This window comes from Typopeltis vanoorti, chromosome 7 (assembly GCF_054136105.1).
Source record: "Typopeltis vanoorti isolate ZY-2024b chromosome 7, IOZ_Tvanoo_1.0, whole genome shotgun sequence".
Classification (NCBI taxonomy): Eukaryota; Metazoa; Arthropoda; class Arachnida; order Uropygi; family Thelyphonidae; genus Typopeltis; species Typopeltis vanoorti.
In genome coordinates this window covers 151,220,067-151,292,155 of record NC_143555.1, presented here as the reverse complement: position 1 = coordinate 151,292,155, position 72,089 = coordinate 151,220,067, and the positions used below count along the sequence as shown (strand labels likewise).

Genomic DNA, 72,089 nt, shown 5'->3' with positions numbered 1-72,089 from the left:
GAATATAATATGCCCGAGCAAATAAGGACAACAAATCAGAGTGGGTTAGTTAATATAAGGCATCAAGGTAGAGTTGGGGCTAATGGGGGTCTTAAATTCATGTACACTAATGCTAGGAGTATTAGGAACAAGAAGGAAGAGTTTTTGGCCATGGTTGGCACTTCCAGACCACAGGTTATTGGTATTAGTGAAACATGGCTGACTGTAGATGATATAACTAGTGGGATTGAATGTGATGGGTATAGTGTGTTCAGGAATGACAGGGAGAATAAAATGGGGGAAGGAGTGTTGTTGATGATAGCTGATGAGCTGTAGCCAAGAAGAATAGAAGTTGAATTGCAGGATAGAGAAAAGAGCACATTTAAGGCCATTTGGTGTGAGATTGTGGCTAGCAGAATAAAATATACAATTGGGTGCTGCTATAGACCAGGTGATGGAAAAGATGGTGGTGACAGTATGCACAAGCAAATAGGAGAAATGAGTGGAAGGAGGGTGATTATTATGGGAGATTTCAACTATGGTCGCATTGATTGGAGTGAGGAGAGAATACACGGGAGGAAGGAATTGGATTTTATGCGGTTATTAAGGGATAGCTATCTGCGACAGCATGTAATGGAAAATACTAGGGGTCAGAGAGTGCTTGACCTAGTAATTACATGAGGATTTGGCTGTAACAAATATGACCACATTGCCACCAATCAGTGAGAGTGATCATAGGGTCTTGACTTGGGAGGTGGCTAAAGGTGTAGAATTTTCAATTAAGACAGGGTACATGTGGAATTATCGGGCTGGAAAGTATGACAAGCTTAAGAGTTTGATTGGTTCAGTGCCATGGCATGTACAACTGCAAAGACTAGAAGTCGATAGTGCATGGGAGGTAGTTAAGAAGTGTTTGCATGAAGCAATGGCTGACTGTATACCTAGAGTCCGAATAATAAATCAACTAGGGGTTAAATGGATGAATAACACCATTAAGCTTGAGCTGCAAAGAAAGAAACAACTATGGAGGGAATTTAAGGAGAAAGATGACCGGCAGGCACATGAACGGTATAAAGCGCAGGCCAGAAGGGTAACGAGTGTCGTAAGAAAAGCAAAAAAGGATTAAAAGAACATTAGCCATGCAGGCTAAAGAGAATCCTAAAAAGTTTTTTAGATATGTAGCAAGTAAAAGGAAAAATGTACATGGAAGAATGATTTTAAAGAATGCCGATGGAAATAAAAATACACATTTTTACTTCCAACCTGGAAGTAAAAATGTGTTGCACTAAACTTTGGTTGCTCTGGAAAAGATCCTTTTACCTCTGCTTCACATAAAGTTGGGATTGATAAAGCAATTTGTCAAGCTTTGTCTAAATAAGGAGAGTGTTTTAAATACATCTGTGCAAAATTTCCGGGATCACCTACAGAAAAATTGAAAGAAGGTATTTTTATTTTCCAGGCATCAGGAAACTTAGGAAGGATAGTTGTAATTTTTTTTTCAATCATTGTGATTGAATTAAAAATGACAACTGTTGAAGAAGAAACGTGGAAAGCTTTGAAAGAGGTGGTGACCAAATTTTTAGGAATTCACAATGACCCTAACTATATAATGATTACGAAAGACATGCTACAGAAATTCAAGAATTTGGGAATCTCCATGAGCTTAAAAGTGCACTTTCTCAACTCTCATTTAGAATACTTTGATGAGAATCTGGGAACTGTCAGCGAAGAGCAAGGAGAGCGATTCCACCAAGACATCAAGAAGATGGAAAGAAGGTATCAGGCAAGTGGAATGTCAACACGATGGCTAGCTATTTCTGGATGTTCTACAGAGACGACCCGGGGAAACAATTTCACAGAAAAAGTTCAAAAGGAGGCTTTGAAGGAAAAAGAAAAAGACACCACAACGAAATAAAAAGTATGTACGTAAATACTAAAGATTAATCTTTAATTACTTTAATTAACATTTTTTTCCAATACTTTCATTCCAAAAATGTTTACGGAAAATTTTAAATACTGTTATTTGACTTAATAGAATGCGCTTTAAAGCTATTTTACTGTAATATTGAGATCCATTTTATGAAAACTGCTTACGTGATAGAAAAAAATGAAAGAGATATCTGAAAGCAGTGGTCAAAAATAAATCAGAAACAGTTAATAGTTTCCAGACACCGTTTCGTGACTCGAATTTTGAAGGCCTGTGTCATTTAAATGTACTGTCACATTTATGTTTACTCGCCCATAGTATGAATTATGGTAATAGGTATGTATATACTTGAAATATCTGAAGAAGACTCACTACTGGAGTCTTTGCTTTCCTTACCAAATTTTGTTTCATTACATCAGCAGTAACTGTCCCAAATTATTTACGTTACATGTCATTTGGATACTGTTCTACTCTTGGCCTTAAGTTTTTGAAAAGACTAAAGGGTTTATTAAATTCAGCTTTACCATAATACGCATTAAATGAAAATTCGGTTTTTCACACATTTCAGCATATATCTTTCTTTGGAAAGCAGTTAAAGTTGTGTGATCTCTTCAGGAGATTCCCTGAAAATATACTCCGGATTTAACTGTCCATCCAAACGGATACTATAATTCGAGACACAAACGTAGCGGTGCTAGTAGCAGGAGACCGGAGTGCTAAGCATACGCCTGGAACAGCAGAACTACAAATCTAAACGCTAGAACCCTCAAAGACATTGCTGCCACCAGATAGACATTGATCATAGAACCTCCATAACCCACACACTACAATTTGGCAGAATTTCCTGATGCCCTTGATACAGCGATACTACAAAATAAGTGCGATGGACGACCTCATCTCTGACCACCACTCAGTTTTATAGGAACTGCACTTACGACATGAAAATATTCCAAATCGGGTCTCAAGTGTTAACTGGACAAAACTAGCGCCCGTTCTGCACGAATCCATTGGCCCGTTCCTGCTATTGACTCAAAGGAAAAAATCGACGACTCACTTTTGAGCTTAGAAAAGCAGACAACAACTGCATTAACATCTGTCACCACGGATGTGCCACGCACAAACTCCGACCGACTCACGCATGAGATTACAAACTCGATCCAAGAAAAGAACAAAGTCAGGCCCCAATATCGCAGAACACCGATAAGCGCTCGGAGTGACGACAAAAAGAAGTCCAATAAGCGCTTAAAAACTATCGCAATCAACAGTCGGCGATAAAATTGCAGTCCTTAAACACTGAGGACCATACGCTTTGAAATATGACCAAAACTGTACGCACAGATGGTAAATCTCACCCACCAATCCACGGTGAATGCAGTCTAGTTTACCGTGACATATAGAAATCTGACGCCTTTGTCGACAGCCTAGAGCGATGCAGTGTAGCCTAAACCACACCCATGAGGATCTAGATTTAATCAGTGAAGTACATACCTGGGTAGACTGTACGTAAAGCACACAGAATACATAAACACCATCCAATTGATATCACCTGATGAGGTACTGGAAATCATGACCAAACTTAACAAAGCAGCAAGCCCATATGGGATTTCTAACACAATCAACAACTTCCTTCCACTTAAAGCAGTAAATCAGGTGTCGGTGTTATTAATGCAATGTTAAAATATTACCACTTTCCTGCAAGATGGAAAGTAACAGATGTAATCTTACCCCCAAAACCGAGAAAAACCTTCCTTAAAACAATCGCCCAGTCAGCCTGCTTTCATGTCTAGGAGGAATGGCTGAGTGGGTAATGCTAATTGGACTGCAGAAAGTCACTAGGAATTAAACCTTATCCAGCATGAGCGATTTGGATTCCGGAGATATTCATGAGTGGGTTTTAAGCTTCATCGCTAAGCTTTGATAGAGAAGTTGATTTCTTTATCTTATATTTCTCAGAAGATACCACAGTAATAATGCGTATGATCAGTATGGAGGACAGTGTTTTTGTTTTTAGATGACCTGTCAATATTTCTTTCCTTCTTGGTATCTCATCTACTGAGGACAGCCTCGTAAAGAAGAGTCGCGTCGAAAACCTCTGATGCCTGAGGATACTTTATTTTCCATAATAATGGAAGTCCCCATTTTAAAAACAAACAACACATATTTTTGAGCATTGATATCAGCACAAAATCTTTCATTATGTTTCCAATAACACTAGCAAGTGCACAATATCTTCACGTTTGGTCAACCATTATCGTTCATATCAATAACAGGTCTGCCTAATCATTTTGAAAAAACATTACCGATTTTTCTCTACCTATGGCGAGAAATCTCTACCTATGGCGAGCAATATTTGATATTAGCGTGTTGATTGTATTATCCAGTCTCTTAGTTTGTCCAGAGAAAGAGAACGAATGTCCCATTTCAGTTGGCGGTTGTATTTAATTAACCAAGAATTCTGCTTTTTAACTTTTCAGGTAATTCATTTCACCTACAAGGTGGTTTTGCCATGGCATATCTGACGATAATTCCATCTGAAATACAAATTTCTTTAGGAAATAAAGTTGAGTTTTCATCACGAAGGAATTATGCATCTATATAATGTTAGTCATTTCTGAAATTTTGAATTTTTTTTTTCCATCTGTATTCGAATGGTTTTCTATATTCTTCATCCTTATTATGTTACGTATTCTCCAACACGAATGAAATATGTCCATATTTGTTGGGTTCAGTGAAAAACTGCACTAATCCGTCAACTCAAAAACTTTTGCTTATGAAAAAGTAACGCGATTTTCAAATCTTGAAAGTACCCCTGTTTGGCTTTAAAAGCAAGAAAATATTTCTTTAATGTTTTGAAGTAAAGCGACCTCCTTTTCTTTTTACTACAGTGTCACATAAATTATCATAAACTTATTCGAAACTATGGACATTTATATTCAGTTACTTAAGCCATTTATATGAGAGGAATAATAGAGAGAGGGTTTATATATCAAGATACTTCTGTTATACCAAAATGTAGTGTAAATTGATTTAATGTATCTCAGTACCGATGCATTAAGAATGGTATATTTTTTCGTGTGAATTCAGTTTGCTTCACAAAAACAAATATTGTTGATTGGTAAAAAAATACCAGAATAATCGGCAATACCAAATGATAACTGAAAACGAGAGCCAAAAGGCTTCACTTCGGCAATGCAAAATTATTCAAATTAAGTGGATATTGAATCCAACATTATAGCCGAATATAGAAAAATATAAAAACTACAAGAGTTTCATGTCGAATATAGAAAAATATAAAAACTACAAGAGTTTCATGCCGAATATAGAAAAATATAGAAACTACAAGAGTTTCATGCCGAATATAGAAAAATATAAAAACTACAAGAGTTTCATGCCGAATATAGAAAAATATAAAAACTACAAGAGTTTCATGTCGAATATAGAAAAATATAAAAACTACAAGAGTTTCATGCCGAATATAGAAAAATATAGAAACTACAAGAGTTTCATGCCGAATATAGAAAAATATAAAAACTACAAGAGTTTCATGCCGAATATAGAAAAATATAAAAACTACAAGAGTTTCATGTCGAATATAGAAAAATATAAAAACTACAAGAGTTTCATGCCGAATATAGAAAAATATAGAAACTACAAGAGTTTCATGCCGAATATAGAAAAATATAGAAACTACAAGAGTTTCATGCCGAATATAGAAAAATATAGAAACTACAAGAGTTTCATGCCGAATATAGAAAAATATAGAAACTACAAGAGTTTCATGCCGAATATAGAAAAATATAGAAACTACAAGAGTTTCATGCCGAATATAGAAAAATATAGAAACTACAAGAGTTTCATGCCGAATATAGAAAAATATAGAAACTACAAGAGTTTCATGCCGAATATAGAAAAATATAGAAACTACAAGAGTTTCATGCCGAATATAGAAAAATATAGAAACTACAAGAGTTTCATGCCGAATATAGAAAAATATAGAAACTACAAGAGTTTCATGCCGAATATAGAAAAATATAGAAACTACAAGAGTTTCATGCCGAATATAGAAAAATATAGAAACTACAAGAGTTTCATGCCGAATATAGAAAAATATAGAAACTACAAGAGTTTCATGCCGAATATAGAAAAATATAGAAACTACAAGAGTTTCATGCCGAATATAGAAAAATATAGAAACTACAAGAGTTTCATGCCGAATATAGAAAAATATAGAAACTACAAGAGTTTCATGCCGAATATAGAAAAATATAGAAACTACAAGAGTTTCATGCCGAATATAGAAAAATATAGAAACTACAAGAGTTTCATGCCGAATATAGAAAAATATAGAAACTACAAGAGTTTCATGCCGAATATAGAAAAATATAGAAACTACAAGAGTTTCATGCCGAATATAGAAAAATATAGAAACTACAAGAGTTTCATGCCGAATATAGAAAAATATAGAAACTACAAGAGTTTCATGCCGAATATAGAAAAATATAGAAACTACAAGAGTTTCATGCCGAATATAGAAAAATATAGAAACTACAAGAGTTTCATGCCGAATATAGAAAAATATAGAAACTACAAGAGTTTCATGCCGAATATAGAAAAATATAGAAACTACAAGAGTTTCATGCCGAATATAGAAAAATATAGAAACTACAAGAGTTTCATGCCGAATATAGAAAAATATAGAAACTACAAGAGTTTCATGCCGAATATAGAAAAATATAGAAACTACAAGAGTTTCATGCCGAATATAGAAAAATATAGAAACTACAAGAGTTTCATGCCGAATATAGAAAAATATAGAAACTACAAGAGTTTCATGCCGAATATAGAAAAATATAGAAACTACAAGAGTTTCATGCCGAATATAGAAAAATATAGAAACTACAAGAGTTTCATGCCGAATATAGAAAAATATAGAAACTACAAGAGTTTCATGCCGAATATAGAAAAATATAAAAACTACAAGAGTTTCATGCCGAATATAGAAAAATATAAAAACTACAAGAGTTTCATGCCGAATATAGAAAAATATAAAAACTACAAGAGTTTCATGCCGAATATAGAAAAATATAGAAACTACAAGAGTTTCATGCCGAATATAGAAAAATATAGAAACTACAAGAGTTTCATGCCGAATATAGAAAAATATAGAAACTACAAGAGTTTCATGCCGAATATAGAAAAATATAGAAACTACAAGAGTTTCATGCCGAATATAGAAAAATATAGAAACTACAAGAGTTTCATGCCGAATATAGAAAAATATAGAAACTACAAGAGTTTCATGCCGAATATAGAAAAATATAGAAACTACAAGAGTTTCATGCCGAATATAGAAAAATATAAAAACTACAAGAGTTTCATGCCGAATATAGAAAAATATAGAAACTACAAGAGTTTCATGCCGAATATAGAAAAATATAGAAACTACAAGAGTTTCATGCCGAATATAGAAAAATATAGAAACTACAAGAGTTTCATGCCGAATATAGAAAAATATAGAAACTACAAGAGTTTCATGCCGAATATAGAAAAATATAGAAACTACAAGAGTTTCATGCCGAATATAGAAAAATATAGAAACTACAAGAGTTTCATGCCGAATATAGAAAAATATAGAAACTACAAGAGTTTCATGCCGAATATAGAAAAATATAGAAACTACAAGAGTTTCATGCCGAATATAGAAAAATATAGAAACTACAAGAGTTTCATGCCGAATATAGAAAAATATAGAAACTACAAGAGTTTCATGCCGAATATAGAAAAATATAAAAACTACAAGAGTTTCATGCCGAATATAGAAAAATATAGAAACTACAAGAGTTTCATGCCGAATATAGAAAAATATAGAAACTACAAGAGTTTCATGCCGAATATAGAAAAATATAGAAACTACAAGAGTTTCATGCCGAATATAGAAAAATATAGAAACTACAAGAGTTTCATGCCGAATATAGAAAAATATAGAAACTACAAGAGTTTCATGCCGAATATAGAAAAATATAGAAACTACAAGAGTTTCATGCCGAATATAGAAAAATATAGAAACTACAAGAGTTTCATGCCGAATATAGAAAAATATAGAAACTACAAGAGTTTCATGCCGAATATAGAAAAATATAGAAACTACAAGAGTTTCATGCCGAATATAGAAAAATATAGAAACTACAAGAGTTTCATGCCGAATATAGAAAAATATAGAAACTACAAGAGTTTCATGCCGAATATAGAAAAATATAGAAACTACAAGAGTTTCATGCCGAATATAGAAAAATATAGAAACTACAAGAGTTTCATGCCGAATATAGAAAAATATAGAAACTACAAGAGTTTCATGCCGAATATAGAAAAATATAGAAACTACAAGAGTTTCATGCCGAATATAGAAAAATATAGAAACTACAAGAGTTTCATGCCGAATATAGAAAAATATAGAAACTACAAGAGTTTCATGCCGAATATAGAAAAATATAGAAACTACAAGAGTTTCATGCCGAATATAGAAAAATATAGAAACTACAAGAGTTTCATGCCGAATATAGAAAAATATAGAAACTACAAGAGTTTCATGCCGAATATAGAAAAATATAGAAACTACAAGAGTTTCATGCCGAATATAGAAAAATATAGAAACTACAAGAGTTTCATGCCGAATATAGAAAAATATAGAAACTACAAGAGTTTCATGCCGAATATAGAAAAATATAGAAACTACAAGAGTTTCATGCCGAATATAGAAAAATATAGAAACTACAAGAGTTTCATGCCGAATATACAAACTATAAACGTTTCGGCAGGTCCAAGCGTAAGCAAACCTTTCATGATAGGAGCAACTCGTAGTAAAGGCGGAGCAATACATATACATCCCTAGGAGACGTGTTTTACATTATGGATAAATACTAAGGACAGTGATCGGGCTTGCTCCACCTTTACTACGAGTTGCCCTATCATGAAAAGCTGCTTACGCTTGGATCTTCCGAAACTTTTATAGTCTCTATATTCGACATGAAACTCTTGTAGTTTCTCTATTCGGCTATGAAATAATGTTGGATTCAATATCCACTTAATTTAAATGAACCAAATGACAGCATTTCACAAACAACAGGTGCAGGATTAAATCTTTATGGGAAATGATATCTACAAAAGTCGTTAGTAGGTACGCCGTTTTCTCATCACCGCGTTTGGTCGCCAACGTCCTTGTTAGAGACGTAAAGTATCCCTGAAAACAAGTATGATCTCTGGATTCTAGACGCTCCGATTATTAAACACTAAGCTACAAAATAATGAACTATGTTTTAACACTTTAGTGACTATGGTTTAAAAAAAATCAAGCATAAGGTAAAGTAAGATAAAAAAATATATTAAGTAATTGATAAGCTCACTTATTGATCAAAGAATGATCCAAGGTTTGAAAGAACAGTTCATAAAATCTGCCCCAAAATGATAGATACAAATATATGTGCAACAATTAAATGAATACTTCCTTAATTTCGTACAATACCGAAAATTATGAAAATTCTGCATTAAATTATCTTCCTTTGTGCAGTCATCAGAGAATGTTATAAAAGCTTACAGGAAACAAGAGGCGATGAGGTTTACCAGTCACTTTGGGACAACAGATCTATGGTTGTACCACATAAGCTTTAAAGACTACTTTTGGGCATTTGTTAAGGAGGGAAAGGTCTTGGATAAAACCTTCAAGAAACTAGATGCATTCACGTAGACAGTAGAATCAAAAGTGCAACAGCTTCTTCCGTGTGGGCTCTGCCCTATTAGGTGATTTAAATAATTAGTTAAGGAGATTAGATCATGGGTAAATCCCTCTGTAAGCTAGAAGCATTCACCCATACAGCACAAGCGAAAGTGAAACAGCTTGTCTCTTTGCGGGCTCTTGCCTATTATGTAACAAAAATAAGAAGTTCAGGAGAGATTGGTCATGGATAAATCCCTCCATCAGCTAGACACATTCACCCATACAGTATAAGTGATAAAAGCAGAACAGTTTGTCTCCGTGCGGGCTCCGGCCTATTAGGTGATATAAATGAGGAGTTAAGGAGAGATTGGTCATGGATAAATCCTTCCACCAGCTACATACATTCATCAATATATTTCAAGTCAAAGTGAATCAGCTTGTTTACTCTCTTACTCTCGCTCTCTCTCATCCATAATATATCGATATTAACACTGAAGTTACATTTCTCGTACATCTCGAATTCATCGAAACAACATGAAATGTAAAATAACATGCGCTATTTGGATCAACAACTTGTACTTATAAAAATGTTACGCAAAGCATTTTGTAGAATTAGGTTTCTTTATCCTCCTTTCTAATGTCTATTATTTTCTTCTTCTTCCCCTTAAAAATAAAACTTAGCAAAGAATAGAGGCAAATATTGAATCCATTAATAATAATGGCTTCAGAAAGCACTTGATAAATATATTCTACATTCTACTGACGTCAAAAAGACAGGAATGGAGCATTGCTAACAGAAGAATTGGAAATCAAAAGCAGATGGACAGAATACCGTTAGGTGGAAAATTTCGTTTTGGAACCTCCTTCACTTAGGCATGAAGTGGAAAGAGCATTTAAGCAGCCTGACATCAAAAAAGCTCCAGATGCAGATGAAATCCCAGCAGAGTTAATTAAGGCCACAGGGGATAAGAGTGTTTCATAGATTATAAGGATGTGGGAGACAGCATCATCGCCTAGAGAGTGGAGGAAGTCAGTTTTCATGCCTACGAAGCGAGATATGAAGGCTTGGAAGAACTATAGAACTATTAGTTTAATATCTCATGCAAGCAAAGTTTTATTGAAGATCATACTAATAGCATTGCGGTCAGAGTTCAGGTAGTGATGCCCGAAGAACAAGCAGGCTTTAGGAAAGGTAAGGACACCAGAAATCAGATTCTTTGCCTTAGACAGATCACAGAAAAATATAAAAAATTCAGACTCCTTTCTTAAGTAGTGGCATGAAAACTGACTTCGTCCACTCTCTAGGCCATCATCCTGTCTCCCGTATCCTTGTAATCAATCTATGAAACACTCTTCTCCCCTCCCCCATCCCCAATGGCCTTAATTAACTCTGCTGGGATTCCATCTGCACCTGGGGCCTTTTTTGCTGTTAGGCTGCTTAACTGCTCTTTCTACTGCATTATCAGATTACCAGAAACACATTACGAACTCCCTCTGATAATGTGTTTCTTAGACTACTCTAAAGCTTTTGACTGCGTTTAGCATGTGAAACTGTTGGGAAGTAATGAAAAGAATGGGTTTTCCTCAACACACTCTCAGGTTGATAGCCAACTTGTACAGGGAGCAAGAAGCCACGGTAAGAACAGGATTGACTGACAGGCTTCGAGTTCGAAAAGGAGTTAGGCAAGGATGTTTATTTTCTCCTCAGTTGTTCAGTGTATATGTAGAGGACATCATGCTTGAAGCATTCGATAAGCTCAAGACAGGAATTAGGATAGGAGGTAGATTGATCACCAGTAATGTGAGGTATGCTGATGATACCATACTCCTCTGTAATAACAGAGAACTTCAACCCAATCCTAGCAAGACAAAGATTATGGTTCTCAAAGGAAATACAAACAGGGAAGCTCTTGAGAAACAAGTGTACCTTAATGGAGAATTGAAGAAGTCAGCAAGTTTGAGTACCTGAGATCTATTATTAATGGGAAGAATTGCTGTTCAGAAGACTTCAGAAGAAGAAGAAGAAGATTAGGAGTGACTAAAATAACAGTCAGAGACTTGTCTAAAATCTTGAAGGATGGATCTATCTCCATGGGAACAAAGTTTAGGATTTGATTTTGAATGCAGTTATTTTTCCAGCAGCGACTTTTGGATGTGAAACTTGGAACCTAAAGAATCAGATAAGAAACGGATATCTGCTTTTGAGATGTGATGTTAGAGAAGGAGAATATCGTATACTGAAAGTCGTACAAATGAATGGGTATTAGAAAAGATCAGTAGAACGTTAAGGCTCCTTAAGGATAGTGACAAAAATTAAAATATTTTGGACACATTGAAAGGATGGAAGGGGGACTTCTCAGAAGAGTGATAGAAGGTAAAGTTCCTGGAAAAACAGAAAGGGGTAGACCGTCAATGAGATGGATGGATGGTGCATGTGAAGTGACTGATCTTTAGAGAGTTGAAGCCTCCGGAAAAGCACACAACAGGACCACATGGCGAGACCTGGCGTGGCACATCACCGAGCATCGGAGTGGCCATACGGCATCTATGGATGTCCAGTGAACATATGATATATGACATTATTTTGGATATTTGATATTCTTATAAGACAGCATTGTAAATGGTATTTTATTTTGATTTTTAAATTAAATTTTGACCGAACGATAAAGTGGAAGAATTTTGTAGTGCTGTGAAGGAGCAGTATGCTTTGACCACAGTATTTCATCAGCAAACTGAACTGCAATTGCGAATATTCTCAACATAGCTAAGGTGGGATCAAATTAGAATTTTTTGCCTGCTTTAGAGATCGAACATGAAACTTTTGCTTCAATAAGTAGGGCTTTTACTTCGATCAACATCCATTGCCGGGAACGGATTCGAACCCGCAGCTATCAAGTGTTTTATTTCTTATCCAACTGTCAGAGTCATAAGATTTTAAACCACACATAAGAGTTCTGTAAACATGCAATATTCTCAACATAGCTAAGGTGGGATCACATTAGAATTTTTTGCCTGCTTTAGAGATCGAACATGAAACTTTTGCTTCAATAAGTAGGGCTTTTACTTCGATCAACATCCATTGCCGGGAACGGATTCGAACCCGCAGCTATCAAGTGTTTTATTTCTTATCCAACTGTCAGAGTCATAAGATTTTAAACCACACATAAGAGTTCTGTAAACATGCAATCAATGGCACAGTCAATTAAAAATATTAGAAAGGAAGTTAATTATTTTAGCATTCGAAAATGTGAGAGGAGGGCCAATCTTAGGTTGTCTGGTCACTTGAACAGGAAATGTTAGCAAAACGTGTGTTTGATGCCAACATGGTAGGAAATGCAAAATCTCTATTGGTTCATGCTGTTAGAAATGCTTCAGAATAGAGAAATACAAGAAATGAGAATACTGGAGTGACGTGTAGTACAATAATTGGGTGGAAAGTAGTTGAGAGATATCAGAAAGTTGAGTGATGTGAATTCATGCAGGGTGCAATATTTTTAACAATTTTCCCTTTGGAATCCGAGCGAAAGTTAAATCGCTCTTATCATAACCATTACATAAATTACGTTTTTTTTAGTGATATTTATAGGAATTTTATTTGCATAAAATCAGTTTGTTCCTCTTAAAATATAATTTTTTTTGTTATATCAGCTCCTTAGGCGAGAGATCCGAAGAAATGACACACTACTCGAGTGTATTAGGGAGAAGGTTAGACAAAAGAAAACATTCAGTGGTAGACACAGTAAGTGAATAGATGTTCCCATGTGGTTAATTCACTAGAGCAGCTTCCATGGAAATCGTAATGGAAAAGATATTGATCAGCAACAAACAATCTGAGGGATCCCTGAGCACCAGGATGAAGACACTGAAGGTTCTTAGTGAAAATTCATCTCTTAAGGAATTGCTCTTCCGATACAATCAAGTATCTGTAATAAGAAACCCACCAACAGTAGAACAGCATTCTACGATCAGATGGATTTGAGGCTAAAACCTTTGATTGCTCTTTGATAATTATCGGGAGTTCGGCGCATAACACGTTAGAGTTGGGACGTGTCCGCACGGGTGAAATCGCCGGAGAGAACTAGTTTTGGCCTGGGCATTACGGTTCTTCGCTGAAATCACTTGTATGAACATGCGACTGCCAGCACGGAACCTCTTCAATTATCTGCGCAAAGCTGGACGAGATACGGGTCTGAATAGCCTTCATCAAATTAATGAAGACTGTACAGACGTAGCGATTTCCACGTCTGAATCGAAAGCCTTCTCAGACGTGGTGATCTCGTTCCTGACAGACTCTCCTAGTAGTGCACCCCTGTCCAAAAAGAAACCAAACTTTTCGAAAATATAAGAAACCAGTGGCGCCACCTGTCGTATCTTTTTGTTGTCGAAAGCGGCAACTTTCATTAGTGTTGTGTCGACTGTTTATGACATTTGTTTCATTAGAAGCCGAGTTATATTTAAAAGAAAATTGGCCGATTGGCGGAAAAGGGGTGATATGATTGAGACATTCAAATTACTGAAGGGTTTCTATAAGATTAATCCAGAAGATATTTTTGAGAATAGTACTGGTGGTGGGAGGACTACGGGCAATACATGGAAGCTGGGAAAGAATGTGGTTAGCAGGGGGTGTTAGAGCTAGGTTTTTTACTTGGAGAGTGGTGAATGAGTGGAATAAGCTGCCAGAGTCTGTTGGGGGTGCTACGACCGTGAATGAATTCAAGGCGAGGTATGATAGATACTGTTTGAATGTCGAATAGTTGTTCTTGACATGATGTTAGGGCCTCCCTCGATGAGTCTGTCGACTCCTTGGAGTTGCACGGAATAATAATAATAATAATAATAATAATAATAATAATAATAATAATAATAATAATAGTGCCAAGAGTGACACTGTGCTTTGACGAACGGTCAAAACACACTGTCGTCGCGTCGTCGCGATATTCATGCCGTACGCGACGAATTCTCACTATCAAACGCTTCAAAACTTCGAGATAACACTCGCCATTGATTCCTTGGAATCGTAAAAACAAATCAGCATTGTCTTTACTTTTGACTTCTCCAAGTGACTTATTTCGGATGCCCCTCTTCTGGTTGTCTCCACTCGGCACCCTGGCGCTTTGTTTCGGGCTCATACTCAAAACACCACGTTTCGTCACCAGTAACGATCGTTTCAGGAAAGTTTGAGTCCGTACGAGCGGTTTTAATGAGATCCTTGCAGTGTTCAGTTCGATACATTTTTTGGTCGTCGGTCAACTTCTGGCACACAAATCACGAATTAAACTTACGAAGGCCGAGACTCTTGGTCAATGTTGTGCACAGTTGATTTTGGAATCTCCAATTCATCTTTAATCAATCTCACCGGCAATGTCGGATTTTCTTTGAAGAAATCACGAACTTTTTGGATGTTTACTTCGCTCAGTCCAGTTTTTGGACGGCCCAGCTTTTCGTTGTCTTCAAGCGTCTCACGACCACTTTGAAATCGCTTAAACCACTCATAAACTTGATTAAGGGATAAACGTTCATCATTGTATGCTTTTTGAAGCAGTTGATGAGCTCAGGGAAAACGTTTACCAAGTTTAACACAAATGTCAATCGCAGCTCTCTGTTTGAAACTCATTTTCCGGCCGTTCGTCAAACCACACTGTCACTCTTGGCACTATAACTCGGCTTCATAATGAAACAAATGTCATAAACAGTTGACACAACACTAATGAAGGTTGCCGCTTTCGACAACAAGAAGATACAACAGGTAGCGCCACTAGTTTCTTCTATTTTCGAAAAGTTCGATTTCTTTTTGGACAGAGGGTGTACTCCCGGTGAAATCTTCTAAGAAGACGAAAATAGGTGTGCGTTCAAATAATAAATAGTTTTTCTATGTTTTCAACCGTGGTTTTTGTCATTAAATTTCTTGAAATTATTCATATAAGCCTAGTACATCCGTCAATCATGGATAAGTAATTATTAAGTTAAATGTATTAAGACACGCTGTATTTTATCTTTATCTGTACTGCAAAGAAAAAACATAAAGTATTAACGACTAATACGTTTTTAATTATGTAGATACGATGAAGATTACTTTGATGATGACTACAGAATTACTGAACCTCCCTAGCTTAGTCGGTATAGACGCAGTCTTGTAGTCGGAAAGGCCCGCGTTCAATTCCCGCTTGATGTGAAGAACCTGTATTTGGTATCTTTCGGCAAAAAATGGGTTAACCGGTCTCATACGGTAGCGGTGGATTTTTTTCTTGATAATACTGGTTTTTTATCCCTCAGAAATAGGAAAACCGGTCTCGTACACACACACACACCGCTGTAGTCATATATACTTCCGGCAAGAAAGGCAACAGGAAACCACCTTGCTTCGTAACTATCTCCCTAGATACTTCGTAACTATCTCCCTAGCTGCAACCATCCCAAGGAGAGGAAGCAACAAGATAAGATTAAATAGAATTACTAGAACCACGGGCGGTGTAAAAGGGCCTCAGATCAAGGGCCTGAGATGTAATAACTATTTTGTTCTTTTTTACAACATTCTTCTGCATGAAAGAAATGTTGAAACCAACAATTAAAGCGATATCCAAATAACGAAGCTTTAAAAATCGAATATAAGATAACAAGGAATCGCCTTAGAACGCAAACAAGAAACGCAAAAAGAAACTACTACAGAGACAAATTAACCTCTGTACAAAACAACATGAAACAACCCTGGCATCTGACGCTAGATTTTGCTCCCGATACCACCTTTGAAACCGTAAAACAGCTTCATGAAAGACGCTAAATCGTTCCACCAACTAGCAAATGACTTTAACCAATACTTTGCGGACTCCATCCAAAAACTGCACAGAAATATTCCTCTAATCACAAAACGCGATCCCCTACTTGGACCACAATCCAAACAGACATTATTTTTCCGAACCATAAGACAAGCAGAACTTCTCTCTGTAATACATCAAATCAAACCAAACAGCGGCCCAGCAATCGACAGCATCAAACCAAAAGATATCCCGGAACACTCAGCTATCCAATGACCGAACTTACTAAAATTAATAAATTAAAACCGGACAAACACCCAGTATGTTAAAGACTGCCCTATTTATATACAAACATGGAAAAAGAAATTGAACTAATGATTACAATCAAATTATGGAGCTCATCGTACTAAGGAAACTCGCAACATAAACAGAAAACTTTCATATTATCCACAAAAACTCATCAAGGTTTTCGGAAGAATAAAGGAAAACTACATCTCTCTCGGAAAATTTTATAGACGTAATTAATACCACCTTAGATAAACACAAAATTGTCATGTATCGACTTAGCTTAAACATTGGACACATCAAACCTTATTAGAAAAGCTAAGACATGTTAGAATAGGCGGGTTTCTGCACACGTTGTTTAGAAACTACCCTCAAAATAGAAAACAAATCGCATGCATCGGGTCAGTCCGTAGTGGAGAGTTACCAGTAACATGTGGACTGCCACAAACAACTACCTCTAAAATGCAAAATCTACCAAAATGCTAACGATACAGCTATAATATCCATCCATAATATTGCAAACATAGCCCAAACAAATATGCAACATGACATACAGTACACTGCTCACTGACTGGCTAACGAAAAACCACTACCGGTTACTGGCAAACTCTACAGGTTAAAAGACATAGTTTCCATACGCCTAAAAACACTAATATACAAAGTACTATGCCAAAATATACTAAGATACGCTATAACAACGTATGCTTTCTGTGCACCCTACAAATTAAATAGATTAATGTCGCTACAATACAAAATAACAAAACTGATCTTTTGGGAACAAAGAGAAAATAATGATCTTATATACACTGCAACGTCAGAACAACAAATACTGACAGTGAAACATTTATGTCACTATGCAGCTTTGCTAAAACATTATTTCGATGCCAACTACAGGACAGTCAGAAATACATACCGTATAACAAGCCCTGACGCAATGACACTTCTGACCAATCAGTAAGTAGCTACTTCTATGTACCATCTAGGTGTTACATGAACTTCGAGAGAATGAGCACATTCAGAATGCGCAAATTATATACACCTGAGATTTTCCGAAAATTTCAGCAAGAGATACGATAAGGAATAATAAATTGTCAGAGAATTACTAAGATATCTTTAAAAAAAAAGAGGAAAAAAAGCATTCACTTAGTTTCGATAATGACAAAATTGGTTATTTTGTCATTATTCTGATGCACGCTACTCCTTGATTCTATGAAGCTGTAAATATAAATATACATTTTTTTTAATATATATTTATCAAAGAAATATACCCCAGCAATTTTACTGATCAGTAAATGTAATAAAAATAATTTAATTTTCAAAGACAGAGCTTTATTTTGGCGATGTAAAATAAATAGAAAAAGAGGACACTAAACATCCAAGCTTTCTGATTATTTTGAAAATTTTAAACATTTTTACATACATTTGTCTTTGAATTAAAGTTGGATCTTTAATACAATATATATATATATATTATATTAATTTATATATGTTGTATTAAATTAAATCATAAGGCTTTTTGCTTGATTACTATTATACACCCAGCGAAATTTCACTTATCAAAAATACAATTATCTTACAATACTTTCTTGATGTTACTTAAAACATCTTGAAAAAGCGAAAATTAGTCCTTTTTAGGACTTCCAGGGTAGCGGATAACAATGCTGTAGCTAATGAAGCTTTAACTGAGGCTCGGCTATTGCCGTTACCCAGCCATGACTAGAGCTTTTAGCTCAGTATCACCCCATCCACACAGATTGTCTTCATTCAGATGACTGGATAAAGGGTCAAGGACTCAGTCCATCGCCCAGTTCTTATTAGAACTTGATGTTGTTATGATTCAATCCAATACCCTTGGAGGGTAATTGATGGCACTGCTGTAGCTAATGAAGTTCTAACTGAGGATCGGCTATTGCTGTTACCCTCCTGCCATGATTAGAGCTTTAATAGCTCAATAACACCTTATCCCTACACTGTCCTCTACAGATAACGGGGAAGATGAAAAGCATTCTTGCTTCGTCCCTTTAAGCCAGTCCTTATAAGGATAAGGACTTGATGTTGTTATTGAATTTCCACCAGGGGATTCTGTCCTAAGCCTGTTCTTTCCACTCCTGTGAAATCTTCCTTGTTCTGAGAAGACTCAAATTATACAACCTGGTTTATAGGAATAGCCAGTTAAGCTGAACACTCTTTTAGCACCAATGATCAGTAAATGTAATAAAAATAATTTAATTTTCAAAGACAGAGCTTCATTTCGGCGATGTAAAATAAATAGAAAAAGAGGACACTAAACATCCAAGCTTTCTGATTATTTTGAAAATTTTAAACATTTTTACATACATTTGTCTTTGAATTAAAGTTGGATCTTAAATACAATATATATATATATATATATATATATATATATATATATATATATATATATATATATATATATATATATATATATATATATTGTATTTAATGCTAATTATGTATAAAGACTGTCTATGATGTTCATAGTCTTTTAACCCTCAATGTTTAGTGTTTTTTCTTTTATAATGTCACCTGAAGAAGGCTGTTACAGGCCGAAACTAGTAGTGTGTTTATATTAAAACCTTTTTAATTAAATCTCGGTTCTAGTCATTCAATTTTTTTTCCATAAAACTATATATATATATATATATATATATATATATATATATAGTTATATATATATATATATATTATGACACTCAAATTAAATCATAAGGTTTTTTGCTTGATTATTCTTATACACCCAGCGAAATTTCACTTATTAAAAATACAATTACCTTACAATACTTGCTTGATGTTGTTATTGAATTTCCACCAGGGGATTCTGTCCTAAATCCTAAATCTTCTTTGTTCTGAGACTCAAATTATACAACCTGGTTATAGGAATAGCCAGGTTGATAGCTTTTAGCAAAATGGCTACTCATTAGTTGAACAATCTCGCTTTGCATCCGTCATTGTCACATCATCTGCATTCAGTAGTTATTTGAAATTCATTCTTTCTTTACTTGCTGCATAACAATAGCATTTCAGGGCAGAGCTGAGTGCTACTGAACGCAACCACAGGTCGCAGATAGTTGGACAGTATTCTGATAAAAAGGCTAGCTGAGAAATAAGCTGGACAACCCGTTGAATAAACAGTCGCAGATCAACAGCAGTATTGCTACCAGGGATGGTGGGATTGGAAAGAAGGAGAATCGACCGTGAGATGCGGTGATTGATTAATACCCTTGGAGGGTAACGGATGGCAATGCTGTACCAATGAAGTTCTAACTGAGGTTCGGCTGTTGCTGTTACCCCCCTTGGGCGAAGAGTTTCGAGAGTTTTTGAGTTCGCTCTCTTGGGGTTTTTGTCTTAAGAGAGCAATTTGAGTCTCCGGGGAAAGTGTTCTCCGGCACGGACCGCTGAGGGGCTTTGTCGGTGAATTATTTTCCTCGGAATTTGAGCGGTTCTGCTCAGTGGTCGGGGAGCCCGTCACTGAGTGGAACCAACGCTGAGATATGGACGGTCTTTCGCCCACTATGGAGTGGCCTAGAGATCGTCCGATTTTTTGAGATGTCACCTTTACTTACATAGTCGGTGACGATTTCTGACCCTGCGGATCGCTCATTATTGGGTGATTTTACGAGTTTTTGGAAGAAATTATGGACTCAACAATGTATTCCGAAGATATTTTAGTATTATTTTTTAGACCTCACCAAAAGACACCCCTCCCTCTACACACACGAAAGAAAATGCAAACTTTGATTAACTTCAGAAAGCAGAAAATGTCTTTCGGGTGTCGACGGTAGGAAGGTTATGTGAGGCTCCAGTGTCTGACTAATCCTCTAGCACGTACTAATAAAGGCATTTTATACGATGCAAATAATGATGATTGAGAGCATGCATCTAAATAAATATAAAAACAAATGTGTAAGAAAAAACTGTAGCAGAAAATTAAAATAACAGTTAAAAAAAATTAAGCTAATAGGATTTTCTCTTAAAAAAAGGATTTTTTTTCTCCCAAAGTATATCATTGGTTCTATTTCTCTAATAATTTTGAAAATAAAAAAGCCAACAGAATATAGATTAGCCTATAGTTTTTAAATCCTCTATTTTTCTTCTATTTTAATAAACAGTATCTCTGTGGCATTCTTTTAATCCGAGAGAAACATGCCAGTAAGCCCCTTAAAATAAAGTTTCCAATAGATACACCTAGCATTCTCTGGAAAATAATAATTATTAATGCCACCATATTCTGAAGTTTTTGTGGATTTTAGGTTGAAGTTTCAGTTGTCGTTTGCACACCAATAACTGATATTATTATTTTCATACATGAATTACTTTTAATATTTTTTTTATTTACAAAAACCTACCATCCCTTTTGTTGGTAGTACCATTTGATGGTACTACATTTCTATATAGTAAACGTCGATGAATAATATATTAGCATTAATACACGACCTATATGAACTGAATATTTACTCTGTAAAATTATTTCTTCTAATTTCTAAGTCAAGAACAATTTTAAAATGAACAAAATTTCAGGAACTTTTTCTTATGGCTCGTCAACGAATTCAACCTAACTACACCCTCATATTCATCATGTGATTGTATTTATCTTATTACAAATATCTTACGATTGTTATGTTATAAGTTATTTTCTCTTATGACTGAAAGCTGTACTGCTTTAACTTTTATCTAGTTTATTGTAATTTAGGAAAGGTGTACTAATATTTTAAAAGATTTTTGCAAATTAATATTTCTTTTTATAATTTTATTATGAAATTTTATTACTTTATTATTAATTTATTTTATTATTTTATTATGAATTATCTAAAATGTAATGTCACACCGGACAGCTTCAAATGAACCATTTCCATGATATCATACAATACTTCCTCGCCTTCTCTTTTTGGTCCAAGTTATCTGTCATTAACAATACCCTTCCTCCTCCCCTTTTTCTTCTATCTTCTCTAAAAATATAATACCAATCACATTTTATTCCTGTGACTACATCATTTTCTGACGAGGTTTTGCTGATGCCAATAATTTTTGACGAAGTTGAGCAGTCCAATGCCAAAAACTCCTCTCCTTTATTTCTGATACTTCTGACACTCTTGTTGATGCATTTCAACATCCCTTTGGGGGCACAGATACCCTTGCATAATTTCATTACCTGCCAATTCGCAGTTCTATATCTGCTTTTAATTCCATCATGGATATTTCTCTCGTAAGCTGAAATCCAACATAGCATTTGGAATAAAGCTTATTTGCGGTGTATAAATTAAGTCAACTTTCAAAAATGAAGAAACTATTAAAAATACTTCAACTGCCACATCAGGTTGACACCAATAATCCGTTTTCCATACCTGAAGAAAGTTATATATCGTGCAGCTGCAAAATCAAGAGCATGCAATCAGAAAGATAACCGACTTTGACTGGGAGAGAGAGAGAGATTATCTTCACAGTCGGTGGGCTTCTGTTGTGTTTATGGGCTTACTTTATCTACGCGGACATTGACGTCCCGTCAACAGACTGCTTTCGGCATCGTTATTGGTAGGTAATTTAACTGCATACTCCTCGAACACATTTCGTACGTTTTGGCTAAAAACTTCATTCCTCCAAAAACTTGATTTATAAGATATTTTTAAAGAAACGAATGCAAAAATAAAAATGGATGAGTTATTGATTAACTTAAACACTGAAAAACATGCGAAATAAAATGTATAAATATATAAATAAAAATATATCTAGTATTACATATAACTTTTGCTTTTTAATTACTTTATTAATTGTTAGTTTCGGGGGAATTGTACATCTTTCTCAGATTTAACATGAAAATGCCACCAGCGAAACTGATGAAAATAGCGAAAGAACATGAAAACTGAAATGCTGGGAAAATATTAGGACAAGTAATTAAATTTAAATTCGTAGGAATAATGTGAGCACGAAAATATAACATAGCAACATGTTAAAATAAAAATAACTGAAGGCTAACAAAATTCAGGAGCTTTGAACTAAATGGAAAAATTAAAATCTAACAAAAGAATCTGTAAGTCGATAGACCGACCAACATTACATTATGCGTGTTAAAATTTATCCAGTCATTTCGATTAGGCCGTAATTTAGTGGCAGAAGAAAATTATATTTCTAGAGTATATAAAAGAAAACAGGTCGACATTTAATAAATCGTGTTCGAGCCTTTAACCCCGATCCAGGTTTTTAAAACAAATATCTCTGATCGACGCCAAACGGCTAACATTAGCTACAGAAGACGTCATAACGTTATTACGAAAATAACAAGAATGTCAACAATTAGGAAATCAACTGTTGACCGATAAAAAATGGTTGCATGAAAATAGTGTAAAATGCTATTCCGAGTAACATTCCGATGGAAGTGAGAAACGACGTTGCCATTCTGGCGTGTAGACTGTAAAAAAAGATCGCCCAAACCGATTAAATGCTGTTTTCAGATATTAAAAACGAGGACATTAATTCTCTATGTGTATTATTCAAGGCTCTATTTACGTAGCACAGACGACGAAGAATGAGCAGCAAAACCGGTATGCTCCTCACGATGTAGCACTTTACTTACTTCGTCGACGATCTAGCGACGTCATCATTCTTGAAATAGGTTAGTGCTCGGATTACCTCTTAAGAAGACTATACAAGGTAAAACACGTGCGATGGTGGTATAGAGGTTAGCATAGCTGCCTTCCAAGCAGTTGACCCGGGTTCGATTCCCGGCCATCGCAAAATAATCTTTTTAATTTTTGAAAAATTAAATTTTTCATTAATTCGCGACTTCAAATACGAGACAGGTCAGTTTTCTTTTATTGGTGTAAGACGTTTGCTTTCTTCGTAAACAAACTTCGTGTTGCAATAACACAAACACTCGTTTCGAATGTGAATGGAAACGTGAGATATTCCTCTTTATTTTGATATTAATTAACTATGGTATTCATTAATGGACGAAATAAAAATCAAGAGAGTGTTCAGAGAAGATTGATGAAGTGTGAAAAGGGACAGCAGAAATGATATTAAGAGAATCAGTTCGTTAGTTGTAACCTGATGGATTTATCAAATCCGAGATGGAAAATTGATTTAATTAAAGTTTAATTAATTTAGAACATACATAACTACAAACAGCGGAGTTGGTTCCATTTATTTGAACCAGAATCTACTAGATTGGGTAATAAAAAAAATAATCCCTTGCAGACATGTCATCTCCCTCAGTTCTTTAATCTTATAATATTTCCTGATTTTTTGCCCCTGAAATACATTTGAAATTATTTACCCCAACGAATATATTTCAATATTTTATTTCTATTAACGCAGACATCTCAGGAAGAATTTCCGTGTGTCGGTTGCGATAGTGCAGAAATTAAAGCTTAAAAAGAATCTCTGTATTTAAAGAAACAGAAACTGAAGAGAACAGGGATTAATGCTAGTTCATGTGGATGGCATGTGATTTTGTTCAATCTCACGAATTGTTTAATCATTTAAATTTAATAAATCTGATAATCGAATTTTCATCGCCCAGGGTGAAGCCTTGTAGATTAACCACAAATTCAGCCTCTATTATCTCGTCATTAGCCTCTACATGCAAGGTCAGACGTGAATACATATTTCATATTTCACGCGCAAAACTTTGTTTTGCTTTCACAGGAAAAGGATTAAAACCAAGTATAAAATTTCTTGGTATCTTTAACTTATATTACACCCAAGGTCATATACATACCGTATATCATTTTGATCAAGTAGTTTTGTGACAATGAAAATCCGTGTAGCACATCAAGATATGGAGGATTTCTAAAGGAATATGTTGTGTGTGTGATTACTTTCTAGATTTTTCTTAACCTAATGCCTCCACGTCTGAATTTGATTGAGCTTCAGAAACACTTAATCTATATTCATAATCTGTAGCTATAATCTGAGAAAGAGAGCGTTTTGAATGAAGTAAATATCATGAAAGTCTAAATGGCAGTTGTCAATCATTTATATTATAAAACAAATTTCTTGCATTAATATGCATTGCAGTTGTTTAAAATGTCTTAATTGATGACAATTGCAAATGCGAAGAACTAAAGTTTTACTCGAATAAAAAGAAAAAGAAAACGAATTGGCAGCTGAATCCACATGTCTACTTTTTATCTCTACAAAGGCGTAAAAAGTCTTCTAGAATATTTCAAATCATATTTTGAAGTTGTAGTTTGTGTGTGTGTGTGTGTGTGTGTGTGTGTGTGTGTGTGTGTGTGTGTGTGTGTGTGTGTGTGTGTGTGTGTGTGTGTGTGTGTGTGTGTGTGTGTGTGTGTGTGTGTGTGTGTGTGTGTGTGTGTGTGTGTGTGTGTGTGTGTGTGTGTGTGTGTGTGTGTGTGTGTGTGTGTGTGTGTGTGTGTAGAAGGTATTTCAGATAACATTTCAGTTACGTATATGAGGACACGGAAGTACTTTGGCTAAGATGAGTAGATATTCAAGCAACGTATTTTCGTTTCTCCACTGCATTAAGATGAAGATGATACCCGCAAACGAGCATCAGTGAAGATATTGAAAATAGAATATTCATCTACTCTATAAGAATACTTCACTTGCTGGATTACATTGAATCATACAACGATGATTATTTGTCTATGCTTTTCACAAAAAAGGTTAAAAGAACCATTAGCAAGGATAACGATTGACTTGCATATTAAGCTTCTGCTATATAAAAGTCCATAATTTCTTATCAGATAAATGAACTTGTATCCATTGCTGATTTCATCATTCCCGTATATTGCATAAATTCATGATTCTTTTTTCTAATTTTCCATAGAAACCGACCTATCAGATTAGAGCACTGAATTTTTCTTAGATTATTTTATTTTTCAACCGCGTTGTTATTAAGGAGACAACGTGACTACTGGAAAATCAACAACTCTGAGTTTTCACGTTGTCTTGAACTGGTTGCTTGTAATTTCCGTTCTCGTTGTCATTTCGGAAATTCACTAACATTTCCCAATTTTACTGCAACTTTGGTTTACGATATAATCAGCGAAATCCTCTCTCCCTATTAAACAAACTTTTCTTTGTCTTTCACTAGTCCGACCTCATTTTCACGAAACCAGTCCTTTCAACAGAAGGAAGAGTATTAATTAAACCCAATCACCAAGGATTTTTCTCTTTAAATGGACTGCGATCTCCTTTAATTACTAACCTTTGTTCTTTCATGTTCAAAACCTAAACGAGCTCATATTCTCACGAGAACATGTTTTGAAGAAGAGGATGATGGAATGCAGAAGTTTCCAAACGCAGGAAGCTTTTGAACGTACACTAAAAGAAGTGAAGGCGCCATTACGAGTAATTAAAATTAATAAATACTTAAATTAATTTCGAATAATATTAAAAGTATAAAAAATATTTAAGTATTAATTTTATTATTAATAATAAAATTAATACTTAAATAATTTCGAATACTTAAATTAATACTGAATAATATGACTGTATATTTCGAAATATACATTCATATTATTCGCAAAACGAAATATAAAGTATATTTCGTTTTGCGAAGTTTCAAGTTTTTTCTTTTTATTTACTTGGCAGCATTTCTTTAACTTATTTCATTTAATAATAATAATAATAATTATTATTATTATTATTAAATTATATAATTATTATAAATTATTATTATCAAATAAATGAACTTGTATCCATTGCTGATTTCATCATTCCCGTATATTATTATTATTATTATTATTATTATTATTATTATTATTATTATTCACATAATTGATACTCAGTGAAAACAAGATACCATACCAATAAAAATTTGACTGGTGATTCAGTATAATTCAGATTCTACCCAAGAATCTAAGAATAGTCCGTTGGTAGCGTCGTAAAATATGGACTGTTCCAAGTAATGCCGTTTTTCATAGATCATATGGGGTCACTTCATTGATTTTTAATTGCTGTAAATAGTTGGATAGCTTCTTTGAAATTGTGCACCGATAACTATTGGGATGACTTTGGTGTGCTTAAGCCACAGTCGGCCAACTTCGATTGCCAGATCTCGATATTTAGTAATTTTTTCCAATTCTTTGTTGTTGATGTTGTTATCACTGGGTACTGCAATATCGATAATCCAAACCTGTCGATGTTCGATAATTGTAATGTCAGGTCTATTGTGTTCCAAATGCCGATCAGGTTGTATTCTAAAGTCCCAGAGAATTTTTGCTGTTTGGCTTTCCAATACAGTCTCAATTTTATGCTGCCACCAGTAATCAGAAGTAGGAAAGCCATATTATTTGCATACATACCAATGAACTATTTTGGCCACTTGATCACGGCGGAATTTATCAGTTTGAGCCCTTCTGCTTCAGGCACTGATTAGATGTTCTACAGTCTCATCTTTCTGATCGCATAATCTGCATTTGCTGTTATTATCGATATTCAAATTTTTGTTTTGGTCGCATTAGTTTGTAATGCATGTTCTTTATTTGCTAGATTATTATTATTATTATTATTATTATTATTATTATTAATTATTATTATTATTATTATTAAAATATATAAAAATATATAATATAAATATAAAAATATAAAAATAAAAATAAAAATATATATAAAAAAAATTATTATTATTATTATTATTATTATTATTATACTTGCAGTGTTATAATGATATTTGCAGTATTAAAATGGAATAGTTCTGTACTGATATTTATAATTTGTGGTCGATGATATTTCAAATGATATTTAAGCCCCTGTATCTTAGATATCATTTCCTCATCATTACGCTCGTGGCGAATAAAACGTTTTTGATATGATTGCATTTACGTTACTTTAAGATGTTTCGAGCTCTGTGTAGTTTTTTTTTTTTTTTTTTGCAATTTATTTTATAATTATGTTACAATAATATGGTTAGTTTACAATTTACTATTTATTTCTGCTGCCATTAATTCACGTTCCTTTACACGTTCCATCTATTACCTATTTATTTTATTTTTATTTAACATTTCCATACCACTTTACGTCTTTAAAAAAATTTGTGTGGCAACAAATCTCTCTCTCTCTCTCTCTGTCTCTCTCTCTCTCTCATTGTAAAACTGTTGGTTCATGATATAATCATCTCGATAATCCAAACGATTAAAGATGTAAGCTGTGTGTATTAGCAGATGACAAGGTTATTGCAATATAAAATACAGTAGTGATATGAAAGAAGTGTGATGCATTTATACTTTGAAGTTCGCCTACCTACATCGCATTATGATAGCTACTGTTCTGTAGTTCTTTATGGTGGAAAATTACTTTGGAAAGTTAATTTATGTTAATTTTATAATTTCGACCAGTTATTTATGTAATGAAAAGAAATATAGTCAACCTCTATATAATAAGAATAATTTTATTGTTGAATCAAATAATTTGAAAACTTGCAACCCATTGTTATAACCGCAAGCAGAGATGTGTTTATTGAAAGTGCATTGTTGGCGTGTTTGTCTCACTATTAGAGAGGATTGTGTTTCGATTCCAAAATACCAAACGTCGATCATACTCGCTGCGTTTCTCGATCATCAAAACATTAATGGGGTGAGTATTTGCTTCTGTTTCTGTTGCTGCTCACAGTGGCGGCCCGTACATAAGCAATGTGACACTGCAACACCCGCAAAGAAAAAAATGAAAAAATTAAATTTTGTCTGTGTTTCTAAATAATAACAATGCTTACAACATTACACAAATGCAATACAACATGTTAAAGGTTACAGCTTATGTTTCGACATTGATTGAATAGTTAATAATTCGAATTGTCCGATTAACGCTTTAGATTACGAAACAAATGCACTGCGATCTAACGCCGATATTCGTTTGCGCTTGTCATTGCACGGTTACGTCATTCCCGCACTGCAGTGTATCTTTAGTATGCTTGCGCGCGTTATTTCTGTGAGTTATGAAACGTTTATTATAGGTGCGTGTGCGTGGTGAACTATTTTTTGTGAATCCTATTTTATTTTGTTAAAATAACATATAATTATTTATTTATTACAAGGCTGAATTATGACGAGTGTTAGAGTTGAAAATATGAAAAGAATTCTCTTTTTTCAATTATCGTTACACGAAACAAATGCACTGCGATTTAACGCCGATAATCGTTTGCGCTTGTCGTTGCTATTGATACGAAACTTTTATTATTGGTGTTTGTTCGTGGTGAGGATGAAATATTTTTAATATGTAAATTTATTTATTAATAAATTCGTTACTGATTAAGGATAAAAAGTTTTTTTTTTTTTTTTTTTTTTTTTTTTTTTTGTATATGGAGCACCCCCCACTTAAAAGTGGGGGGTGCTCCATTAATTGAAATTCTCCATTGATTGAAAATCTAAATAACTATCACTTATTATGATAGTTATTTTAGAGAAAAATACAAAATATAAAGCATAGATGATTATGAATAGATGAAAATTATTCAGAAACAATGGAGTTCAACATCTGACGAATTTCAATTAATAATCAACCTCTGGTACATTCTGAAGTATTTTATTATAATGATTTTTAATTATTCCGAGTATTTCGATAAATAGTTTTGGTATTAAAAGCAGAACTGAAATGATAATTGATCTCGACTTCTCTTAAGGTAACGCATTGCGTTTATCTTTAGATGATTAAGATAAGCGGATTTTTTTCAAAATATTTTAGGAGGAAATTTAATATTCACATACATATTACTATTACTATTATTACTACGTGACACCTCCAGGGAGTCCAAGGACTCATCGCGAGAGGGCACACTACTTCGCTAGATACATCTCATCCTCTCCACTACTACTTAATTCTCCAACTACGACACTACTACCATCAACGCCATCTATCGCCCTTCATCACCACCAACAACATATTTTTTGTCTGTAAATTGCGTGTGTTCTGTCTGTATGAGGGATGAAAAACCCGAGTTTCCGGGAGAAAAAACCCTGCTACCACCGCATGAGATCGGCTAACTCACCTTTAAGTGAAAAAGCCCATATAAGGGCTTACCTCGTCAGGACGAGAATCAAGCCCAGGTCTTTTCCAATCAAAGGGCACAATGTTCCAGTGTTCTTCCAATTGCGCTATTTATTAATTTAAACTAATTAGTAATATATATATATATATATATATATATATATATATATATATATATATATATATGTTATTTTTATATATTATATATAATTTTATATATTATTATGTTATTTTTTCAACAATGCTATATTTTCTTTTAAAGATATTTCATGTACACTTGACTGTAATTTTTCATTGACTGTTTTCCTTTGAAATTGATTTTATTTAAAACAGAATTTGTACAAGCAATATATTATTATTATTATTATTATTATAGATTTACGTTAAATTTTTTATATACACAAGAGTATTAATAATACGTATAATCATTACTAGTTCTGTATATATATTATATATAGGAATATAAAGTTTATACCGCCTTTATCATTATAAATGATGTCTAATTGCGCTGAAGAGCTAATTAACGAAATTAAGAGGAGACAGCAGGAAGTTGACACAAGAGGGAACTCAACTATCCAAATTTTCTGGACGGATCTTTAAGAAGTTCACAAAGTCGAACTTTCTTAATCTTCTTGATTGCTTCATAATCAAGAAGATTAAGAGAACTGAGAGCTTTAAGAACTTCACTACCAAGAATGGTAAGAAAATACAGGACCTAAAGAAATTCTCGGGAATTCAGGTAAGACTTTCTTCAATATGCCATTGGTGAGTGGCATACTCAGTGTTATTTTCAATTTATAATAAATATTAATATTCTAACGATATTAAATATCTGGTATACTGATGCCAATCCGAGTACATTTTTTTTTAAATTTTATAATATTTAAATTATTTTCTAAATTAATTCCTATTCTTTAGAAATAATTTCTAGAGGAATACCTTTCGTAAGAGTCGCATTTTATCACACCGTGAATATTTGTTCGGTTATCAAAGAGGAAAAAATCTATTGGAGACCTCAGATACGAAAAATGAATTTAAAAAAGAGTGAGAAGGTGAGCTTGAAATGAGCAGAGTGAAAGAGCTGAAAATACCAGCGAACAAAGTTTTGGGAATTAAAAATTCCAGCCGAGGAAGCGGTCGGTACAAAGGCGATACCGAATTTCTATTTCCTTAATAAAGAAAGAAATAGATGACTGTGGGAAGAAAGAAACTTTATGGAAGGTTGAGAAATATTGCAATAAATAAACAAACAAGTAAAGAGGAACTGGAAAGAAGAAATACAGGGTGTTCGGGATAAATTTGACAGTTTCGTAAGGAAAAAGAAAATCTTCTTTGTATCTATTAAATTTAATGAATTGACAAAAAAACATTACAGGCAGAGTTAACTACAATACTATCAACAAGATTTACTCAAAATAACCACCATTAGCATCGATCACAGCTTCAATTCTGCTTCGGAACCTCGAACAAGCTGATGCTACAGTCTCCCTGGGAAAGGCCGCAAAAACTGTTTTAATTTTATCCATTAACTGGGCTTTTGTATTACTGGAAGTGCGATTGGTGTCTTTTTCAACTGCGCCCCATACAAAATAATCCATGGGGTTAAGGTCTGGGGAGTTTGGAGGCCAAACATTTGGACTGGTGAAGTCGTAGAAATTTTCAGACAACCATTTTTGACTTTTCCCAGAGGTGTGGCAAGGGGCCGAATCCTGCTGCCATACATACGGCCTACCATTGCCTACCTTTGTTATCCAGGGCTTGACTACAGTTAGCAACTCCACGAACAAAGCCCGAATTCCAATGCCAGGGTTCTTCAACACCTGTTCCTGCAGATTTGCGAGAATTCTGCTGTACGAACGCAATCAGATCGTCTGCTAGGGATCTTTCTTCTTGCTACATCCTCGTAGTCACCATTGCAAGTCTCTAGTTCATGCCTGATTGTTTTTACTGTATTCAGGGAGCATTGGGCAGCAGTCGTAATATCCTTATTTTGATGGCGGGCACGAATCATCATGATACAAGTTATTCTCTTCCATGATTCAGGTGGGTTCCAGCTATCCATCCTTTCTGACATCTTGTATATGAATGAAGAAGGGTCCAAACTTTTAAATGAAGAGAAGTGTGTGTTAATACATGTAACTTACGGAAAAATATAATTAATTATAAATATGTCAAATTTATCCCGAACACCCTGTATATCAGCAAAGTAGAAATACCTCAAATAAGGAGGAGCTGAAATGCTGAGCACACCTGCAATCCCAAAACAAAAATAAAGTAGTATAGACAAAAACATTAATATTTTTTAAATTACTAGCTGATAACAAGGCAATAAGGGAGAGATAGAAGGAATATCTCGAGGATATAATGGAAAAATTATGAATAGTGAAATTATTGAACCATAACATGAAGTCCATGAAATATGTCTTCGGCCAGAAATAGTGGATGAAGAAATTAAAACATCAATTACTGAATTACCCAATTGGGAAACAGTAGGAAAGTTGAAATAAAGTTTAAAAAGCAGACGTTTAGGAGATTTTTTGCTTTTAAAAATTTAAATCAAATTTTCTTGCTGCAAATCTTTTCGTTGTTATCAAGAGAAGCTTAATTTAATACAAATCAGTAAATGAAAGAATAACAACTAAATGTTTTGCAACAAGACAATTTGAAATCACAAGTTGGTGCGGTCTGTTTACCCAGTTCAGAAAGTTCTGAAGAAGAAATCGCGTTATTCCACAGAAATCAAGAAAAAATCTTCAAATCAGTACCAAAGGAAGAAATACTAATCATTGGAGGAGACTAAAGTTCGAAGGTGGAAATGACAAAGAATGATGGGAAAGATTAATTGGAAAATATTTTGGAGAAAACAACGAAAATAAAAGAAAGAATGCTTGAATTTGTCTTAAAGAATGGCTTGATAATTTGCAACAGAAAATTCCTCTAAAAAGCCTCAGGATACTCATAAGCACTGGACACGTCAGTTCAGCGGAAGCGAACATTTCGAGGAGCGGACAGAGAATCGATTGGTGATCGACAGTATCAAGTTGAAAATCAACAAGTGAAGTGAAGGCACAGTTCAAGAGAGCACGGTGAGCTAGGAAATAACAGGAAAATGTGTACGAAAGTATTCGAGGAAGAACCGAAATGGAATTTCTGGAGACAGACAACAGAGTGGTGTCCGCAATCAAGAGAGATTGGAACAAATAGTCCCGGGTACAGAGAAGTCAAAGAAGAGATGAATCTCATAGGAAGTATTAAATGCAATCCAGAAAAAAGAGCACTGAAAATTGGAAGAGATCTTTCTGTTGAAAGTGAGGCACAGAGAGAAATACCACTGAAGCGAAGAAGAGAGTAATCAAAACAGTGCAAGGATATCAGTAAATATGTTGGCGAATACAGAACCAGGGGAAGTATACAAGATGATAAGAAGTATTAAGAAGAAATAGAGACCAAGAAATAGAGAGAGAGAGAGATGAACAAGGCACTATTCAGAGTTATATAAGAAACAAGAAAATGTTGAGATCAGTGGCGGCTCGTGGCTTGAAATCGTGGGGGTGCTGCAACTTTCGAAATATACATTCACACTGTAAGTACAGTGTAATACGTGTTTGGATAAAATATCAAAATGACGGTAAAATAAAAAAAAATTAAACATTAAAAAATATTGTTTATTAGCGATAAAATTATACAGTTTGGTATAATTCAAAATTAAAAAAAAAAAAAATCAGCTAACGCCTTTTTATTCCCGTATACGGGGAGTAGGCCAGGCCATTTAGCCCTATCTAACTTTTGGAGACTGAGTGGGAAGTTCAGTCTCCACTGGTACCAATCAGAGATAGATGGCCCAAGGCTATCATTAATTAAGCGGTACACAGTGAAGAGAGACGGCTCAAATGTGCCGCCATCTCGTGGCCCCTAACCCTAACACAATATATTTAATGCCTGAAATAATGTGGGTTCTACGGTCGATTTTCTTGAGTTTACAGGACGAAAAACCCGCTTGCCCGTGCCAGAGATCGACTAACTCGGGAACCGGTCGAAAAAAGGCTTAGAAAAATTTCCTCTAGTCGCCGACTAGACTTGAAACCAAATCTTCCTTCGTGCAGCCAAGCGCCATGGTATGCAAACGCCACATCCACTGAGCTACACAGGCTAAATTCAAAAGTACTTAAAAATAAAATCCATTCCTTTAATTGTAATTAAAAAATGGATTTACAATTTTTGGACATTACAATTAAATCCTTTAATTGTAATGTCCAAATATTTAAAGAGACGGAGTAAACACGATAAACACAACGAACACTCTACTACTGACGCCAACTACATATAAACAACAATGGAACTGCGCGACGGACAGTACAGCATTACGCTAATAGCTCGCATCTCATTATGACGTGCATATACATGCGCGAGTAACAATATGACTCTGTGGTAATAACAGTGCTGCTAGCGCCCTCCTAAGTGCTACAAGATGGATTTTTATTTTTTATAAAAATACGATAATTGTATAGGATTGTTAATGATCAAATTAAATATTACAAGCAAATATAAATACGTAGGCTGTTCAATAAGTAATAAGACTATATTTATACAGAAAACAGATTACCTTTAATCGTCATCATTTACATGGTCTTTTTCGAAGTAACTACCATGAGACTCGATGCATTTGTCCCAACGTTGCGTCCACTTCTTAAACACATGTGAGAGTCCGTTTTTTGAGAGTTCTTTCAAAACCGCCTCCGCAGCTTTTACACATGCTTTGTTGCTTTCGAAATGGCGGCCTTTTAGTGATTTCTTGAGCTGAGGAAACAGCCAGAAATCGCACGGTGCGAGATCAGGACTGTATGGAGGGTGTGGTAGGATATCTGTGTTGTTCTTCTGCAAAACGTCCACTACACAACCAGCAATATGTGGCCTTGCATTATCGTGGTGCAATAAGAAGCCATTCTTCAGCAATGGACGCTTCCTTTTGACGTGCTTGATGATAATCGCTGCTGTGTTGATCATTGTCTCTGTGATGGACGTTGAAGGTCTTCCCTTACGTTTAAGATCTTCCACATTTTGCCTTCCTTCCTTAAAAGTTTTATGCCAGCGAAAAACACTTGCCCTCGACATTGCTTCATCGTGGAAAGCTTCGCGTATCATGTTAAAAGTGTCCGATGCCGATTTTTGCAAACGCACACAAAATTTAATCGTATAACGCTGTTCCAAGGACGCTTCCATTTCGAAGACTGGTCGCGCCTCGTAGGCGCGCCGATGAGCACTTGCGTTTAGTCACGTGACACTCTGGCACATCAGCCCGTATATGCTATCTATCAACCTCTTTTGTTAATACAGGCAGCAACATTTGTTTATTCCACAGAAATTAAAATTGTGATCAGTGGTTCCACCACAGTAAAATTAGTCTTATTACTTATTGAACAGCCCACGTAAATTAATAAATATATTTATATATCGAAGCAGTTCTTTTCAATGTAACTGGGAGTGAGACAGAGGTGCACGTTATCACCAATGTTAGTTAACTTCTTTCTTGAATAATTTTTAAATGGGGCTCTAGGGAATTTAGCTATTGGAGTGGCCTGTAGGATGAAGAAAAAGTAAAGTCTACTAACGGGACTGATCTCCTAGCAAATTAGACATTCAAAAACTCATTACAAAAAAAGTTCACACTTTCAAATTATGGTTTGACCTATGTACCCAGAAATCATAAACAACGACAAATATCTATTTCTCCGGGACCAGAGTTAGATCAATAGATTTGAACGATGCACTTCGGTTAGACAGACCCAAGTTCGAAGTACGCGAAGAACCTTTTCTCAGGTCGTTTCCACTGAAGAAGACTTAGCCGATCCCATACTGGGAGGATAGGGTATTTTCTCCCTGAAACTCGGGTTTTTCATTCCATCCCACAAAATGGTTTTTCATCCATTCCGGGGATGAACTAACACACACAATTTACAAATATAGTACAATGGACTCAGATCTGCAATCAACTCAGAGCCTGAGCTGCTTCGGCCGTAAATCCAAATAAACCAAAGCAAATCTCTCTTTCTGTGTGCAAAAGAGAGAACTTTAGAAGAAGCTGAAAAATCCTACTCAAGGATACACTTGTAGACGATGAGCACTTTAAATACCCGAGCAATATCTTTAATAAAGAGGAAATATCAAGATAGGATTGTAGAACAAGAATTATAGAACTCCAAATATTAAAGCTGCTATGGATATATTGCAAATTACAATAATATATTGAAATTTACAAGAATAATGCAATAAAAATAAAAAATATATTGTAATTTACAATAAATTGTAAATTACAATTTACAATAAATTGTAAATTACAATTTACAATTGTAAATAGATCACGTGTTATTCATTCACAAATTGATCCTATACCCCTGCATGGAAGTGAGACTGGGACTCTCTCTTAAAAGAAGATGAAAAGAGGTTGCTGTCATTTGATAGAGGTATGATAGACGTCTCCTAATCATACCGTACTAAGATTACATCACAAATGATGAAGCAACACAAAGACTAAGTTCTTTCATCGATCCAAGAGATAATACCATAAGAAAGATTCGAAGCAAACTAAGATTTGGCTCGATCGTATAGCAGATATCATGGATTTCCAATGCAAGTGCTCGAAGGACTTATTAACTCGAAGAACTAACACAGCTTAAAACTAAATATCATTCAATGACTGATTGAATGATTTCCGTGAGGACGTCATGTTAGATTTTGAGATAAACAACAACAAAATTAATGGTATGGTAAATGGAATAATAACCCAAACATTAAGACCAGAAACAGTTACCAAAGGAACAAAAGAGGTTCCGAATCTGTAATATTTTTTCCTAAGCAATATTATTATATGGCGATGAAGCACAGACAATAAGAGAAGGAGATAAAGAAAGAATCATTGCAGCAGAAATTGCATACATGGGAAGAACAGCAAGGTATATAAGACTAGATTAAAAAAAATAATAAATGCATATTGAAATAACTAAAGCAATCACCAATAATGAAACCATAGAAAAGTATAGAACCAAATGGAAAGAGTTCATCATACACAGGGGTGTATGATGAACTACAAACCAACAGGTCAAAGCAACAGATGAAACGATGGTGACATTGAAAGAGGGCACAAGCTGCAGATTCGTGAAAGGAGGAAGAAATAAGAACTCGAAATCCTTTATATGAAATATGCGACTCTTTTGTTATCAACCTTTTAAATCAATGAATTCGTGGAATAGGCCTACTGGGGATACCACGTTAAAAAAAGCGCGCCTAATACTCTACCTCAGAGGTGGTGTGGAAAAGAGTAAAGCTGCCCCTTTCTGTCTATTCTATTTATTCCCATTAGACAAGCAAATGTCAGCATTAAGTACAGACACTTGAAGCATTCTGTTTTCACTATAGTCAGATGCGCAAATGTTGATAAATCTAGTTTTATATCCACCTTCGCTCCAGTACACATCCCATGCCGCCTTTCCCTTTGACTTCGACTTACTTCATATTTCCTGCGATTTATAAATTCTAAAAAAAGATAAGAGTAGCTGGGAAATTTTAAAAGCCTTGTGCATCTTTGTAGCTGATAAATGAATATCCGTATAAAGAACATGTGAATGTTATACATGAACGTACGTGTTGTCACATATTTGGTATTGTTCAATCTTTTAGCTAAAACCAATTTTCAATAATTTTAGCTGAATTAGAAGAAACTGAAGTTTCACCGATGCCGAATCTGATGAACAGTGTCCATTACAATACGTATATTTGTTAATGCACATATAAGACATTCTACCTGTTTGGAACAAATGAGTAGCGTCAAGAGTAGTGAAAAATACCACTTGGTTGCTCAGAATAACTCTTCCAGTGTAGAAGAAAATTAAACCAGCAGAAACTGAAAGTCTGAGTGAATGATCGGAAAAAAAAGGAGAGGGAGACGTCATTGCTGATTGCTATAACTAGTCAAGTATGTTAGGAAGCTCTCAAAGACGCAGTTCCAAAGTGTTAACAAGAGCAAACTTTACAGAATCATACTCGAATAGTTACAAGGCTTTGGGATTTGTGGAGAATTAATAATCCTTCGGAGGAAAAGCAATTGGCTTTAGTGAAAGAGAAACCTCGCTTCTTCGTAGCTACTGAATTAATATTTTCGATATATATTTATTCCACAATTAAGAATTTTCTCACATACAGAAATATCGATGTCGTATTCTCAAGAGATCTGCTGGTATCAAATGTTACCTATCAAATAAGTTCTATCAAAGAGCAGAATTCCCTTGAAAAGGGAATTCTGCTCTTTGATAGAAATAAGTCGAGGAGTGAGTTTAACCAACATACAAATGAACAAAGATATCAGAACCCTACTTGTTCATAAAAGTGAGTTCTGGATTGTAAAGCTTAAATTCTAACAGACTCCTGTTCGTAATTCAGAAATATTACTTATACAGACATTAATATCATGTCCGAATTCTCATTTCTCTCTCATAACGAGATTATAAAATAGAAACAGCTTATTTCGAATTACGATGTCATCGGTCGTATAACGTATTCTCACAATTTTGACGAACCTCAAAGAATCGAGAACACAGAATAATGCCAGTGCGTTCTACAAAATTCCATTCACTGTAATAATTAATTAATCTTTGTTTAAATTAAGGGAATGTTAAATCCCACATTGTTTTAAAACCGAATATGAAACTCAAAGATCGAAATCAAAGAGTTTCATGCCGAATATAGTAACTATAAAAGTATCGGCGACTACTAGCGTAAGCTAAAGCACGTAGTCCAAGTACGTAGTATAAACTATTGCAACTCGTAGCAAAGGTGGAGAAAGTTCTGATCGCTATTCTTAGTATTTTCCATAATGTAAAACCCATCTCCTAGGAGATGTATGATGTTATACATTATGGTGGGAGGTCACTACCCAGACCGGTTTCGATCTTTATTGAGATCTCATCAGTGAGTAGCTAGACCAAAATAATAAGGCTATAGCGAAAAGTACTTATATACTCTGCTATACGAGTTGTTAAAAAGGTGCACCCATAAATTATTTTAAATAAAGAGTCAATAGGCTTCATTTCGGCGATGTAAACATTATTTAAATTATTTAATAATTTAAATAATGTTCATATCGCCGAAATGAAGCCTATTGGCTCTGTATTTTAAATAATTTTTGTTATTTACTGAAATAAAGAGCCAAAAGGCTTCAGTTCGGCGATGCAAAAATTATAAAAATCAAATACACAGCCTTATTTTTTCAGCTTTGAAATAATGCAGATCTGACTTGATAATTGACATTTATATCTTTCGGGGTGATGCAAGATGCTTTTCATATTCCCCGCTATCTGTTGGGGTTATAATGTGAGTAGAATTTATGAGCAGCTTGCTCGCGCTGAATGGGCATAGAGATTATGCGTCGCTGCAAGAAGTTAAAATGACTGGGTCTTTTATATTTGAACATATCCTTAGCCTCGTATGCTACAGCTTGCTTCACGAGATCATTGGAGTGTATGGACGTCTTTAGGAAGAACTTATTTGGTAAAGATTGTAGGAAGGAGAAATTATAAGGAATATCTGTATCTCTATGAAGTTGATTGTTTCTAACATACCATGGAGAGTTCAGAATCATTCTCAAGCACTTGTTCTGTACTCGTTGTATTTTGATAATATTAGTATTAGGGGTGTGACTCCAGGCTGGAGAGGCGTAGGTGATGAGACGAATCGTCATCTAGTATAGCTGCAATTTGATTCTGTTGCTGAGCTTGCTATTTCTATTAATTAGCGGATAGATCTGAGCGATGGCTTTAGATGCCTTCGCGCACGTAGACTTGATGTGTTGGTTGAAAGTTAGCTTTTTGTCGAGAATTACTCCCAGGTCTTTTGTTTCTGTCAGTCAGGGAATTTTAGTATTGAATAGTAACACATCTCCTGCAGGAGATATTGGCCTTTTCGAGAAAAGAATGGCTGAGCTTTTTGAGGGGTTGACTTCCAATCTCCATTTGGAGAGCCAACCCTCCAACTTCAGAAGGTTTTCTTGAAGCTTTCTGGTAATGAAATGTAGTCGGAGATATCTAGTTAGTATTGCTGTATCGTTCGCAGACAGGGGCATGATGGAAGACAACGGATTATGAGGGATGTCCGACATCCCGCACAATCCGATATAGAATCATATGGAAGATAGCAATGGAGCTAGTAGGAATCCCTGCGGCACTCCAGCGAAGATATGGCGTTGGGATGAGGTAGAACCATTAATTTTGACTTGTATTGATCTATTCTGAAGATATGAACGGATTAGATGAACCATTTTTAGTGAGATACCGGCTGAGATAAGTTTGTGTAGGAGTCCGAAATGCCACATTTTGTCAAATACTTTGGATAGGTCTAGAAAAATGATGTCTAGGGATAGATAGGGATAGAAAAACCTATATAGGGAGGATGTTTAGGTCATTTACTGAGGTTTGGAGTCGTGAGAGTCTACCTTCTACACAGCCTATGCATCGAATGGTTTGCCATCATAGCCCTTCTTCGTAATTCATTTTTATCATAGCGAGGTAAAATACTAAAAATTTTCACTTTTTCTCTGTTCACTCTCGCCTCTTCCAACAACCCTTTCATGTCCTTTCTCTCATACTGAACTTATCGCCAGTTAAATCGTTCGTAGCTACTACAACTACGATTTCGTTTACTTTTTTTTCTGTGTTTGAATTGCTTGAGTGATATTTTTAATTTCCAATCCAGGGAAAACTCTATAAAATTAAAGTTCTATTTTAAAATATTAAAATATTTTTTTAGTTAGTAAGCTCACGACACTCTTGGCAGACTTGCCTAATTTACCTTAAAATTACTCAGTTGTATGTTTTGAAGACAGTGGAATGCTAAAAGAAAGAGGGCTATGGAGACCAGTCTATTATTTGTGTGTATTCTTGTAGTTTGCATTTAATTCTGAGAAAAAAGAAATGTTTCCAACCGAAAAATGCTCTGTCTTCTTAGCAAATGAACACAGAGGTGCACAAATATTTTATGTTTTTTCTTGTTCTTCGAACATTATTTATCACATTTTCCCCGTCAACCAGAACCATGCGCATCGTTTTATTTCAGTAATTTACTATTGAAACAGAATAAGCATGGTATGTGTTTATTCTGTTTCTTATAATAATGTAATAATAAAAGGTAATAATAATAAAAATAATAATCAAAGTTTCTTAAAATAATGACCACGCTTAATAAACACCTGTTGTATCCTAATTTTTTTTCCAGTAATTAGATAATTTTATGACCTTTTTTTTTCGACAAAAAATCCCAGAACTGTTAAAAACCATAATAAAGTTCTAATCATATCGCTTGTTAAATAATGCAGAAAGTAATTTCAGCGTTTCGCACTAGGTGGCAGCATATCGATGTTTTGGTTTGTTTTACTTTACTGAATTTCTGTTTTTCGTGTGATGTAAATTATTTCAGTCGGAGTTTAACAATTAGTTCGACAAAATAAAAAGGTGATTTTCCACTAAGAAGGCCGCAACAGATTCGATTTTTTATTAAATTAATTTACTGTAGATTTTTATTAGTTTCAAAGCTAACCAAATGGCGCACGGGTTTCAAGTATTCGTTTGGTTTGTTTTATATTTCGCGCAATAATCAATGTCGTGTCTGTTCTGTAAATCCCTGATCTCTGTAATTTTGTTAAAACACTTTATTAAAATTACTTATTACTCAAGAGTTTTATATAGGATGAAATTCAAGTCGGCGATTTATTTGGAAAACCTGACATACAGTAATAATTTTTTTTCATGCTTGTGTTTGCTTCATTGGTTTTTTTAAATAGTAAAAAATGAAACACAATGACTTTGATGGGTTAAAATACTACTAATTAAACAGAATGTCATTTTGTGGAAATTCACTGACTACCTTTTACATCCTTGTAATGTTTTCAGTCTACTAAACAAGTAAATGAATATTTTATTCTCTCTTTTTAACCATAATTCTCTTCTTGCTTTCTTTATCATATTAATTATTGTTTGATAGGCGCAATAATAAATGCTATTCGTAAAGGTAATACCTGCATAAACACAAACTTGTACTACAATATCCTCCACAATAATCAAATAAAGATTCCTGATTTTTATTGACAAAAGCGAAGTTTGTTAAAACTTCATGCACTCCTTCCATTGTTCAATGAGGTCAGTCCCTTCAAGTTCTTCAAGAAATTTTTCGTCAACTCTCTTGGACTGCTCTTCAGAAAATAAAGATTTCCAATTCCCAACTTCACCTTTACGAATGAATTCGGTTTTCTGCCTGTCCTTTGGGACGTTTAACCCCATTAAATATTTCATGTAGTACCTCCTACCTTCGGGAACCGAAGGATCTTTCAGCATTTCCGAAAAGGTCGTATCTGTTGAAGAGTACACTTGATTCATGACTTTCTTCATTGCTTCGAACTCTGTGTGTTGCAAAATGCATTCCAGGACTGTAGAATCCTTCTCTAGTAGATTGATATATTCTTTCCCAAGAAACCGGGCAAGATCTAGAACTACTTGACGGCAATCCTTCTTCATGGTCTCAAAAGTGGTGAAGAAAACGTTGCTATGTTGACTGTGCTTGTACCCGCCCAACACATGGGTGAAGTAACTGTTGTATTCCACATTCCCTTGCATAAACAGCTCGAAGAGATCATCGAAATGACCATTCCAAAATTCATACCCAGCATTCCGCTTACAATGATAGAAGTAGGATACGCAGCAATCTTTGGGATTTCTTGCAACATAGATGTATTTTGCTTCTGGATGGAAAGAAAGTTTCCCTAAGGGAAGGTGAGTCTTGATGGCACCAGGACGAATCATGTTACTGACTCCTTCTTCGCCAACGATTTCTATAAACGGAGATATTCTGAAGAAATCTTTAGGGTTTTCAAGAGGAGCTCCTTTACGAAACAAGTGGATGAGGATGTTTTGCATCCAGGTTGTACCACATTTTGGAAAAGTCACCACGAAGACATCTTCAGGACGGAGTTTATATTGCAGTGCTGATCGACAACAGTCGGGCGAAAAAAACTTTGGAAAGAGAACGCCATCTATTTGTTGAAGTTGCAATCGCTTGGGAGCTTCCATGGTTCACCTGCAAAAGGTCGTAGTTTAGATAAGTTTGAGATGAAACCAGAAATTCGTATCTGAAATATCTGTACGTAGATATGTCATTGCATTAAAATAAATAAGAGATTTTTTGTAAATAAAATATCTATTTATTTACACTATTTTGGATTAATAGAAAACTGTTAATTACGAAAATTAAGAACAAATTACTATCGAACCTATTAATCAAAAACTGAATTAATTTTATTATTTGGAGTCCGATCGAAGCTATTTTGTGTGCGGATGTGTTATTTCCATCTGCTTTAAAATAAGTAATTTCGATTTTTTGTGTTTATTTAGTTTGCCTGATTAATTATTTTTGCATGATGAAAGAGCATATATTTATATATGAAGGTCGAAGTGGCCAAATTAGGATCCTAAATATGTGTAGCAAAGTGTGGATTGATTATAAAGTTTCAACAATGATTATAAGAGGATGGGTATAGCTAAAAATGCATAATTAAAATTACCCAGTATTACTTTCCCAACGATTACATCAAATAGTGACTTGAACCCAGAAAGCCAATTGCGATGTAAGGGAATGATATAGGTATGTAGGACAATTCGGTATTGCAAGCAATGGCACACCAACTTTGGTTATTACAGAAGTCGATCATGAAGCTGACTGCGCAGTTCCCAAGCTAATTATTGCATCTACTGCTTCAATCACTGTTTGTCAGATATGATTTCCACGATCGAGTTTGAAATATCTACCAATTGCCAGAGGAGACAACAACATTGCTAATCAATGACATTTAACAGAACTTCATTTTCTTGAACAGTTCCTATTAATAAGTGGCTAATTTCATCACCTGTAAGTTGAAAAGGAACAACAGATCGAACATTATCAATCAATGATTTGGGAACCCAACATCTTGTCCTTTTATTATTTTTAATGTCTGTTTCCTTTGCTAAAAGAGGGACAAAAATGAAGTTAGCACCGTTCTGCAGCCTCTATTTCTATATTCCGACCACAAGTACTATACTGAGAAAATCAGCTTTTTATTGTATTTCTAAAGTGGCGAGTTCTAAACTCACCTTTTTAGCAGTGATTGGAAGGAGTGCAGCCGCTGTGTATCAGACAGAATCATATAAGGTTGGTCGATTTATGAAAGTACTTTACAGAAAGTAGGGGAATTCACTACTCAAGCAACAGAATTTCCATGCAGTAAATCAACAAACTGTTCTGCAATTTATTCAGCTACAGGAATCTGAGCTCCAAAATTCTTTCATACATAACAGTTAGTTTTATATATGAAAGGCCTCGTATTCTCGCTATATCACGTACGTCTTTCAAACGTTTTATTATAGCATTTCAAACTTATCCGCTTTCCTTTTTCGTTCATTGCTGGATTCTTGTAATCAGCAAGCTTACCAAAAGAGCTCTGCTTAGTCCACTCCAACCCCTCTTTGTCTTAATCAAAGAGTTGGAGTGAAGTGGAGGCTAATATTGAACACGTAGAACATTTGTTGGAAGATATTGCATAAAAGTGCTCAGACGAAGACCTTATAAAGCTAGAAGCACAGAAAGTTGTAACGCAAGCAGAACAAGTGAAGGGATCCGATCCGTTAAAAATAGTTCGGAATGAAAATATTGGCGAAGACATTTGTCTCTGTTAAAAAGACAGTTCAGTAGTTCAGTAAAATGGATCTCAACATGGAAGGTTGGGATCCATAACAAAGTAGAAGAAGGTTGCAAAAAGTAACTGCTGGCTAAAGGAAAATCTATGGAGGAAAGAAAAGGGAAAACTGCAGAATAAGTTGGGCGTAAGGTACAATTTTTTAAAGACGCCCACTTCTACTGCCACGTCATCATGTGGAGATGAGACTAAATCTTCCACAAATTATGCATTTGGTGGCCCATCCTCAGAACGCTTTGTTACCATTTGAAGAATTTTTAATTACCATTACCCACCTTCCTGGGCTGGTCTCGTGAATTGTCCAATTAATAACTCAGCGGCTTTGAAGATTTACTCTTGCTCCATCTATTTACATTTGCGTATTCGACTGGTAGGTGCAAAATAAGCACCGCACACCTTTGTTTCATTATCACGGCTCACTGTAAACAGAAATTTATGTTATAATTTGTATATTACATTAATTCACTTTAAACGAAGAGTCCCATGGTCCCTTCGATTGGAAAAGAGTTTCTTGTCGTGCCCAGAGGAATCTCTATATGTTTTTTTTTCTTTAACCGAAGGTGAAACAGCTGATCTGACATAGCAGTAGCATTTTATATTATTACTATTATTATTATTTGGGTTTTTCATCCCATATATAGGCAAATCGGCCATGAAACACGAAATTTACAGATAATATATACTAGTAGTGGTGGTGGACGGTAGATGGCGCTGTATGTTGGTAGTATTAGTGTGACGTACTTGGAATCAAGTAAATAAAGGAGACGGTCAGTTGTAGTGGGCGGGTATGCTACGTTATAATAATAATATTAAATTACTTAATCCAAATAGGTTCACACAGTTTATCTTCAGGAATCTTAATAGTTAACATACCGATATGGTTCGTCTAGTGTTTTCCGATTTACAACAGAATGCAACCATGTTGTAAGTTGACTGACTGCATACAGGGGTTAGAAAGAGAAGTTAAAATGCATGGGGGGGGGGGGGATATTTTGTGAATGCTTGTGTGGGTCACTGTATTTGTCGATAGGCGGTTTCGCAATCGGCTGGTGTTAGGAAGTAGCGCAAAACAGACTCACGTCGTAACAAATCGCATAGAGCTAACATCATTTCCTGTTCTGGTAATTTTATGCCCGGATTTAACCAACTATCGCGTATGAGCAAATTCCAGCGCTAGAGATACGAGTTAGAGCAGAAACGAGGGTATATGCAAAATATATTAATTCGCATTGAAAAGCTTTTATATTTTGCCTTTATATAGGAACAATTCACTTTTACAAAATAAACTGGTCTCGACATTTCTTTTAGGATTTCTTAGTCAACTTAGACAACTAAAGCATTATTTAGGGCAGACGTCCTGCAACGTTCTGTTCGTAATCGAACTGTAAACTGCATTTCATTCAGTAATCATTTTAATAAATTAAAAAGAGGCACGCAAAACAATTTCAAAACATTATTATTAAAAGAGTTTTGAATATTTTACACACACCTTTTTTATTAATTCTTTGACAAGAGGGCGGTGAAAAAAAAGTGTTTGCCTACATAAACTAGCACTATGATTATTTGGCTTTGTCAATAAAAAGTAGGCTTAATCTAGTCAAAACTATTTTCATTAATGTTTGCCGTTACAATAAACATAAAAATGCGCACTTACCTTGGATTCAGTTTGCTACTAGTTCTGGTTTGATTTCATGCTAAGAGTTCGTATTTTTCCAGGAAAAAACAAAATAAAAAGAATACACCATTCCTAAATTTTCTGCATCATTAAATTGATGTAAATATACCGTCGATTGACGGTAACTTTGCTTGACGACAAACATGGAGGTACCCGGATAATTGACGTGTAGTCGCCCTCTAGCGGTTGTTTGTACATGAGTCTGGAAGGTATAAAATGCAAACGAAATCATTTAATTTGTATTTATTATTATTTGTTTATTTATTATTATTTGTTTATTATTTATTTATTATTATTTGTTTATTATTTATTTATTATTATTTGTTTATTTATTTTTTATTATTTGTTTAGTATTTATTTATTTATTATTTATTATTAGTTTTTGTCTCCATATTCTGAATACATCGTGTATGTGTGCTGTGCCCTAGAAAGTGTGTGTGTGTGTGTGTGTGTGTGTGTGTGGTGTGTGTGTTCGTCCAAATCTATGCAGTGATGAACTTTCACCGCCATGAGGTCAGATTATCAGCCTGAAAAGGTCAAACTGATAAAATCTTTCGTTTACACTGGCAGATTGTTACTTTTAATGTCTGTCTACGAGCGATAAAAGTCATTAAGTCAGGCTAAAGAATTAACTATACCACCACCAGGTGTCAATGGTCTAGTAGTGGATTGCTAAACACCTTTTCCCTCTCAAAAGGGATGAGCAGTAAATAACGGAATTTATTTATGATGTTGGCAACATATGTGAATGTTTATTGCATAATAACAATGCATTAAACACAGTAGAAGTGTTTACTCAATTAAAATAAAAAAATGGGGGGGGGGGAATTGCCATGACAGTATAAACAGTTAGATCATAATCTCATTTTTTATAATCAAAATGAGTTTATTCGAACGTATGGATTGAACACGCCAATCATTTCGTTTCTTTATCCGAAGAACAGCCTTTTTTTATTATGAAAAAGGTCTCAATATTTATCTGTACTATCACTACTTTCACACGACAATGGACTTCGTGCTAAGAGGTCGTATTTGATCACTTCGCTGGTGGTGCCATCTCTCGACTAATAGTCAACTTTTCAACAGTTAAACAGTTTCCTATGCCTCGAAAGCTGCCTAGTGATGAGAATAGAGAGAGAGAGAGAGAGAGAGAGAGAGAGAGAGAGAGAGAGAGAGAGAGCTAGAAATTTACGACCAGTGATAGGTAATTGTCAAAGGTATGGTGCCAAAGTGAACACATACTCATAAGTAATCATTGCTTCCATCTTCATGTGTAAAATTGTCTTTTGTGATTCGCTGTAATACTACGAGAAAAAAAAAGGAACATTGAACAGCTACATCCAAGATGAGACTCGACTTCCAGTCTTTCCATACAAAAACCATTATCCATACCAAATGAGACAGAAGGGTTCCTCGGCTGAACACCCCCCTGGGTATTTTCCAGTACCCTACTGTTGAGTTTTGAATGAATAAAATTCATTAGGAATTTATTTAGTCACAATTTAACAAGTTAAACCCCGAAAGGATATGCTTAAATCCTAATATATATTATATATATCTTGACAAATATAGGATACAGTGATTAAGAAGAAAAATTGTGAATATTTCAGTGTAAAAAAATTTCTACTAGGTTCTATGTTTGACAGTGAAGTTTGGTAGATTTCATATTACTTGTTAAGATTGATACACAATGAACTGCTGTATAAATTGCATGTAACAAAGTGAGAAAAGCAGGTCATAGTACAAGGGAAAACCATCGGATTAAGAGGTTGCCCCAAGCGGTCTCCTGCGCATACGGCACGTGGAGACCTAAGCTGTTCGGAGAAGATGCTATGGAAGCAAAACCCGCGTGTACAAATGAAAACGTGACTGGTGAACAACTTAGGTTACAGAGAATACCGGTATGGGGTTGGTATAAAACAGTTAGGGAACTCCCCCCCCCCCCCATGAGCTTTTTGTGGTTTTCTCTTCTCGATCGTCTGGACGAGTAGTTCGCGGGGAAATCGGCTCTCACTCCCGGTAGTAGCAATCGGAGATGCCACCTAGCAGTTGAAAAGGTTGCGGGTCTCAAGCCCTGTGGTGAAAGGACAGAAGTTTTACACAGATAGTAGGCAACTCATAGGAAAGCTCAGCGACTCGGTAGCGTGGTACGCGAATGCAGAATCACCTTTCGCCAAGAATGTTTTTGACATAGGCTCGATATACTAGCAACGTGCGGACCAACAAACGACCGCAGGAATCCCAGCCGTAAAACCTACGGAAAGGAAATAGTTAAAAGAAAAAGAATCAAGAATCGAAGGAACAAGTATAAAGGATCATCAAGTACGGTATTGTAACCTTTTTGTCAAGTACTGTGTGTGAGGAAGAGAAATTAACTGTAATTTAAGAATTAAGGAATCTGGTGAAGCTCAGTAGAGTGGCGTTTGCATTCTACAGCGCTTGACCGCACGACGAAAGGCGTTCGAATCTAGTCGCCGACTAGAGGAACTTTTTCTAAGTCTTTTCTCGACCGGTTCCAGAGTTAGTCGATCTCTGGCACAGGCTAGCGGGTTTTGCCTCCCGGAAACTCGGGTTTTTCGTACCGTAAACTCAAGAAAATCGGCAGTTGAACCCACACTATTTTCAGACATTAAATCTATTGTGTTAGGTTTAGGGACCACCAGATGGCGGCAATTATTAGCCGCCTTCTTCACTACGTGCCGATTAATTAGTGATAGCCTTGGGCCAGCTATCTCTGATTGGCTACCAGTGAAGATTGATCTGCCCACTCAGTCTCCAAAAGTTGGATAGGGCTTAAAAACGGCTTCGTTTACTCCCTATACGGGAACAAAAAGCGTTAGCTGAATTATTTTTTTTTTTGTGATTTTCTTTGAAAGGAATGTTCTCTACATGTGCTGATTGATAATTATGTCTTAAGAGGTATTGAAGTGTCTTTATTTGAGTAATTTAGTCAAAGTCGGAAGTTTCCATTTTGTTTTATGATTTAAGAATGCTAGATTATGATTCTTTTAGAGAAGGTGTTTCTGTGATATTCATATTTGTTAAAAATGCATGTAAATTAATTTGTTTAACATTCTAATACTAATGACTGATTATTCTTTACACTATATGACAACAAACATGATGAATAAACCTTTGGCTATTTTTAATTTGATTGCCTGTGTCTAAGAATCCGATGCACCACTCATAAATTATTCGAATTTAAGTGGGAGGGAATAAACGATAGTTGAAGTCACGACTGCAAACGAAGGTCAATAGTGAGTACATCTGCAAGGTTACTTCTTGATTGAGAAACTCCTTTCTTAATCTAAGGGTTCTGGGTGGCACAGCAATAAAAAACAAATTTTCCCAGAACTTTAAGAGACACAAATTTCAGAGGCTTTGTCACCTAGGAATTGACTCGTCCCTGAGGCAATTCCTTTGTGTTCTCAATAGTACCACGTGACATCCAAGGAGAGGTATACTATACAACATATAGATATATAATTAGAAAATTAAGACGTAACATTGCCCTTTCTGAATACCTTTTGAAACGTAAATCTTGATTTAATACAACTTGATTATCCAAATTGTTCGATGGTTCTTCCTAAGAAACCTTCACTTCCAGGACATAAAATAGCTCCTCTTTCTATCGAGAATACCAGAAAAACCTCATCATTCTTCCAACACTCCGAACCTTTTCTTAACCAACCCTTCCACCAAATACGTCGTTGATGTTTGCTTTCCTGTTGATCTTATTCAAGTTTTCTTTCACGCAAAGGGATTATTCAAGAATCGAAGGAACAACTATAAAGGTATGAAATGGAACAAGTATGAAATGTTGACAGTGATCATCCATGCAACGCTTCCCCCTCACCACTCTCTCCCTCGTCTCCAGAAGATATCTGCTTAGCCAAGGGGATATGGGTCTCAAACTGATACTAATTACTATGGAGCCCCCCCCCCCAAAAAAAAAACAGCAGAAGTATGCATACGACAAAAAGAAGACAGGCAACAACATGGAAGATAAGGTATGTGCGAATTTTCTTCTATTATGCTACATATATTTGTCTCTAACACTACATCTGCAGTGCCCTAAGAATTCTTGAGTAAAAAAGCCAATGACATTAAAAAAGGGACACTTCTAAACAAAAGCGGGCAAAATTGTCACAAAAATAATAGTTTTAAAGAGGAGTAAGATCGGAGTTTTCCCAGAAAAAGTAACTATATTTTCTCGAGTTCTTATAACCATACAATCCTGTCAACCGTTGCCACTCTATTCATATCCTCCCTACCGCCCCCCTCCCAAAAAACACTTTAAATTAGTATCCACTTAGCACACCCATCAACACAAGCCTACGTCATGTTCCCTCGACACACGCTAAATGTGTTCATAAACTTTACGTTCATAAACATACCAGAAAACATCCCAACATGCATTGCGCAAAACCTACACATAACATTCCTTAAAAATGACACAATCTCAACGTCGCACCAAATTTCACGGCAATACTTGGCAACTGCACAATTGCAGGAAACAAAATTTTGCTACCGGGCTTCAAGATCACTCATAAAACAGTATATATGACAGATTTAAAAAGAAGCATCAAGCATATTCAAACATTCACAAAAAAAAAAAAATGTAAACTTTACTACCTCCAAACGAATGGGGAGTTTTTTCGTAAAGTAACCAATCGCACATCAACGACTATATGCAATTAATAGAAGTTCGACACGCAAAAAAATGGCATGCACTAACTGACACCCAATGCAACAAACACAGCCTCCAACCCTTCAGATATTACCACCTTGCAACCAACACAAAACAATTTCAATCATCAACTTTTATCACATCACAACGTCCCAACGAAACCACCATTAAGCTACTCTGTATTCCGAAAATAAAACAAAGACATCATTATCGAAGCCAAAGCAAAACTCGAGAATGACCCTAGTAAAAAAAAAAAATATTCCACAAAATAAACAACATGATAAATAGTAAAATACTAATAAATCCCAACATTATTCCTATCTTACAAAAAGCCCTTTGAACTACAACATAATCGTCACAAAAGCAGACAGAGGGATACAGTAGTCATCGCAAACGAAACCGATTAACACGGCAAAAAATCTTAAACGACCAACACACCTACCAAAAAAATCCAAATCGACCCCACCCCTGACTTCATAAAACAAATCAGCAACACCCTACACGTCCTGAAAAATCAAAACGAAACCACAATGAAAAAGATAACACCCTGCATCACACGTACCACCTCATTGTTCGGACAAATCAAAACTCTCAGTGATGGTTACCCCGATACGACCAATACTCTCCTACAAAAACACACCACTGCACCTTTATCAAAATTCGTAGCAAAACTAATAAAACCATTATTTATAACCTCGTTCCCTATGATAAACAATATAGACGACCTTTTTCATAAAATAAATAGCATAACTCTATCCCAAGAAGACATCCTCACTTCGTTGGATGCTGCTTCATTATTCATTGACGTGGATGTTTCCAGAACATTAGACATTGTACACACGCTACACACAGAAGACCTCACCCTGCACTCTCGCACAAATTTAACGCCTAATGATATTATAATATCATTGTGTCATGTCAAATATCAATGGCACATGATACCATATGTGTCATTGACATTTCTTTGCGTATAGAACTGTGCGTGATAGTTAGAGATAAGGAATCATGTCGTGATTGTTGGAGCTCATTAAACCAAGTAGGGGTAGGGTGAATGGGGGAAGCGACGTCAGTATCCCGGTGTAAGATAAGTGATGTAATTTGTCAGTTGTAAATAAGTGACGTTATTGATTTAAATTGATAAGGAAGATACAATCAGAATTCGTGGTGTGATTGGTGGGACACTTTAAACTAAACAGGGGTAGGGTAAATGGGGAAGCGACGTCCCTGTCATGGATGTGTGTTGTTATGAGATGTAGATAAGTGAATGGTTTACATATGGCCTTGTGGGTGAGGGTTAGAGATAAGGAATAGGGACGTTATGAGTTTGGAAATTTCTGGGGAACATATGTGTCATATCTGCTTTAACCAAACATCTGCCTGAACAGCAGCTCTTTTGATCGCCCTTCGGAGGCGATCTCTTAGAAAACATTTGAAACACATGCCATTAGCCTGAAGCACAACCCACAGCCTGAATATTAGGCAATGAGAGATTTCGAACTTGACAAGATTGCAACTTTATTCCAATTATGGCATTATTCTGCAACGAAACGAATTTCTATCATAATTCTATTAGTGCAACCCTTTGTACTTTAAGGAGATTGGTGCAAAAACGTGATACACTGGATACGATCGAAAATTTCAATGTTTACCTATTTTGAACTCGAAATAGTTTTGCTAAGGAAAACTGAATTCAGAAATAGTGTTCGTCCATTTGATTTGATCACCAGATTATAAGATCATTTTAAAGATAATTTTTTTGTTCGTGTAGAGCTTTCGATTTGATTCATTGATGAACACGTCTTCGATCAAACAAGCCAGTTTAATTAATGAATAATCTTCATTGCAATTGTATTTATGTAGAATTAACCTTAAGCTATCACTAAAATGCAAACCACAAAAACAATACTGCATAAATATTACAAAAGTTTAGCACGAATGTAGGGTAAGAACATTAAATTACTGTGCATCATTAAACACAACAGCACCAAACAATAAACCAATCATCTATCTTAAAATTCCGTCGACAGCAAAAAGAAATAATTTTTAACAGACGCTTTGAAAGGAATTGGTTTCTGATTTTTGAAATTATTCTTTCATTGGGAAGATGCATAAAACAAAAGGTACATTAGTCCCTTGTGTATGCTGTTTTACATAGTCTTGAACTATGTTCTAGAGATCAAAAGCGGAACGTTTTCAAATCAATTCAACTATCCATTAAACTGGGAGATGGTCAAAAACCGGGTGAAGAAATTCATCACCTGCATAAAGTCAATCCCGAACATCTGTGCTCGTGTTGCATTCGAAATTGCAGTCTGTTAGATTGGATAGCACAATACATTAACCACTCAGCCAAACAGATGGGAACGTAACTGCTCATGCGCAATACCTGCATTGAATATATTCATTCTACCTTTTTTTTTCCATGAAAGAATATGACATTCATCATCGGATTCTGTCAAAAGAAAAAAAAAAATCTTTTTCACTTTTTTCATGTGTAGTTTATAAAAAAAGTGAAAAAGATTTTTCACTTTTTTTATAAGATGAAAACATAACCGATTTTCATAAGATGAAAATCGGTTATGTTTTCATCTTATGTTTTATTTTCTTATATTTTCATAAGATGAAAATCGGTTATGTTTTCATCTTATGTTTTATTTTCTTATATTTTCATAAGATGAAAATCGGTTATGTTTTCATCTTATGTTTTATTTTCTTATATTTTCATAAGATGAAAACATAACCGATTTTTTAAAAGACATGTTTATTAATGTTTAACATAATTAGATATTAATGACATATAAAATAACATTTATATAAATGGTATATAAAAGAGAGAGCATATATCAATTTTCGAGTTTTTATAGTATTTAATGTTAAAATGAAGGTAGTTATAAAAGATATTTCACATTGCAACATGTTATGTCAATCTCGGTTTCTCAGAAACCAAGATGGGTATAGATAAAGAATCGTAACATTATGAGTTTGATGTGTTCGTAATTTACTGGGGACCATATGATTCAGTGAAATCACGCAGTGTGTTTGTGTTTGCAATGGTGTCGGTAATGATGGTGAGAGATAACACAGAGTATGGTGTGTTTGGAATTTCACTGGGAGGCCACCATCTCTCATTTGACGTCACGTTTTGTCTTTTGTTGCCTGTAGTTGGCAGTGTGAATTTTCGAATATAGGTTTGTGGTATTTCATTCCTGTTATTGAGTATGGGAATTTTTAGTTTATAGTCAAGAGATGGTAGCAGCATTTAGAGATAAAAATTAGTTCTTTTTTGAATGAAAATATCGAACGGCATTTTTTTTTTAAATAAACAGAGATTTTATTGGATCAAAGGAACTTTTTATATGTAGTCTATAAAAATTCTAATGATAATTTAGATTAACTTATATTCTCTCCAGAATGGCTCTTCTGAATGCAAATTGATATTCCGAAATACTTGAATTATAACCATATATTCAGAGCACCACACTCACAAAACACAAGGGTGATGTTAAAATTTCTGTAAATAACCTGAAAATCAAGTGACTTTTGTTCCTTTTTATTTCTCCGTTTAGAACTCTTCATTAGTTTCATTCACACTGGGAGTCAAGCTATGTTTTTCGAATGATTTCTGTTCACATTTACTTCACAGAGTTGAATTGGAAACACAATGTTGTCGTGCCTGTCTGACATCCTATGTTTGGGTTTGGATTCATCCGCTAGCAATTTATTATTGGAAAATTCTTTTGCCAGCACAAATAAATAGTTATTTCTTATTATTTCAAATGAATATTAGTTCTGTGGCATACTTTTTTAATTTCTTTGTTGCAAACTTCCAATAATTTAAAACTTTATGGAGTCTTCTTCCTTTAGGTTTCTGTCCATTCATTTATTTATATCAGGTGCACTGTACCTCATGACTATGTTTTTTTTTTTTTTTTTTGCTTTAGTAAGTGTTGAGTGAACGGAAATGAGACAGACTATGGTTGGATGTAAATTCTAAGTGATCGGTTATTTTTCTCTATTTTACTTTTAAATTTCAATTTAAGTACATATTTTAAACAGAATAACTGAGAAAAATAATGAAACGAATAAATTCTATGTGAATTCACTGTGACTTCAAAAAAAAAATATATATATATATTTATTTATTTATTTATTTATATGGAGATTGAACTGCTCACTCAGTCTTCAAAAAGTTAGATGGAGCTAAAAACTGCCTCGCCTACTCCTTCTATATTGTGGAATAAAAAGGCGTTAGCTGATTTTTTTAATATATTTATATTGTCCTACTTAAATGTGCATAATACATCAACGATATCAAGTTGTTCATTTTGTATCCTGACAAATATAGGATACAGTGATTAAGAAGAAAAATTGTGAATATTTCAGTGTAAAAAAATTTCTACTAGGTTGTATATTTGACAGTGAAGTTTGGTAGATTTCATATTACTTGTTAAGATTGATACACAATGAACTGCTGTATAAATCGCATGTAACAAAGTGAGAAAAGAGGGTCATAGTACAAGGGCAAACCATCGGATTAAGAGGTTGCCCCAAGCGGTCTCCCGCGCATACGGCACGTGGAGACCTAAGCTGTTCGGAGAAGATGCTATGGAAGCGAGACCCGCGTGTACAAATGGAAACGTGACTGGTGAACAACTTAGGTTACAGAGAATACCGGTATCGGGTTGGTATAAAAGAGTTAGGGAACTCCCCCCCCCCCCCCCAATGAGGCTTTTTGTGGTTTTCTCTTCTCGATCGTCTGGACGAGTAGTTCGCGGGGAAATCGGCTCTCACTCCCGGTAGTAGCAATCGGAGATGCCACCTAGCAGTTGAAAAGGTTGCGGGTCTCAAGCCCTGTGGTGAAAGGACAGAAGTTTTACACAGATAGTAGGCAACTCATAGGAAAGCTCAGCGACTCGGTAGCGTGGTACGCGAATGCAGAATCACCTTTCGCCAAGAATGTTTTTGACATTGGCTCGATATACTAGCAACGTGCGGACCAACAAACGACCGCTGGAATCCCAGCCGTAAAACCTACGGAAAGGAAATAGTTAAAAGAAAAAGAATCAAGAATCGAAGGAACAAGTATAAAGGATCATCAAGTACGGTATTGTAACCTTTTTGTCAAGTACTGTGTGTGAGGAAGAGAAATTAACTGTAATTTAAGAATTAAGGAATCTGGTGAAGCTCAGTAGAGTGGCGTTTGCATTCTACAGCGCTTGACCGCACGACGAAAGGCGTTCGAATCTAGTCGCCGACTAGAGGATCTTTTTCTAAGTCTTTTCTCGACCGGTTCCAGAGTTAGTCGATCTCTGGCACAGGCTAGCGGGTTTTGCCTCCCGGAAACTCGGGTTTTTCGTACCGTAAACTCAAGAAAATCGGCAGTTGAACCCACACTATTTTCAGACATTAAATCTATTGTGTTAGGTTTAGGGACCACCAGATTGCGGCAATTATTAGCCGCCTTCTTCACTGCGTGCCGATTAATTAGTGATAGCCTTGGGCCAGCTATCTCTGATTGGCTACCAGTGAAGATTGATCTGCCCACTCAGTCTCCAAAAGTTGGATAGGGCTTAAAAACGGCTTCGCCTTTTTGTTCCCGTATAGGGAACAAAAAGGCGTTAGCTGATTTTTTTTTTTTTTTGTGATTTTCTTTGAAAGGAATGTTCTCTACTTGTGCTGATTGATAATTATGTCTTAAGAAGTATTGAAGTGTCTTTATTTCAGTAATTTAGTCAAAGTCGGAAGTTTCAGTTTTGTTTTATGATTTAAGAAAGCTAGATTATGATTCTTTTAGAGGTGTTTCTGTGATATTCATATTTGTTTAAAATGTATGTAAATTAATTTGTTTAACATTCTAATACTAATGACTGATTATTCTTTACACTATATGACAACAAACATGATGAATAAACCTTTTGCTGTTTTTAATTTGATTGCCTGTGTCTAAGAATCCGATGCACCACTCATAAATTATTCGAATTTAAGTGGGAGGGAATAAACGATAGTTGAAGTCACGACTGCAAACGAAGGTCAATAGTGGGTACATCTGCAAGGTCACTTCTTGATTGAGAAACTCCTTTCTTAATCTAAGGGTTCTGGGTGGCACAGCAATAAAAAACAAAATTTTTTGACCTGTCTCTCACACACACACACACACACACACACACACACACACACACACACACACACACACACACACACACACACACACACACACACACACACACACACAGACTTATTGCAGGAAGCAGCTCATGCCCACATTGTTTCAACTTTATCTCATGCGTCTTTTACTCGTATTTCGTTGGGAGCTCTTCCATTGAATTGGATGCTCGTTTCTCCTGCTTGTAAAACAAAAGGGAACCTTCTGAGAACCCTCGTTCAGTACCCCGGTCTAAACCTATCAAGCCAACTTCTCTCCTTCCTACCACTTCGCTTTAGAAAAGTTTCCCTTACACAGTTTCTCGTTATGACCTTAAGTTGCTCAAAAAAGCACATCAATTTGCGTATTTCGTACAACTCACACGGTATACTAGCACTGATGCGATTTAATGGAGATGTAGGGTGTGGAACGCGTCCCCAAGGCGGTGTGCAAGCAAAATTTATTAGTACTATGAATACGCTTCTGTCCCAATTTTTCCCTATCGAGTTAATAACATAAACAAATTGAGATGTTCATGTTCCCTTACACATCACTGATGGGGAAAGTTTTTGTTCCCGATGAGACTGTTCTTCTTCTTCCTCATGTCACGAATTTTAGGCCAGATATTCTTTTCTGGTCCCCCCAAACATCGTTTTCCTGTCTTTTTATTTATTCTTTTTTCCATTCATATGGTATCTATATAGTAGTTCCTGCAGTCAGGTGTGGTCCAATCGATTTATGTTCTGCCCATTTATCTTATTATGTAATATTTAACCGGTTTTATATTCGTATTTGCTTATTATGCCACTACAGCAAGATTTGATGTTCTGTGTCATATTTACCTTCACGTCATAATCCGTATCTTAGATATTTCAAAGTATTTGCTTTTTTATTATTATTATTATCTATCACTCTATTTTACTCTTATTAACTCTTTCAAAGCCATTATTTTCCTTTCTTCCTTTGTTATCATATTAATTTTGTTTTTTGTTTTTTCTCTAACTTTATTTAATTCGATTTTACTGACCTTTGTAAATCGTCGCCTGATGTAGCTAATAACGTTTGTGTTCGTTTGCAAATAATAATGTGTCAGTCGTGAGTTTATTTGTATACAAAAATGGGTTATACTTGTTGCAATTTGATATGTTGAAATGTATTTCAATTCTGGTATTTCTTCTAATTTGGCTGCCTTTCTTGAATAGCCTGTTTGAGCTTGTGTGGTCTCCTTAAATCGGCTAATATTTAAAACAATGTTTATTTATTAATCTTATAATAATTGTCCGGAACATGGGGTGACCAAGCATTTTACATACATAATGCATAAGTGATGCTTACCTACAACTGCATAAAGGATTTTAAATTCAGTAGCGGGCATATGTAGAAGCCAGAAATATTCAATCTTACAATATAGGAATGTTGACAAGCGATAGACTCATTTAGAAGAAAATTGTTTATAGGAGATGATTAGATTTCATAGGAGATGATTTTAAGTTGATTAGATTATTAATAATCTAATCAACTTAATCCTGTAGGACTCTCATAGTAAAGTCTGTACCCCCTTAGGGTACATATCAGGAATCAAATATCACACAACGCCTTTTTATTCCTGTATAGGGAGTGGGCGAGGCCGTTTCAGCCCTAACTTTTGGAGACTGAGTGGGTGGTTCAATCTCCACTGGCAGCCAATCAGGGATAGCTGGCCCAAGGTTATCACCAATTAAGCAGCACGCAGTGAAGAGAATGGCTCAACAAGTGCTGCCATCTCGTGGTCCCTAAACCTAATACAATATCTTCTTATTGTGCTATCTTCTATCGAAGGTCAGCGACAATCTTGGCGAACAAACTGCGATCTTGTGTTAATCTGAGCAGTTGTGCACTGCTCTTTCCTGTCCACGTCTTGATGTTGTCAAACCATGATATTCTTTTTCTTCCTCTAGTTCCTTTGCCATCAATTCTTCCTACCAAAATAGTTTGTAGAAGTTGGTATTTTCTTTTTCTCATGATGTGTCCAAGATATGATGTTTTTCGTTTCTTGATTATTTGTACAAGATGTTTAGCTTTGCCAATGGATTTTAAGACATCTTCATTGGTAATTTTTTCTGTCCATGATATCTTTAGCATTCTTCTGTATAGCCACATCTCAAAGGCTTCGATTTTCTTGATGGCTGTCGCCTTCAATGTCCATGTTTCAACTCCATAGAGCAGAATAGACCACACGTAGCATTTCAGCAGTCGGCATCTGACTTCCAGGTTTAGGTCTTTATTGCAGAATAGCGTTCTCATTTTCATGAAGGACTGCCGTGCAACTTCAATCCTTGTCTTTATATCTATTTCTGGATCCCACCGTTCATTAAGCCAGCAACCAAGATATTTATATCTTGACACTTGATCAATATTTTTCCCATTGAGTGTCAGTTTCATTGATGAGGCTGGATGTTTGCTGATGATCATGTATTTTGTCTTGTTGATGTTTATATTTATTCCCATTCTTTGGCTTTCTATGTATACTCTGTCAATGAGTTTTTGGAGATCCATAATGTTATCTGCAATTAGCACGGTGTCATCTGCATATCGTAGGTTGTTAACAATCTTTCCATTTATTGTGATTCCCTCTGGACATTCTTCCAATGCTTTTTTAAAGATTACCTCTGCATATATGTTGAACAGGAGTGGTGAGAGCACACATCCTTGTCTCACTCCTCTTTTGATGTTAATATCACTGGTGGTAATGTTGTCTAATTGAACGGTAGCTGACTGATTCCAATACAGATTTGTTATTAGTCTTATGTCTTGTTCGTCTAGCCTTATTTGTTGAAGGATTTCTATTAAGTTAGTGTGTCTGACTTTGTCGAATGCTTTTTCAAAATCTATGAAACACATAAAGACAGATTTCTGTTTTTCTATGCATTTTTGTATCAATATTTGGGTACAGAAAAGGGCCTCTCTAGTACCAAAACCATTCCGAAAGCCGAATTGTGTTTCACTTAGAGTTTCTTCACTTTTTCTATAAATGCGATTCTGAATTACTTTCAAAAATATTTTTAATGTTTGGCTCATTAGACTAATAAGTCTGAAGTCACCACAGGAATTCGCTTTGGATTTCTTTGGGATAGTGATAAATGTAGATTTGAGCCAATCTGATGGAAATTCATCACTTTCATATATTTCATTAAATAGTTTTTCAAGAAGTTTGATGTTACCTGGTTCGATTAATTTTAAAAATTCTGTTTGCACACCATCTGGTCCACTGGCTTTTCCTGTTTTACTTGTTTGTATAGCATTCTCTATTTCGCATTTCATGATTGCTGGTCCTTGAATGTTATCTTTTATATTTATAGGCTTCTGTCTAGTATCATTGAAAAGTTCTGTTACATATTTTATCCAAATCTGTGCTTTATTCTCTTCTTCTAGAACTATTTTTCCATTTTCGTCTCTTAGAGACACTATTTGCTTTTTCCTCAGTTTTCCGGAAATTTCGTTGATTTTCTTATACAGATTGAAATTATCATGTTTCTTCTGAAGCAGTTCAATTTCAGTACATAAATTTTTCATCCAATTTTCCTTGGCTTCTTTTATTTTTTTCTTGATGATGTTATGTGTTTCTGTATACCTGGCTAGGTCTTTGTTTTTATACATTCTTCTTGTATCAATAAGAGAAAGAATCTCATTTGTCATCCATTCCTGTTGTTTTATATTATTCACATAACCTACTTCTTCAATACTTGTTGTTACAATGGCATTCTTTAAGCTATTCCGAAGAGATTCCACACTTTTATTTTCTTCTATGTTAATCTGTTGTAATCGCAGGTTAAGCTGTGTCTTGGCATTTTTATTTATGTTCAGGTCTTTCAGTTTTTCTACATCAATTTTCTTTTTCTTCTTTTGTGATTTTTTAGCTGATTTTAATCTAAGACGTATTTCTGCAACTATGGGATTGTGGTCTGATGAGATATCTGCTCCAGGATAAGTCTTTGCACTCTTTATACTACTGTGGAATCTTTTATTTATCAGTATATAATCAATTTGATTTCTGACAATATTCTGTTGGTTATCTTGAGGCGATTTCCAAGTGTACAGTCTTCTGGGTGGAAGTTTAAACCAGGTATTTGCTATTGTTAGATCTTCTTCCTGACAGAATTGGACTAGGCGATCTCCTCTGTCATTTCTGGTGCCTAAGCCATGTTCGCCAACAATTTCTCCATCACCCCCTCTTCCCACTTTTGCATTGAAGTCACCTATCACTATGTTTATATCATGTTTCTTTGTTAGGTTTTTAATCTCTTTTAGGTGTTCATAAAACTCTTCAACATCTTCACTTTTGTCAGCTGTGGGTGCATAACCTTGGATGATATTTATGTTAACGGGGTTTCCCTTAAGTTGTAACAGCATTATCCTTTCAGAAAATGGAATCCAATTTATTACTAATTTATTGATTTCTTCATCTACTATTACAGCTACACCATGTCGATGTTTGTTCTCATCATTCCCACAGTAATACATTGTCATATTATCTTGTTGACACTTTCCAGATCCTGGCCATCTTGTCTCGCAAATTCCCAAAATCCGGATGCCCAGCCTCTTCATTTCTCTTGTGGCATTTCTTAATTTGCCAGCTTCATACAGAGTTCTGACATTCCAAGTTGCAATTTTAAAAGTGGACACCATTTTGAGCCCGGAGATTCTTCGCACCTCTGTCCCATTTAAGGGACGCCGGGAACTTGGGGCCAATTGTAAGGGTTTGCTCGCCATGGTGGTTGTTCTGGAGATAAGGTAGAGCAGTAGTTTCTCCATTTGCTTTCTGCTCCGCAGTATTACAGACGTACACAATATAATCATATTGCCATCTGCAAATCTCTGATCACAAGCTTTTCCGTCATCATTTGGCTTCAACCTTGTGTCAGTACTGACAATGCTGCTTCCCAATGTCAGGGGCGGTGACCCCCAGTAGGTACTTATTTAATGGCGGCACTACTCGCCATGTCACCGAGTTGTCATTGGGCTTTGTGAGGTTTTAAGTGAGACAGAGTTACCACTTCTGCTCCCCCACGCCCTGATAGCTCAGTCGCTGTTGGTCCACGGCTGCTTATTCGCCAGATTGCTCTGCTTATATCACAGCTAACCTTCATATCTGAAGGCTGTTCCCCGATCCGCCACCTGGGGACGCACCCGGTAGTAGTCAGCTCTGCCCCGGGTAATACAATATACTTAATGTTTAAATTAATGTGGGTTCTACGGTCGATTTTCTTGAATTAACGGGACGAAAAACACGATTTTCTGGGAGAAAAAAACCAACTTTCCCGTGCCAGAGATCGACTAACTCAGGAACCAGTCGAAAAAAGGCTTAGAAAAATTTTCTCTGATCGCCGACTAGATTCGAGAAGCCTTTCTTCTTGCAGTCAAGTGTCGTGGTGTGCAAACGCCACTTCTACTGAGATACATAGGCTCTTAATTAATGCCAGCAACACCCAGGGTTCCCAGGTGGTCACCCTGCCAAGTACTTATATATATATATATATATATATATATATCACACATTCAACTCATGCTAACAATAGCACGCGGTCACCAATTCAAATATGACTGTTACTATTCTTCTTCGTTTTATTAAGCTGGAAAGTGCATGATTTTTACTTTGTTAGTTTTATAAGTTTGTATTATTTCTTACTCACCTGAAGAAGTCGGGACACCGATGAAACTAGAAATTAGACGTGATTTATTAAAGTTTTTTGTGTTATACTTTCTCGGGTTCTAGTCAGTTAAATATTAATTTTATAAATGTATACATCCCGAGTCAATCCTAATAACAATATATATATCCATATATATATATATATATACACGAATATATATAACGCTCTGTTGTTGTAATGGTGCAATGTAAAAAACATTGCCCTATTACAACAACAGCGCATTAGAAACTGTAGTTATGTTTGAATTGGAATCCGAGCTGCAGTTCTATTCTTATGTACATATGCGCGTATAACTTAACGAGTTCACCAGTACCGAATAGCAAAGCTATGAGACTCTGGTAGACTGTAACTGAGATAGCTGTTCATGTGGCAAGAGTCAAGCATTGTTTATTTTGTTTCCAGGATACAACGTTCTAATTCATCGTAACATTCATGGATGTTGGATGTTGCTTTTCAGTCTGTTTGATGTTGGCGGTCTTCGTCATTGCAGTTAACTGAGAACAAGACGAGGCTGGTGAGGGCGGTGGCCCTGGTTCTATTGTATGAGATGTATCTCTAGTGGTCTTCAAGACGAAGATAGATAGACGTTTCAGTTTGACCGTAATATATGGTTTCCCAAGTCGCATATGATTCTGTAGACACCTGGAAACTGAAGATGGTGATGCTTTTCTTTGAAGTGGATTAGAATTGAACGGAGTTGAGGTAGAACTTATTGAACTTCTTCAAAATAAAGAAGTTCTATAAGTTCAAAGCGTGAATGACTTCCAATTGTAATTTATTGCATAGAAAATAATTATTACCAAATATGAATTACATCGATTAAATCTATGTACTTAGTAGATTACATAACCATGTAAACACATAAGAATGAAATAAATAATTGTAAGAAAACTGTTATTTAAAAACATTCACAAAATTAGAACAATTTTTAACGTGGTTCAAAATATTAGAATAATCTCATCTCTTCTTCCTTTTGCCTTCTTTTACCTTGCGGTGTCGAGAATTTATTAATCATCGGACTTCAAGCCGTTCACAGGATAAGGTGGTCAGCCTTACTCAGCTGTGTATCCTATGTCCTGTAGTGGTGAGTTCTCAAGGCCGGTTTGTCTGCTTTGTGGGATGAAAAACCCCAGGATAAACTGAGGAAAAAAATCCCATTGTCCACACCCAAGATCGGCTAACTTCGCTATGGCTGAGGAAAGATCCATGAGCTCCTCACGTTATCGACGGGAATCGAACTTAGGACACTCCTTTCTCAGGAATATGGTGCGAAGCGCACAGCCACTTGGCTAACCACGCGGACCAAATATTCATATTAGAATAGCATGAAAATAAATCCACAAAAATTACAGTGAAAGGGAAACATGATAATTAGTACTTTGTTGCATCCCCCTTAGCTTTTATGACTGTTCCGTAAAAGATTGGGCATATTATTTACCAGCGGTTCTCAGTCTTTTTTTTTTTTTGTTGTTGTTTTCAAAACATGCCCATATTGTCTGCAGACTAGAAACAAGTTCATTTTGTCTTTTGGGGCAACTTCTTGAAGACGTTTCTTCAGTTTCTTCATAATTCCCCACAACTTCTGAATGGGATTTAAATCTGAGAAGTTTGCCTGCTTAGCAATTACATTCAGTTGCGTTTCTTTGGGCAATTCCAGAAGTGGTATGAAGTGTGATAAGAAGCTGAATCTTGCTGAAAAAGGAAATCACCATCACATAAATTTTCTGATGCCGGTAACATGAAGTGCTGAAGAATTTACACTTTGGAATTGACTCTTTCGTACGCAACACAGCCTACGTGGATCCTCTGCGGTCATACAAGCCCGTCCCATGACAGATGTTGCAAATTTCACCGAACGTTGCATGCATTTTTTATCAAATTCTTCTTGCTGAAGACGTCAAACACGTATTCATGTAAAAAATACTTCTTTCCAGTCTTCTTGACCCCACAACCGTCTTTGCTTAAACCATCGCACATGTGCTGCCTTTTGCTTGGAAGTCATAAGTGTCTTCGTCTTAGACACACCTGATTTAAAATCCAATTTGGGAAGTCGTGTCAACGTCGTCGATTCATACACATTCACACCTACTCCTTTCCACCTTCTGTGAAAACATCTTTCACTTCGGAAGCGATTTTTCTTCACGATATTCTTCAATCTCCTCTCATCTCTTGATGTAGTTTTCGATCGCTATTGCAGCGATTATTTTGAAAACCCCGGCTATTAGAATACTACCTCAATACTCTACTCACCGTTGCTTAAGAACATTTCAATTCCTTAGCTAAAATCTATCGAGTTTGACCTTCTTTGTGCAAAGACACCATACGAAACTTCTTAGCTTCCAATATGTCACTGGTTCGACCCATGTTTAACAAATAATTAAATGAAATCCACATGCAAATGATTCCTCACACACGGGTTAGTCCCGCAGATACTGAAATATGTGAGATTTCTCTGCTCTCCTCAAAACCAATTGGAGAAGTTTGGAATATTTTAATATTTTCAACCACTAGAGGTGGTTCTCCAGCGGTGCGCGAACAACACAAACTGAGAGATCCTCTTCACAGATGAGACGATTTAACTGTCAATGATTTACTCTAGTTATAATACACCAATTACATATTTTACATGGAATTCCTAAACATTTCGAGCGACTGTGCTTCACAGAGTCTGGTAAATGAAGAATAGTAGTGGAGGGCACTGCATTAGATAATTATATCCCTAACATGATTATTCGAAGATGAAAATTGATATAATATTGGATTTGAGTGAAGTTACTCTTTGGAAAGGGCCGATGAGTGTGTGGAGAGGCTCTGCCTTGATTATTTTGACCGGGAAGGTTTCAAAATTCTGTCGAAATATGGAAAGCAGAAGATGGTTTCTGCTCCCTACTTACAACTCAAGGAATTCACTGGAGATCACAACAGCAATTAGATCAGCCACATAAATCTCATCTCACAAGAAATGTTTTAATTCCGTTTCAGATTTTGCTAACATTCGTGGATAGCATTAGTTCGTCTGGAAGGGTTGTTGGCATCCCGGTTATTAGTTTACGGAATTCTTTGTTTCACTTTATTTTCTTTACCGTGTGTTGTTCGGGTTGTACAATTCCCTTGAAAATATAAGTTCTTACAAAGCTTTTTGGTCTTTTCCAGGATGCCTATTAGGTCACGTGTCCTTTACGTAACTTCCGTAGTGAGGTTCATATCTGTTCAAATTTATAATGGAAAAAGGGGAGCTCGTTTATTCCATCGCAAAAGTTCCAAACTGCATTTTCTAAATTATTTCAGCAGATCGTAATAGAAAACTGAAAAGCAATCATTTTAATTTTAATCGCTTAACTGTATAATTTCACAACTAAGTAAAGTATACAATTATTCTGTTAAATGATTTATGCTGGTGTTATGGAGGATTGCACTTAACAGCTCGAATGTTTTTCACGGGAGTTTCATAAAATATGCCACAGACTCCAGCGCTCATGTGACAACTGAACAGTACTTGCAGTTTTGTTTCCGATTCGTTGATTTTCGATATATATATATATATATATATATATATATATAATTATATATAGTGTTGATTTTAATTCTTTTATATAGTCACTGAACCTTATGAACAAATTTTTCAGAGGGATGAAAAATTTTCATCTAAAAAAGTCGTGGATTTGGTCTGATGTGAGACCAAATCCACGACTAAGGATAGAAGTGGTATGAAACTACCTTTGAAATAGAAGAGAAATCGCAAGCATTGGTTCGGTTAAAGAGAGTTACCAGTAACCTAAGGAGCGCCACAGGGCGCTGTTTTCTCCCCCAATTCTATTCAATATCTATATGAACGAAATTAACCAGTTACGTCTCAAAGGCAAGATCTTCCAATATGCACACGATACAGCGTTAATATCAATCCTTATGAATACGAAAGCAGTATCCATCTGAATGGATACATAATAACAAGCATAGCCCAAACAAATATGCAGCATGACATAAATCTGCTTGATGAGTGGCTTATCCAACACCACATGCACCTAAATTCTGATAAGACAAAATGAATTAAATTCAAAAATCCAGTGAGTCAACCAGCTGATGATATTATTATTATCTGAGACCTCCAGGGAGTCAAGGACTCATCGACCCTGGGAGGCTGTAAATTACCTAACCCTGCTATCATACCTTCCCTTGAATTCATTTACACTAGATGCACTCACTACCACCCCCTAAGAGCAAATTATTCCACTCACTCATTGCTATCTGGGAGTGCAGACAATGAGTGGAATAATAGCTCTTACCCCTTCCTTGACTGAGAACAACCTTAACTTCCATGGATACCCCCGTGTTCTCTCCCCGCCTTCCACATAACGAAGAATTTCATCATTTGAAATGCTATAACACCATTCAAATGTTTAGAGACATCTATCATATCACCCGTCTTTCTCCTGTTAAGCAGAATCTGTAATCCACATACTCGCAATTTGTCCCCATAATCTAAATCCCATAATCCGGATATATTCTTTGTAACTCTTCTTTGCACCTTTTCCACAGCTTCTATACTATCTTCTATACTTCTATACAGATCAATATCTATACTATCTTTATATACTATCTATACTTGTAATCCACATACAATCCACGAAGCTTTTTAGTAAGCTTATTTGAGGATAACACTGGTTAGATAACTTTTATTAATTCGATTGCTGTGTTGGATGCAGGCTGATGTTTGAGAGGTCAAATCAATGATCTCAGAGGTCTGATCAAGGTGAAATTGTCGATATATTCTGGTGTTGCATCTGTCTTGGTGGTTGACATTCATTTTTATAGTGGTCTTCTTTTTTGAACTAATTAGCAGACTTTTTTTCACTGTGGCAACAAAGAAGTCTTCTGAGCTTTTAATTTGTATCGGTTTTGAAGTTTGTGACTTCCTCAAGAATATCTTGGCATCTCTGATTCACAAAAATTGGTAATTTTTCTGTTTTTGCTTTTCTTGTTTGGTATAACAGATTCTGGTTGAATGGTGTTAAATATTCATATAGGTAGATTGGTGTGTTGTCTTGCAATGCGTTCAAGTCCTTGGCAACTGTTTTTTTCTATCTGCTGGCTTTTAAGAGATTATCTCTTGTGGACTTGCTTGTAAGACGAACTATGACTATTGCGGGTCGTGGCAAGCATTGTTTTCTGCTCTTCTTGGGAATCCGATATACATTATCTGTAAAGGGATGTCGATTGCATGGCCTAATTTTAAAACTATGTCTCTGAGGTTTTCTGTAGGTGCAGTTTCAGGAAGACCGTTTATAACAAGATCTTTATGTTGTTGCTGATTTAAACGTTCGTATTGTAGTTTTAGAGAATCAAGTTCTTGATAGAGTACGGATGTCTCTTTAATCAAATTGTGTTGCCTCTCAGTTAATGAGTTTATGCCGAGTTTTATGTCTTTGACCATTTGCAAGACTTCTTTTACTGCTAAATTATTATGTTTGACCAAATCCTCATATTCCTTAATTTTTTTTTCATTTGTTCATTCTGTTTATCAAAGGGAGTTCTTGGACAAGATCTACTAAGCTGGCTTTTATAATCTCTAGACCGTTTTCTATTAATATATGTAAGGAGTTCCAATTATAGAACTCCCCTGTATTTTTGTCTGTTCAGTTCATCATCTGATTTTGTCTCCGGTATAATCGGCTGTGCGGTAGGTGACACTGCCTTAAGTGCGTTTCTTTGTTCTCCCTGTGTTGCATTAGATTTACGTTGCTAGGCTGTTTCTGAAAGACCGGCACAGCATTTCCCACAGGTTATATGATTTCCATCGTACTATAAATCCTTCAGACATTTGATGCACTTCATATCTCACCTTTCTTACCTTGAGCAACCGTAATGTGATTGTAAAGATGGCGACGTCCTTTGTTCTTCGCTCGTTGTTGACCACAATCCTCCCTGTTCACTTTGCAGCACTTCAAAATTTGGCTTCTTATTAGCCGATTTCGGTAACTTTTATATAATTGTCTTTGGCCTGATAAGTAGAATCATTTGGGAACACTTACAAATTAAAAACAGTAATTAGAATCACTTTAAAACTATAAAAAACGGGAGCAGTGATATCACCGTATGCCTGTTTGTATGGCTACACAAGACACTGTGTAGCCATATATATATATAACAATAATAATAATAATCCAATTGACAAGGATGGTACAAATATCGATGTGTCTGATAATCGACATATCAGTATCCTTGGAGGGGGTGATGAAGATTATGAAAGAGTTGGTAAAAGCACTTACAGAAACAGATTTAACGGAGATTTTCTGCTCTTCAATTAACGGCATAGGTTTACCAATGGAGGGTCATGTTTGAGTAAATTTCTCACATTATATAGCAAAGGTCATGGTCGAGTTAGACTAAGTGAATGGTTACACCATGAAACTTTTACACTTATTTATCATTTATCAACTCGTGGATTAGGCCTAGCTGGGATACCACGTTAAAACAAGCGCACTTAATTCTCTACCTCAGAGGTGTTGTGGAAAAGATTACAATTTTTTACTGTTTTCTTTTCTATCAATTCTCATTAAAACAGCGAAGTCATCATCATTCAGAGATACTTTTTCTGGCTCCATGTTTTCTTGTTTGATGCAAGGATGTTCATCAAAATAGTTAAATACCTTTGCCCTAGTTAAAAGCTACTAACCTTCTTTTACAAGCCCTACTTAAGGGTTCCTGCGATTTCTAAATCTCAGATTAATAAGTGGGTAGGACTTGAAAAACGTTTAGAAAGAGCACGTGTTTATTACACATTAACGTGAGTCTCCATTGGTGACATTGTTTAGTGTTTTGACGAAAGTACTGAACATTAGTGTAGATGGAATATTTTTCACTAGAAAAATGAAACGTTCAGCGGGTTTCAGAGGTGAATTGTAGACTAATAATGAATATTATTCAAGGGAAAATGAAAGAGTTTGAAAAGAATGTATTATATCACAGTATAGCACGGTACATGTGCCAGAGTTTTCTCTTTAAAATACTGCCTTATAGAGGGCGCTGCTACAAAAAATTGTGAATTATACAGTTCATTTATTTTTTGGAAAGCGCCTTCTATGCAATAGTTTAGTTGAGATTTTCGCGATGTGGGATTTTTAAGTATTTGTATCAGGTGAAATTGATTTAGCGGTTGTTTATGTTGTGTTGTTAAAGGGAAATAATTAAGATTTTTGTTTATCACTTTCCTAATGATATTTTTCGCGCTTTACCGATGTTTACAATGAGTGTGTAATCAGATGTAGCAAGCACATGTATGATTAATAATGTGGATGCTGTGTCGTGATAAAAATAATTCAAATTTCATATTTTGGAGATAGTCTACCAAAAATAATGAATGCTAATTTAACTTCGTATTGTTGCATAGTGTGCGGGCATGCTTTAGCTTGCTGCAGTGTAAAATTATCTCAAGTTCAATATATATTTTATATTGGAACAGTTAACTTCATAGTCTGGTTATGTTGTTAATAAAGTCCTGCAAAGTTGTTAACATCAAATTATGCTGTGTCAGCGGTGTTCACATAAATGTTGATTTAATATGAGCACCCTGATTGTAAACTGTTGCGGTCTTTTGATGAGAGTTTTTGACTTCTAATTCCATGGAATACGTAAATGAATAAACCCTAACTAGTTGTTCTGCTTGGCTGTTTGAACAGAGGCAATGCAATATGAAACAGCTGACTTGTGTAATGCAGTACGCTGTTGTGCAAAGCTAAGAAAGAACAACATTTGTATCTGTGCATGGAAAGCTTTTTCATGTCCACAGGGAAATGTGGACCGTTTATTTCCAGCATACTAATTAATTATCTGACACAACATAGGGGTTATAAATTTACTACGAATTAAATTGAAATGCGTTTTTGGCAAAAGTTACAAATTTCCAAAGGAGTAAGTTAAGGAATGAATGTATAGTGCTTAAAGAAAACTATGTGGAGAGACTTTTCAATTTAGAATATGTCCATCCTGAAGTGCGATGTAGCTCTCACTACGACTTGCCAGGCTTAATATCGAGTGACTCAGGAGTTCTTCAGGCAAACTGGCCCACTGCTCCTTAAGAGCAAAGATAAGGCCTTGTTTTTTTACTGGAGTGGAATTTCGAGTAGCAATGCATCTCCCTATTGCATCCCAAACATACATCATGGGGTTAAGAGCTGGGTAGCATGCTGGCCACTCAGTTGTATTAATATCCTTGGTCTCCAGAAGTATATTCGTTCCTCGTGTGTTGTGGCATTGTCATCCATAAAATGAATACTTCGCCTACAGTATCACGGAACAATCGAACATGACGTTGAAGAACTTCGTTACAAAATCGTTCACCAGACATAGTCCCTTTTTCCAGCACTTGTAGCGCGGTGCGTGCATTAAGCATAATGCTCCTTCACACCATGATCCCAGCACCACTGTATCTAACCCTTTCAAATGAATTCTCGCGATAGTAAGCTGTACACTGTCATGCCAGTTCAAGTGTCGTCTAGAATCGAAGAAAAGACTGAAACCACTCACATCTGTAAAGATTATAATAGCCCATTGGCGTGTTGTCCAAGTTTTATGGGTACAACACCACTGAACAAGTGCCCTATGATGAGCTAAATGGACGCACACTACAGGCATTCCGGTGTATAGGCCTACTTGTCGCAAACGTCTTGTCTAGTTTGGCGAGATATGTGCATATCTGTGCTTGAATGGAACCAACTTGCAAACTGACCTGCCGTGATTCCTCGATTATGTTTTGCAGTTATAATAAAAATCTGTCTTCATGCTCCGCGAGGGTGAGTTCTTAGCAAACGTGTTGAACACATTCCATTGGTTTGAAACTCTTCCTAGAGATTGGATACAACGCTGTGTGAGATTCCAAACTCTCTGGCAATATTAGTAATTCTGCGGCCCTCTTCAAGCTTTCTCCAATCATTTTTCGGCTCGTCAAATCATCAAAATGATGTCTTTGAGACATTACGGGAAATCCAAGTTTGCAACTTCATTCTTTCAAGAAATGAGCTTCCTTCAAATAAAATTTGCTTAGCTCAGCAGTTTGTCTTTCATTCTGTTAATTGTTACCAAGCAAATCTGCGCGTGATTCGAAAAATTTAATATACTCACACTTTCTGCTCCAACTCCTGTGTCATTAAGTGTATATATCCGGTTATTCTTCACCTTTTTAAGCGTTGCTTCTCCTTTATAAGTGTTTTTCTTCAGTGAGTGAGGCAACTTATTGAAGTGAGGTTCGTAGCGGTTTGGATCAATGTGGCATTTCCGTTGTATCTTCCGAAAATCTTTTAACACATGACAGAATTATTCTATGTTTAGACAGATCGGTATTAGACTGGCAATAACGCAAGCTGCCTCTAAACATATTGTCGTATAACCTTTCATTATTCATAATCACTCCAAAAAAATGATACGAAATAGCAGAGATGGTTCAATTAAAGCATTAAATATATATGACAGGGAATTATTTGTTATTGAAGTAGAAGTTAAAGGAGATATCTCCGCG

At 35.5% G+C, this 72,089-nt stretch overlaps 1 protein-coding gene and 1 non-coding gene across 2 annotated transcripts; one reads left to right on the top strand and one right to left on the bottom strand.

The window, feature by feature from the left end:
* The first annotated feature begins 23,328 nt into the window (after positions 1-23,328).
* TRNAG-UCC (transfer RNA glycine (anticodon UCC)) lies at positions 23,329-23,400 on the top strand. The gene has a single exon. It is a non-coding gene; the product is annotated as a tRNA-Gly (tRNA).
* Positions 23,401-41,362: 17,962 nt separating this feature from the next.
* Positions 41,363-46,192, bottom strand: LOC150105201 (sulfotransferase ssu-1-like). The gene is made up of 2 exons (XM_090396191.1): positions 46,036-46,192; positions 41,363-42,727 (listed from the first exon to the last, which is right to left on the bottom strand). The coding sequence occupies exon 2, from the start codon at positions 42,718-42,720 to the stop codon at positions 41,758-41,760; it is 963 nt and encodes a 320-aa protein (XP_090252317.1). The 5' UTR covers positions 42,721-42,727; positions 46,036-46,192; the 3' UTR covers positions 41,363-41,757.
* Between the last annotated feature and the right edge of the window lie 25,897 nt (positions 46,193-72,089).

Bases quoted from the DNA above. Each gene is read 5' to 3' on its own strand.
- LOC150105201 (XM_090396191.1), bottom strand. From the start codon at position 42,720: ATGGAAGCTCCCAAGCGATTGCAACTTCAACAAATAGATGGCGTTCTC.